The 72,089-nt window shown below is 33.7% G+C and overlaps 5 protein-coding genes and 1 long non-coding RNA gene across 8 annotated transcripts in view; 3 read left to right on the forward strand and 3 right to left on the reverse strand.

Moving 5' to 3' along the window:
* Positions 1-17,300: 17,300 nt before the first annotated feature.
* On the forward strand, positions 17,301-20,894 carry LOC108338323 (glutamine synthetase N-1). Of its 2 annotated transcripts, XM_017575123.2 has the most exons (12): positions 17,307-17,557; positions 17,680-17,719; positions 18,369-18,472; positions 18,601-18,649; positions 18,760-18,866; positions 18,973-19,060; positions 19,354-19,482; positions 19,609-19,683; positions 19,769-19,822; positions 20,022-20,059; positions 20,163-20,322; positions 20,549-20,894. In XM_017575123.2, the coding sequence occupies exons 1-12, from the start codon at positions 17,484-17,486 to the stop codon at positions 20,699-20,701; spliced, it is 1,071 nt and encodes a 356-aa protein (XP_017430612.1). In that variant the 5' UTR covers positions 17,307-17,483; the 3' UTR covers positions 20,702-20,894. The 2 variants fall into 2 exon arrangements, with proteins under 2 accessions (XP_052736777.1, XP_017430612.1); XM_052880817.1 differs by lacking the exon at positions 20,163-20,322 and having other exon boundaries at positions 17,301-17,557; positions 20,609-20,894.
* A 3,357-nt stretch (positions 20,895-24,251) lies between these two features.
* Positions 24,252-31,268, forward strand: LOC108338417 (glutamine synthetase cytosolic isozyme 2). The gene is made up of 13 exons (XM_017575285.2): positions 24,252-24,418; positions 25,683-25,853; positions 28,460-28,499; positions 28,728-28,831; positions 28,986-29,034; positions 29,118-29,224; positions 29,323-29,410; positions 29,686-29,814; positions 30,004-30,078; positions 30,167-30,220; positions 30,388-30,425; positions 30,519-30,678; positions 30,902-31,268. The coding sequence occupies exons 2-13, from the start codon at positions 25,780-25,782 to the stop codon at positions 31,052-31,054; spliced, it is 1,071 nt and encodes a 356-aa protein (XP_017430774.1). The 5' UTR covers positions 24,252-24,418; positions 25,683-25,779; the 3' UTR covers positions 31,055-31,268.
* Positions 31,269-38,635: 7,367 nt separating this feature from the next.
* Positions 38,636-41,373, forward strand: LOC108337226 (putative pentatricopeptide repeat-containing protein At1g09680). The gene is made up of 2 exons (XM_017573705.2): positions 38,636-40,689; positions 40,765-41,373. Exon 1 carries the CDS (start codon positions 38,654-38,656, stop codon positions 40,478-40,480), a length of 1,827 nt encoding a protein of 608 aa, XP_017429194.1. The 5' UTR covers positions 38,636-38,653; the 3' UTR covers positions 40,481-40,689; positions 40,765-41,373.
* A 6,418-nt stretch (positions 41,374-47,791) lies between these two features.
* LOC108337091 (aspartic proteinase PCS1) lies at positions 47,792-49,548 on the reverse strand. The gene has a single exon (XM_017573538.2). It carries the CDS (start codon positions 49,462-49,464, stop codon positions 48,178-48,180), a length of 1,287 nt encoding a protein of 428 aa, XP_017429027.1. The 5' UTR covers positions 49,465-49,548; the 3' UTR covers positions 47,792-48,177.
* A 784-nt stretch (positions 49,549-50,332) lies between these two features.
* On the reverse strand, positions 50,333-53,547 carry LOC128197928 (uncharacterized). Its single transcript, XR_008250663.1, has 3 exons — positions 53,259-53,547; positions 51,134-53,088; positions 50,333-50,770 (listed from the first exon to the last, which is right to left on the reverse strand). It is a non-coding gene; the product is annotated as an uncharacterized LOC128197928 (long non-coding RNA).
* A 15,507-nt stretch (positions 53,548-69,054) lies between these two features.
* The window catches only part of LOC108338075 (tRNA threonylcarbamoyladenosine dehydratase), a 15,943-nt gene continuing 12,908 nt past the window's right edge, over positions 69,055-72,089 (reverse strand). Inside the window, exons 7-12 of one of the 2 annotated variants that reach the window (XR_001832999.2) lie at positions 71,965-72,089; positions 71,576-71,791; positions 70,838-70,962; positions 70,301-70,358; positions 69,513-69,673; positions 69,055-69,284 (exon numbers count right to left, since the gene is read on the reverse strand). The exon at positions 71,965-72,089 is cut by the window's right edge and continues 7 nt beyond it. Coding sequence is in view for 1 of the 2 variants with exons in the window: in XM_017574761.2 (XP_017430250.1) it covers positions 69,563-69,673; positions 70,301-70,358; positions 70,838-70,962; positions 71,576-71,791; positions 71,965-72,089 (635 nt within the window). In the remaining variant the exon portion in view is untranslated. Of the gene's footprint in view, positions 69,285-69,336; positions 69,674-70,300; positions 70,359-70,837; positions 70,963-71,575; positions 71,792-71,964 lie in introns of those variants that run through there. The other variant, XM_017574761.2, reaches the window with a different exon arrangement.

Raw genomic sequence — 72,089 nt, forward strand, 5'->3', positions numbered from 1 at the left:
TGATTAAAGAGTTAGATTTTATGTTTTAAAACTTTGTTGAACTATTTTTTTTTTTGAGAAACCAAAATCAGAAATGTTTTCAATTTTAGATATTAAAAATGATCAAATCTTGATCTTTTTTTAATGAAAACATTATGTTAGATCACAAAATGGTGGTACATTCAAAATTGGTTAATTTTAAAAATGGAAGAAGTTAGATATAAATTTTTAAAAGGCTGAAACTTGAGTAATCTAAAACTAAATAAAAATGAGCAGTCTCTGACCTTGTCTTATAATTTTTTTTAAATAAAACTACACAATTTACATTACGATTTTCTTTCTGAAAAAATATATTATATGATCGTACGGAAAATTTGTTCAGTTTTCGTGTTGTTCTCTGATTACCATAGCATGACGATATGAACTTTATATACAGAATCTTCCTTACATTATATTATTTAAATAATTGGAAATAAGATTTCACCAATACACAAATTTTACTTATTTTTTCGACACATTATATGTTGATACTTTTGCAAATGTGATTTCTATCAGACTTTTGATTAAGAAAAGTGAAAAACTAACATGATCTTTTAACCCTGGAACTAACTATTATTCTTTTTTAATGTACTTATTATGGTTCTTGTTACATCATACGATTTGTATAATAATCACTTAAAGAAAAGTCACATTACTTAACAATTTACATTGGTGTTGTTCAGTTTTGGTGGGGGGAAAGTCAGCTTTTGCAAAGTTAATTAAATTAATTATCGTTGATTAACATCTATATATAGGGGGTAAGAATTTAATACGTATACGGTGATGTAAATGTTGGAAAAATACTCAATACTCAGCATCTATAGCTCATTACATTTAACAATAAATAATTCGTATTAATATGAAAATTAACAAAAAAACAAAATTGCTTCCTAGTTACCATACACGTGTTGTAGAAATGCAACAGTGACGATAATGATAAAAAGTTGATAGCTTATCTTTCAATAAGAAAAAAAGTCGAAGAGGAAATATTTGATTTGATGTTAGAAAAGAGAGAAAAAGGTGGTAGGGAAGAAGAGAGGAGAAAAAAAAAATGCACTCACGTGAATTTAACACCGTTCTTTTCAAATAAAAACTTTATTTATATAACTTTTATAATTTTAGAACTCAATATCTTTACTTTTAAAATTAAATACTAAACATAAATTCTGAAATATAAAATAAATATTTAAGTCTTAAATATATTACATATCTCATTATTTTAGAGACGAAGTGATAATATACTTTATCTTTCTTAAATTTTATTATAGCATATTTATTATGTTTTTTTTTCTTCTTTTTTCTTTATGTGACAAACACATCTGAAAATATTTACTCTCTAGAGATGTTATTCTCATACAATCATATGAATGTTATAATTAAAATTATTATCCCTGAATATATTTAAAATATGTTTTGGTTAATTGCATTTCATTATTAATGTTTTCAGATTTTAAAATAGTTTATATAGAAAATAAAGTAAAAGTGAAGGTGGGCGCATGACATGGATGGATGAAGATGCGAACATAGTTTTTCATTTGATTGAGCCGACTCAGACCATTTCCAATGCGCATATAAATATGTCAAATTACCAAGGGAACAAGGATTTGTGTTCTCTTTTCAAAGAAAAGGTCAGACAATAATAATATTGCTTTTTATAGAATAAAGGAGTCATATAAGGAGTATGTGTTATATTCTTAGTTCTCATTATACCTTGATCTCATTTTATTGAACTTGAAAGTTAAAATAGTAGAATTAAAATTATATATAATTGTGATTCTAGAATCCTAGTTTTTTTTTATGGTAGAATATTCTTATTTATTTAATTAATGTTAGTATTCAATTTTCATGTTTAATGTTTGACGTGGATTGATTCCATGTTTGATTTGTGGTTCTAGATATTTTAAAAAAAATATGACTTTAACTTATAACTAAAGTTGAACACCTAATGAATCTTGTATACAAAGATAAAATTTGATTTATTAGTAATTTTAAGACTCTTAAACTTAATGCATGATTGCTTATTAGGATTTAAAGGATTGAAACGTGACGAATGATCATACACTCAAAGGTTTTATGAAGTGGATGAACTCTAGTATTAACAAATTGTAAATAATCTATATAACATTTTCTTGTACGCAAACTGTACGATGAAAATATCAAAAAAAGTTTTTTATATTTTTGTGAACTTTATGGTCTAATTGAGTTATTAAAAGAGTTATGGAGTATTGTACAAATTCTTTGAGAGATAATAATATTTATCAGTTATTACGTTACAACTTTAATTTTGCAACCAACATTATGAAAGAGTGTGTTGAAAGTTCAATATCTATTAGAAATAAGATCAACTTAAAGTATATAAATTGATGCAAACATCACTTTACAAGTCAGTTTTATAAAATTAAGTTAAATTTAAATTCCACTTCTATATAATATATATTTATTTATTAATTTTCTTAACATTCAATCATACAAAATGAAATGTTTGAGTTTTCAACCTTATAAAAAGAGCATAGGTGAACGAGTAATTTTTTTCAACATAATAAATGATTTTTTTATCTCAAATTTATTATTTTTTAAGCATTTACTAGATTCTTTAACTTGCACGAATCATTTATGAGATTAATGGTCATGATATGTACGCTACTAAACAATGACGTATATACACATATTATAGAGGGTGTACATTTTAACTACACAAATTCTATTAGAGTGATTATTAATATGATTGGAAGTTGGTTATAATAATTCTTTATATATAGACGCATTGTGTAAAACGCACTATCATTGGTTGGTTGATTAACATAACTTTCTTTCTGAATGTGAGAGAGTGAAAATTAAATTGTAACCTTTTAAGTTTTATTTGTAATTCTTAAAGGGAAAGAAACTTTTTTCAAAGTAAATTGTTTGCAAATTTAAATTATAGTTCATTAATACTTTAAATAATCTACATTAACTTCTTGTGTATTTTATTCATTTCTTCTTTATTGTCTTAGTTACTGCTGTGTTTAAGGTTATTTATGAGCAACTATTCATATTATAGTGTACCCTTTTATTGTTATAGTTGATTAGGAAATGACTATGGCCGTTACTTCTTTGGAATTAAGGAGATGTAAGGTGGGAATAATTGTTTTTCCTAAATTATTGTTCGGTTTTTAAAACTAAAAATGTTTTAAAAATGTGGTTCTATGGGATATAACAAGGAATTGATATAGTGTATATTTTCTTGAAAAATGGGAGTTTTTCAATAAATCTAACTCAAAAGTTCCATATTGTTTAGATCCTTAAATGAAAAGTTTTCAAAGAGGCTTTCAATATGTATTTTGAAAACAAAAATTGTTGTTGTTTAGGATAATATCAAAAACTCAACTCAAATGTTAAAGACTTTCTTTCTATTTTTCTTCTTTTATTTTGTTGTTTCCTTTTCGTATTTTCTACATATACATCTTTCTTATTTATCTTTACCATCTATTTCTCTTTTACTTCTATCTTGATTTTATATATTCCATTTTGCATTTCTTTCACAAATTAATCCTATCAGCTAAATGATAGCAAGATTTTGAATATTTCTATCCACTAATTTAATGTAGGTTTATTTTTTCTCTATTTTTTACATTTCAACTCTATTTTTAATCAATTGATGTTGTTGGTCTAGTTAGTTGAGAATTTTGATTCTCTCAATTACTTATGTTGCACTTTGGTTATATTTATTATTTACTTTTTAATCAAATGAAGGAAAATGTTTTCTATTTATACTAAAAGAGTCACCTGATAACTCATTTTTAAAGGTAAAATAGTCATTATAAAAATTAAACCTTTACATTTATAAAAAAAATATTAAAAAATAAAAAAGTGAATGTTAAATGGATGTAAATGTTTAATGTTTGTAGGTAAAGAGAATTATTTTGAAACATTGTTGAGATGAAAAGCATCTTTTGAATATGGAATTATGTTAATGGTAAGATATTTTGTTAAATTGAAATGGTTTTCTAGCTTAAGAGTGTTAAGTTTGATTGTCAAAATAAGTATTGGATGGTTAGATTTAGTTTGAACTATGCATTAACGTACAATTTTTGTGTTTTTGTGTAGAAGGAATTCACTTTGACTAATGGAGTTAAGATCTGTAAACCTAAAGTGTTTAGAATGAATAAGATGTTAATTAGTATATACTAGGTTATGCATAAATCAATATCTTTTCAGTCTACATAGACTAAAGTAATTTTTTGTCTAAACGTGTCAAAGGAACTCATTTGACAAGCAGTTGATTATAACAACTTAACAGTGATCACACAGCATCAATATCTAGATGAAATTTGTGTGTTATTAGCCATTTAAGAAAAACAGCATGCAGTGCTTTGAGTAACGTATAAATTATGACTGATATTTCGTGCGGAGTTGGAAGTATGTTGTATGTTTATTTGACAATTGAATATTATAGCAAGATAATTGTAAGAGTCGCTTTTGTAAGTATAGTACACATGCCTAAGTAATTCTGAGAGTTACGTAAGGATACGAAATTTGGTTTAATGGCATTATTATTTGATGGTAACAAAAATATGTAACTTACACGCAATATGGATATGCTTTCATAATAGTCATAATTGCTGCACTGTATAGTAGTAATATTGCAATCTTTAGTTTGGGTTTCTGGTTTGCGTTGATGTGACTGTTTGAGTGAACTCAACTTCGTATAATGTATTATATCGGAAACCAGAAAACGAAAGGGCATGGGAGGGGACAGAACATGGACTTGAAGGCTAGTTGCATTTAAAGAGGTCTGCGACAGTGTTCACAATTAAAAAAACACTTGATATCAACAATTCTTTTCATCCCATTTTTCAATTATATATATGTTTTTTAAATAATTGAATTTAATTTCATTGATTAAATTAATAGTAGTGTTATCGTATTTATGAGGACATTAATTGTTTGAAAAAGAATATGGGTCCTATGATTTCGGTGATGTTAAAAAAGAAATGGGTGAGAAAGAAAGGACTGGTCTTTGGTGTTTGGATATTTGGTGTGCTCTCAGTGACATCCACCACTATCCGTATCCGACTGTGGAGACCAAGTCTTTGAGGATTAGTTGGCCAACTTCTACATTGGAAAGGAATCTAAATTATCTATTATTTTATTCTCCTATTTTTTAATTACACCAATACAAAAATATAGTATAAGGTAGTTATTTTTTGACCTTTCACATCGAATTCGAAGTCGACGTCACATTAAAAGACGTTAAATTGACATTAAATTTAAAAAATTCGATGTTAATCAAATTAACATCGAATTTTGTTAATATTCGACCTCAAACAATCCTTTTGTTTTTTTTTAAATTAATTGTAATCCTTTTTTACAACTCTAGTATACCTAAAAAGCAGAAAAACAACAAATTTCAGTTTTTGGTATTTTATAAAGCATGAACTATGAATGTGTAGTATAGTATCAACAACAAACAATAATAACAAACAAGTTCAATCAAATAACAACAACAAACAAGTTCAACCAAATAACAACAACAAACAAGTTCAACAAAAAACAACAACAAACAAATTCAACAAATAAGTTCTTCAAAACGAAAACGAAAACTAACCTTCAAAAGATGGGTTCGTCGAAATAAAGTGTTTCCACCAGTGAGAAAGAAAGCACAATGCACCTATGAAGGACAAGAACACGAAAATATCGGTCAAAACAAATGAAAATTATACACAAAGTAGTCAATTAACATGCATTTGTATCAAATGAAAGAAAGATTACATGTGATGGTTGTCAAACTTCGTTCGAGAAAAGTTTGAGAAGAGAAGAGGGTCTCACGCGCTAAGATAAAGTGAATGAATTTTCAATCTCTCGCTCAAATTAAGAAGGAGAAACTTTTGGCTGACAAATAATACGTCGAAGCTCCTACAAAATTTGATGTATTATATGTGATTTAAAAGAAAAAAGAAAAAAAATTAAAAAGAAGTTACTTTTTGGCTTCTGACAAATAATACGTGGAAACTCTTACCGAATTTGAGTATTATTTGTTGTTTAAAAAAAAAGAAAAAAAAATTAAAAAGGGTGACTCTTTGACTTCTGACTTCTGACGGACAAATGTTACATCGAACCTCCACAAGATTCGAGATACTATTGGTGGCTTAAAAGAAAGAAAAAAGAGAATGTTTAAATTACCATCATAGAACGTCGAATTGACATTCTACAATTGTATTTATTTACCAATCATTTTTAGCGTTGACTATTTAGTGGTTGGACATTATACGCTGTTTTTGTACTAGTATTAAAGATTTGTATTTAAGTTTTTTAATTATAATAATAATAATAATTTTTTTTTTCATGCTGATTAAGAGAAACATGTTGATATTATCCAATACTATTTTGATTATTTTTGTTAGACCAATATTGTACTATTACAACAATTGAATATACAAGTAAGAAACGTGGTTGAAAACACTTCTCTTTTGTTTTTAAAGTAGCATTCTCTATCTTCGAGTGTATTTTTTTACCCTCGAATCATTTTCCTATTAAGTCACGAGAATGGAAACACATAAAGAAAGGCGATTTATGTCCATGAACGTGATGAAATTATTGTATATGAGCCCCAGGAGATGCATAGAAGACATGTATTGAAAATTTAATGTGTTAAAAGAAGAGTCAAAGATATTTTCAGAATAATACATTCTGAATTATTAATTTTCAACATGGGTAACCATAATGGAATTAACAAGTGTCACAAATACGATAACATATATTTGATTCAATTTAACGTTTGATATTCAAATCATATAATTAGTGTCGTCTTATGATAAATGCACATTGACATCGAATCAGATATACTAATGACAGAAGAAAATATATTTAAAAAGGAAAAAAAAGTCATTAACAACTAAAAAAAATATATTTAAAATTTTAAAGAGACCTATTCAACGTAACAAAATTTATTAGAGAAAAATAATTTATAAAATAATGATATCATGATATATTTTTACATTCATTTTACATATACTATTCTTATTTTATAGAGTCATTTTGTAAGAATGAGTTAAATGTTCCTTAAAATTATCCATAAATTCATACTTTTCACCAAGGAGGTTGTGCAACATTAGAACTTGAGGTGGTAGTTGGAGTTAAATGTTTTAAACATGAAATGTGTATACTTTTTTTTCTTCAATTGCATCGTCGTCTTCGTGAGATTTGTATCTTTGTTTTCTCTTTCTCATGGTGAAGTAGTTTCCATATATGGTTGGTTTTGGAAGAATATTGGTTCTTCAAACCCAAATTATTATGTGATCAGCAGATTTATACACTGCAAGAACCTATATCAGTAAACTTACACATTAAAAAATTCCACAAACATTCTATATAAAACTATGCAGTTTCTAATAGCAATATCTTTAGTTTGTTGGCATCCACATATATAAAACCATAATTATTATTATTTACTATTTTTATTAGAATCTAACATCAGATTGTGTGAAAAAAAGAGTTGAGGATTGAGTTAAGTTTCACTTTCAGTGTCACTAACTCTCAAGTACACTCATTCAAGGGCAACTAACTGGCTTATTAGTTTTTTGTCTTTTATTTCTTGTTGAGATTCTTCAGTTTGAGGTCATAAAACCTTTGAAATAAATATTTTGACATTCATGACCACTTTTCACATGCTACTTTCGACAACTACTTTTTATAATAAAATGTTATATTTAGATCATAGTAATGAATATAAAATAAATTTTTAAAATAAAATAATAATATACATAGATAGTTATAAAAATACGAAAGTTTTTGGTTTTACTGTTTTATTTTATTGAGTAGTGGTATGAATTTGATGAATTTATTGTAATTTTGTATATCATAGAGTTGGATTTGGATAAAATTGTTTCTTCTTCATATAAATAGGATTTTTCTTTTCAGATTTTGATGTTACTTTTGGACTAATGAATTGAAATTTTTCATGTGAGAGGAAAATAAATAAATAAATAGGCAAAAGACTGATATAAATTTCTATGCCTTTAAATCTGGAGCCCTGTAAAAAATATATTTGCACAGACTGTTCCTTAACCTATTCCAGTTACAAGATTAGGTTGGATTATTGGATTTAATAATTTGAAAAAGATAATCAAGTATTAAAAAAACCTTCATAAGACGTATTTTTAATATTTCTTAATAAAAATAAGATAACGACAATACTTAGAATATTTACATTAATAGTATTATATTATAAAATATAAAATTATTTTATAATAAGTTATTAAAAAAATATGATATATTTATTCAAAGGCTAGTTAAGTTGGACTAAATCTTGTTTATTTAATATTTATTAACTGGTTATTTAACTCAATTGTAATTAAGTATAAAAATAAACTCAATTTATAATGATCCGATAAACTCAAAGTGTAATAAACATTCCGAATGGAGTGTTTTTGTTTTGTCAGAAAAAACACATGCAAAATAGAAAAAGTAGCAGAAGTTTGTAAAGCAAAATGAAAGTGTGAATAGTAACTCTATAGGGATGATCAAAGCATTCAACTTTGTGGCCCATAAAGATATGGACCATGGCATCACACAGACCTAAATTGAGAGGCCCAATTGGTTAATGCAAAATTGTAATACTCAAACATGAAATAATCTCATTCAGTTTAGACAATAAATAAATAAATAAAAATGGTTTGATTTTGAAAAATAATTATACTTACCTCAAGTGAACCAATTCCATTAACTTTTATATTATCATCACTGAATTGCAAATACAATTTTATTATATATACACTTAATTCCATTGATATTCTAAATCATTATTTACAAATAGTTGTTGTACACATTATACAATGGATTTTTTTTATTCAGCTGTTAAAAAATAAATTTTAACTTTACTTTAATTTTACAAAATTAATTTGTAAAATAAAATTTGCATCAATTATATGTTATAATTTACTTCTATCCTACAATAACCAATGTTTTATATGTTTTCAAAATCAATAAGAAAGTTAACAATTCTTGAATGCTATGAATAGTTTGGTCGAATATTGGAAGTATTTTTCATTTACGTTATGGAAGTTTCTGGGCCATGCATATATTCCATTTACGAAGGTCGAAAAGATATATATCTTACCATAGTTGATAAAGAAAAGCAACAGAGTGTGAAAAGGAAAAAAAGGTTACTGAGGTACAGATTTATACGTAAACATGAGAGTGAAAAAGTGATATGGATGTAGGAGAATTTGAAGTGTGTGGACAGAAACATTTGAACAAAAAATTGAATGGTGGTGGTGTGGAACATTTTTCTGCAGAGAATAGGTTCGTCATTTTTACAGAAGAAGAAGATGTGCAATAATGGGCACATTATGGGGCTGTAAGAGAAGAAAGGAAAAGATGTGTGATGTGTTGATGGAATTATGATAACCTCTAATTATGGCATCTTAAAGGCTGAAAAGTGCAAAGATGTTGGTTGCTTTCAAGAAATTGTAGGGCATAGGTGGCATAGATAGATATGTTGAACATGCTCCCATGGCTTCTCCAGTCATCCTAGCACGAACAATCAAAATCATCAAATCAAGTTTGGTTTCTTTTCCATCCACCAAGAAAGTTGGTTTGGTTCTTTATTATAAGTAGACAATGCTAGTGGCTTTCAGATATCACACCATAAATTACATTCTATATTTATGTTATTGTTCTTGTTTTGCTTTTTCAAACTGCAAAAGTCTTCTTCTCATATACTTTTAAACCTAACAACTATTTTAAGTTTTCGTCATTTTCGTTTTTATATTTTTTAACTTTTGCACTTAGGAAAATAAACCTAAAACTTTTTGTTCAACTTTATTTCAAGTTAGAGAAATAAAGGTAAAATTGAAAAAAAAATCAAAATTTTAATTTAACGGTATTAAGTTTCTAAATTTAACTATGCATTGTCATTTTTAATATTTTAGATATGCATTAATATTAAATTATACTTCTTTTTTAAATTTTGAATTGATTTTTTTTTTCAATTTTAGAAACTTAGGAGATAATCGTGGTACACTTTTTTTACATTAAAAATAATAAAATGATAGATAGTATTTAATTATTTAATAATCAGACAGAAGAGCATTACCACCAAAATCCACAGTCATTTATTTTTAGAAAAAGTTAATTTTTTTTCTAGTAATTTTATTTTTTTACATTTATGTTTACTTTCATTTCGTTTTATCAATTTTTAGTTTATTATTATTATTATTATTATTTTGTGAAATAGGAACCAGTAGCTTCACAAATCAAACTAAAAAGAGAATAAAAAACAGAGTAGAAAGTTTAAAAATAAAATAAAAAAGAAATAACGTTAAAGTACTAATTTTACCTTTTATGTACTTAACCTTTACGCTATAGCATTTGCCTTCTGATGCTAAACAAAGTTATACACATTAATAGGACTTCTGCAACAAAAGCATAGACTAGCTAGCAAGTATCATATACTGTGAATATTTTTAAAATTAGGTAAATATAAAAAATATTATCAAATACATTTATAAAATTAAAATTAAATATGTTTATCAAATAAGAAAATAAAAAAAATAGGTTGAAAATATTTTAACTTTCAGAAAACAAAGGTATTGGTGATTTTAAATAATTTTAACATTATTCGAAAAGTGATATTATTAATGGCCCATGATATCCTTTAGGAGAATAAAGTTTCTTCTTATATATAAAAGTTTAACGTAATAATGAGTAAAAAAACTCACTTATATTTTTAACCCTATTTATATTTGAGTAAGATAAAACAACCCAAGATTGTCTCTTCTCTTTAACTTCTTTTTATTTTTGAAAAAATTAAGTAGATAATGAAAAATTAACTTAATAATTTTTTCTCCATCTGTAATAACTTTTAATTTTAGTCTTTACAAGTGAAATGTTTCCTTGTTATTTTTAATGCAAAAAGTTTATTCAATTTGTTAAAGTTAGCATAATTTTGGATTTATGGAATTGTTCTTTATGTGAGGATCAAAACACAGTTTTTTGTTTTTTATATAAAAATCAAAATAAAGTGTAAAGATTGTGAGGTTTGATTTATATAAGGATTGAATTTAATGAGTTATTCATAGAGTTATGTTTTTGTATAAAAACAAAAATTAAGTGTATTTTCTTTTTGGCATGGGTTACTAAAAGAACAACCATTCCAATTTCTTTTTATTTAACTTCATCAGTTCAACATCAGCACAGTGGTGATTTTCACAAAAAGTGTGGATTGACTCAGACAATTTTTATGAGTATCTTTTATATAGAAATTAAAATAAAAAAATTTACGATTGGCTTAAAACATTATTTTGACTAAATAAAAAACATGCAAAAAAATATATTGAAAAAAAAAACGTATATTATCCCCTAAACCCTATAATGTATATTATTATTTATTATGATATGATGCAGCTGATAAAAAAATATGATAAGATAGAAGAGGTATAATATATTGTTTATTGAATGGAGCAAATATATATGAAAATCAGAGGGCAAAATCGGGTAACAACGTAGAATAAAATTTTCTATTTTCTTTTAAAATGGCCTTAGTTATGTGCAAAAATATCAAACTATATACCTATGATATTTCTAGGGATCATATCATATACAGAAATTGCGTGTGTGAGATTCAGAATAGAGTGTCTTTCTTCGTCACTTAGGTAAGTATCCTTTTGTTTTGAGTTTAGTGTTTTTTGGTGTAAAATTTCTTTTTAATTTCTAATCAATAATAGTCATATATTTTGTTTCTTAAAAACAAGATATATAGTTGTTGTGATTTACATAACTATTCAGACTACGACATATATGCTAACCAATATTAAAAAAGTATATATAAATAATTAATATACTTCTTTTTTTCTCGTCAACTATCCTATACCTACAAATTTAGTTCATTTGATAGAGTTTTGCTCAAAATTGATATTAGAACACCTCACCATTTAGGTTTTGTAATGAAATGTCGTTTGATTAAAGAAGTTTTAATGATAATTTTCCTCTAATAGCTGATTTGGGTTTTATTCTACAAATACTTTTTTTATACATGCAAAAAGTTAAATGATAAGGTAGAATTGTTTTACTCTCAATTTGTATTATAAAAAGTGTATTTACCCGATGGATAAATATACTAAATATTACATTTCAACAAAATTCATTAAGGTCTATTTTAAAATAATCCAAAATATATTTATTGTGAATACATGTTCATTGTAACCAATCTCGCTAGTTTTATAATTTTGTTATTATTATCTACTTAAGATCTATTACCTATGTTAATCATATAAATATAACTTGTATTTTTCGGAAATACAGACTCATTCTCATACTCATTACTTTTTTTTCATAAATCCTAAAATTTTCTTACTGAATTGAGCGTTAGTAAGTCTTTTTCAAATGAATCTTCCCTCATGTTCGAAACCCTCAAGGGTACACGTCAGAGACTTCAAAGTCACTCAAATCACGTTACATGTCCATAAGACCGCGCTTAGGATCTCGATAAGAACATTTGACGCCCATTGTAGGACCTTGATAAAACTTTTCCCTCGGTCTCACCTTTCAATGACCACCTAAAGTCAAGCCCAACTTTCTCAGGAGATGGAATCCAACCCGGTGATGACCATTAATATCAAATGCGAACGTTGATCCAACAGAATGAAGAACAACGCAAGTGCTATAATGCCGAGATTGCAGCCCTATGCACTTTACATCAAGTGAACCTTCGAAAACTCCAACAGAAGTTGACTAACCTAAAGAAAGAGAAATCACCTCCTCGACCTCGACCTAACTCTTAGGAAGAAGGTCCACATAATTTTCAAGCATAGCCCAGCCTGCCAACACGGAAAGGTTTGCTTGAAAGTCGTGACTGATCCCCTTAACGTAAAACTCCAAGAGACCACAGTAGGTCAACTCGGCACAAAAGGAGGGAAGCCTACGGACGCTCCCCGCCTCTCTGAGCAAAAGCATGGTAGTCATAAACATCGCAGTTTATGCCAAGATGCATATCAAGGGAGTTCCAAGATTCAACCAAACATCCCAACAAGTGGATAAACAAACAAGAGCGTTAGGCTTCCCGGGTACACGTCCAAGACTTCCGGGTCAAGAATGACTATATAGAGAACCTTCATCCCTTCATAACAAAAGTGGTTCACGCCTGCATTTGGAAGGGAATTTTCATCAACATTAAAAAATATGACGAAATAACAGGCCCAACTACACATCTTAAGGCTTATCTAATCGAGATCAACAATATTATTCAAGATCAAATAGCTCTTTGAAGGTTGTTTCCTACCACCCTAGACGGGCCAACCTTAGACTGGTACTACACGTTGCCTTTTTATTTAGTGGATTCCTTTGAAGCGTTAAGCATCATGTTTAGAGCTCGGTTTGATGACCGTAAGAGACCTACAACGTTGACAACCTTAAAGTACATAGAGTAAAGGGACAATGAAACCCTCAGGAATTTCATGGAGAGGTTTACCACGGTAATGACTACAATCTCGGACCTCACTGCATTTGTGATCATGCACTCATTGATCTTTGGCCTATAGCCTAGATCCTTCTTAGACTCCCTCTTTACAGAAAGAATTAGACAACATTAATGATCTCAACAAATGTGCGACTGAATACATGACCATTGAAGAAAACAGGTTAAAGAGGACAAAGAAGTCCAACATACCAGTAAGAGGGAATACCAGAAAGATAATGATTAAACTACAGTTTGGTACCACCAATCCAGTCCCTTAAATGCCAACAAGGACATCATACTCAAAGAAGCATGCAACTTGGAGCTCATCCAGCTCCCTTAGCCGTCCTCGAGCCTTGTCTGCCTTCTCCCGAGGCTGACCCAATTAAAAGTATTCCTACCGCTAGAGCATAAGGCAAACCGCTGAGGAATGTTTCTAGCTAAGAGATCTCATTGAAGAGCTGATCCAATCCGGTGCCTTGAACCATTTCATTAGTAGGGAAATAAAGGTCGAGGTAGAGGATGTGACAACTTTTGGGGTCGAGGTCGGGGTAGTGGAAAAGGCAGTTTTACAAGACGGGTTCAAGGATAACCGGACCAAAACAACCTGCCTTATAAAGATAGAGCCAAACCTAAGGGAGCAATGCAATCATGACAACTAACATTTCCAAATCACTAAAACTGACCCAAACGACAAACACCTTTAACCTCAACGTCAGGATCAAGTTTCCAAATTATAGGCGATGTTCTTTCAAATATAACATTCCCTATCATTGACAAGAGACAACCTCTAGGCCGAGCTTGACCTCATACTTTTTATAGTTAAACATTTCAAGGATGTACACACCATTTTCTTAATTAAAGATGTATTTCGAGAATGTGTGTAATCTTTTTCCTTCCCCCAGATTTTATCCCTAAGTTGGGTTTTGCTGGGCAAGGTTTTAATGAGGCACACCTTAATTTCTAATAAAAATCCCTTTCAACTTATATTCATGTCTCCTGTTTGCACAAAGCTCTTTAAGTGAGGTACGAGTTACTTCACCCAAGTAAAATTATAATAAAACCCTTCAAGAAATGCACTGAGTTACTTTAACAAGTAACATGATCAATAAAGCCCTCCAGTTGAGGTATTGAGTTACTTAAACAAGTAAAATCATCAATAAAGCCTTTCAGGCGAGACACCAAGTTACTTAAACAGGTAACATCATCATTAAACCCCTCAAGGCGAGATACTGGGTTACTTCAACAAGTAATATCATCAATAAAGCCCTTCAAACAAGGCATTTAGTTACTTCAACAAGTATCATCATTAATAAACCCCCTAGGCGAGGCATTGAGTTACTTCAACAAGTAACATCAATAAAGCCTCCAGACAAGATACTGAGTTACTTCAACAAGTAATATAATCAATAAAACCATTCAGGTGAGACATCAAGTTACTTCAATAAGTAACATTATCAAAAATCCCTCCAAGTGAGGTGTCAAGTTACTTTAATGAGTAACATGATCAATAAAGCCCTCTAAACGAGACATTGAGTTACTTTAACGTGTAACATCATCAATAAAGCCCTATAGGCGAGACACCAAGTTACTTCAATAAGTAACATTACTAATAAAGCCTTCAGGCGAGGCACCGAGTTACTTCAACAAGTAACATTATCAAAAATGCATTCTAGACAAAACACCAAGCTATCTAAAATGAGGAAAGCCCTCCAAGCGAGACATTGAGTTATATAAACAAGTAACAAAGAGTCCTCCAAGCAAGGCACCTAGCCACTAAAATAGATAACGATTATAAAAAGTCCTTGAAGGAGCTACCAAGATATTCGAGTTAATGTAAAACAGTTCAAGCACAACCAAGGTACAACGTACTTGGGCCAAAAACACTTGTTTCATTAATATTCAAATCTTTTACGAAAAAGTACTACATGATACACAAGAGGAATAAACAAAAATACAAAAGGCCCTATACTAGTAATCCTAATTTTTTACTTCAGCGACAACCTCCTCAACAAGGACCTCTTTAGTAACAACTCCCTCTACAATAGCCTATACATGTTCATCGACCTCGAGAGCTTCCTCCACATTAGACCCAAGGACATTTTTTACAATGTCTTTATCCACGACGAATTGCCCTAAGTCCAAGATGAGACTAAAGAACACGACTTGCCTTTTCACCTTCTCAAAGCATGCAACATAGGCCACTAATATACTAGTGGTGAAGTTGGTGTTCTTCTCATCAAGACAAATAACTTCAACCTCGAAGCCAACAATCCTCTCATTCAACTGAACCAACTCCCTCTGAAGGGGTCTTAACACTCTTCTCGACTGTTTTGACCTTTGTTGCCAAGGTCATCTTCTCGTCCTTTAGCTGCTGAAATTTAGAAGTAAACTAAAAAATACGACTAGAGCTTTGCCAACTCGATATCTTTGCTCGTTAGCTTTTGACTTACCTTCATATACAAGCCGACCGGGTTATCCCTCTAGGTCTTCACCTCAGCCACCTTTCCTCGAAGGACTTTGAACTTCTCCCCAGTCACCTTTAGTCAAGTCACTTTCTCCTTCAATGTGGTAAGTTAATCATATTTCTCCTTAAGCCTCTTCTTGCTCTTGTCCAAGCAGGCCAACCCAACCTTTTTCCCATCGACCTCCAAGAGTTGGTCATCCATTTCTTCAACATAAAGATTCATTATAAATCTCCCATATACCTCCTCAACAAACAACATTTATAATAATTATTTGTGTTATCTAATTAACGTTTATTGTTATTTTTGTCAATAATTTTGGAAAATTTTAGACCAATACCAACTAATTATTAGTTGACATTAATAAAAAAAATCTATAAAATAAACTTCACAAAAAGTGTCACAAAAGTAATCTAAAGTTGATTTAAATAGTTGTGGTAGATGTCAAATCAAAACAATATAACCAACGTGATCAAGAAAAAAAATGTTAATATCAATAAAAAGATACCGAGAAACTTTGACAGAAAATTAAATTAATATTAACAGAAAATATCAATAATATTGATGATGTTTTAATCAGTATGATATTTGAATAATTATTTGTATTTGGTGGATAACTAAAATGATTTATTTAACTTAGAAAAATTAAAATTTAATAAATTTTAGTAATCCTATTCATATAAAATATTTAAAAAATTAAATAATTTAAAATTAATATATTTAAATGTTTTATAGACCGTGAAAGTAGCTATTCAAGGCAAGATTAAGTTATTATATGTTTAAATTCAAAATTTAATGTGAAAATACAAAATATTGCACATATATGCTACTTTTTTTTTGTGAGGTTGTTTGTGTGTACGATTATTAATTCTCACCAGGCAACAATAACAAGAAAATTATTATTATGGTATTAGTTTAGGAAGGAGTCAAAACGAACCATGAAGTAAAGTTTCATAAACATTTATTTCTTCAAGAGACTAAAGTGTCTGAATTTCAATCTTTCCCTTTGAGATTAAATTGGTAATTCACTAAAATATAATTTGAAGTTTAATCATATATATGAACTATAATATAATTAGAGAAGTATTTAAAATATTTTGCCCAATATATTGTACCGTCTAATATTAATTATAATTTTTAACGGTGAGAGAAAAATATAAGTATTTGATAATTACTAAAGATGAAAAGGCAAAATTTAATAACCATTTTCATAAATAAAAAAAAATCTATGAAATGACCTTTGGGGTTTAAATAACATGTTGAACTAGCTTAAATAACATGCAATAAATAAATAGTCACTATTGAACTACATTTATATTTATCTATAAGATCATCTACAATTTTCTTTAAGCTCTTTGAAAATATAAGAATATTATTCTTACAGGTGAAAATACGCATTCTGTTACAGTTTTATCTTGGTTTTATTACTTGGTTTGGAAACTGGGAGCTAGCACAAGCACAAACACTATAAAACCCACTGCAACAACTTTGTATCCACGCACTGAAAGGAAGAGAAAGAAAAAAATTATCTGCAAAGAGTCTCTGCTGAAAGTTTTGGTTTCCTGAGGATGTCGTCACTCTCCGATCTTGTTAACCTTAATCTCTCCGACTCCACGGAGAAGGTGATCGCCGAGTACATATGGTTAGTGCTTGTTTTTTCCTACACTCACACGTCCTCTGTTTCCCCTGCACGTCAAAATCACCATTGCGATGTAGCATCATATCTTCACTCACTATTGCTTCTTCTATTTTCTCCACGTTTAGGGTTGGTGGATCTGGCATAGACATGAGGAGCAAAGCAAGGGTAACTTACTCACCCTCTGTCACCAAAAGAGAAAAAAAAAACTTTATTTGATTTTGTCTGATAATTTTTTTTTTAGTACTGTTGGAAAAATCCTAGAAAAGAGTAAAAGTGTCTATAAATTTTTCAAATGGAGTCTTACCCACGGCTTCCTTCAGGTCTCTAGTACTTTTTTTTTTAAATATATTTTTATCAGGCATATGTTGAACTACTGATTAAAACTGGAATATGTAAAAATATGTTTTGTTATGATTTTTAAATCTGTTTTTATGGACTTTTATTTTTTCATTAAAAAAGATTCTGCTTTTAATTACTCAATCACCATCTCTCTTTTGGACTGTTTAAGCAGTATCTTGAGAACACTGGTGGGTTATGTTTTTAATAAGTGATTTTCGCGTAAAGCATGCAACTGATTGATTTTCCTAAAACTTTGCTTTATATTTTTCAAATTTTAATAGTATTTGTTTTTACAGTGTGACCATACTCTTTGTTAGTTATTTTTTAAAATTTATTTTAAACTGTAGAACTTATCGGTGGTTTACAGATTTTTAAGAAAACTAAGTACAAATTGCAGAGAAATATGAAAAGTGTATGGATTTATGTCAGTTTTATTTATTTTTTGCTGGTTGGTAACGATGAATTTGGATTTTAGACTCTGTCTGGACCGGTTGAAGACCCTTCGAAACTTCCAAAGTGGAACTACGATGGTTCCAGCACAGGTCAAGCTCCTGGGCAAGATAGTGAAGTTATCTTATAGTATGTATCTGTTTTTTTTCTTTCTTTTTTGCTTCATTTTCTGGCAATTTTGTACTCTTACATGTTTTAAGATTGGTTATTTTCCAAAATGTTGTCATTAATGTTGAGTATCTTAATCAATACAACAGCCCCCAAACAATTTTCAGGGATCCATTCAGGAGGGGTAACAATATCCTGGTATGTTTCATCTTGTCTACTGTTTAATCTGTCATGAACACGTCTTTCACCACTTAAACTTGTTTCCATGGTGTAATCATTTCATATCTGGCAATTGTAATCGATTTCAGGTTATGTGTGACGCTTACACTCCTGCTGGGGAACCCATCCCTACCAACAAGAGACATAATGCGGCAAAGATATTTAGCCATCCTGATGTTGTTGCTGAAGAGCCCTGGTATAATATATCTTTTGTGAATTCTTTGCAGTTTCCGATGAGCTTTTACTAATGATTTTATTCTTTTTTTTCTCGAATAAAACGTCACATTATGATCTCCAAACAGGTATGGCATCGAGCAGGAATATACCTTGTTGCAGAAAGATGTTCAGTGGCCTGTTGGATGGCCTCTTGGCGGTTTTCCTGGGGCCCAGGTGAAAATTCCTTTCTTCAATGTTTCAAATTGAAGATTTGTTGCCGGTGTAGATTTCCATGGGTATAAAGTTTGTCCGTTGTGACATTCATTATTAACAAATAATTAAGCTTTTAATTAATAATGTACACATTTTATTGATGACTTTTGATGAAAGGTTATTAACTTTTGAAACTAACTTAATCTTAATCGTCTTTTTTGTCGCTGACTTTTTTATGCTATAATTCACTTTTTAATGGTTTGATAATGACTTATGGCTTCATGCATTCTCTGTATTTCTTTCTCGCTCAACAGGGACCGTACTATTGTGGTATTGGTGCTAACAAGGCTTTCGGGCGTGATATTGTTGACTCCCATTACAAAGCATGTCTTTATGCTGGCATTAACATAAGTGGAATTAATGGAGAAGTGATGCCTGGTCAGGTAAGTTGAAATATATTCATAAATTTTTTTACCCTTATATTTCATATCCTTTTGTTTTTTTTATCTAATGTATTGTTGTTTTACAATTTCAACTCTCTTAAATAAATTATTCTTCATGATGGGTAGTGGGAATTCCAAGTTGGTCCATCGGTGGGCATCTCTGCTGCTGACGAGTTATGGGTTGCCCGTTACATTTTGGAGGTACTTAACACTTCAGTAGCTACAAATTGGTCACCACTAGTTTCTTAAAATTATTTCAGTAAATGTTTTCTCTCTGTATTGCCAGAGAATAACTGAGATTGCAGGAGTGGTACTTTCCTTTGATCCTAAACCGATTCAGGTGAACAATACTAATCCGATTTGAATTTATAATCTACTTACATTTTTGTCCCTCTGTAGCCCACAAAAATTGAGGTCATCTTGACTCTATATATAATCAAAACATACGGTTAAAATTAGTTTTAAGTAATTAACATTGAACATGTATATACTCCTTTTTGGTCTATGCTTTATTGATTTTGGTTATGCTCTTACAACAGGGTGATTGGAATGGTGCTGGTGCTCACACGAATTACAGGTAATCATGGTTACTTACAGTAAGGGTAGTTAGTGATTAACATACCATAATATCACTTTACTTTATGCTTGCAAGTGGATGATATGTATATATAATGTTGCAGTACCGAGTCCATGAGAAACGATGGTGGCTATGAAGTCATCAAAAAAGCAATCAGCAAGTTGGAAAAGAGGCACAAGGAGCACATTGCTGCTTATGGAGAAGGCAACGAACGTCGTTTGACAGGAAAACACGAGACAGCGGACATGAACACCTTCATATGGGTAAGCCATAAACCAATATTAAGGAAACAAACTTGTTTAAACTTGTAGAGGTAATCACATGTATGATGTTTTACTAGTTTTTAAAATATTAAGTTATTGAACTAATAGTAGAGTTCTATTTTTGTAGTAGTAGTTTATTGAATTGTTAACGAAACAAGGCAGAAAATGAAAAGATTGAATGTTATTATGTTAATGTATTGATGGTGGTGTTGATGTGGAAATGCAGGGTGTTGCGAACCGTGGTGCTTCAATCAGGGTAGGGAGGGACACAGAGAAGAAAGGGAAGGGATACTTTGAGGATAGGAGGCCTGCATCTAACATGGACCCTTACGTCGTCACTTCCATGATTGCTCAGACAACCATTCTTTGGAAACCATAAGCAACCTAAAAACACAACCACAAATGGCTTCTGCTATGCATAGTTGGTTCTACCTTAGAATTATCAATTTGTTCATTTCTGTTGTGTGTGCGCTCTTGTTTTGTGACCAGCTTGCCTGATGTTAGGCATTGTTGCTTCCTTCCCTCAATGAACGTTTTAAGTTTTAGAATAATAATGGTATGGCTTTCAAGTATTTGTGTTATGTTGTTCGGTTCGAATTTCTTTTCGTGAAGCATTTCGGGTTTCTGTTTGACCAAACAAAGTGCATGCGCATCTCTATCTCTGCGTCTGTCTAAAATGTCTGTTGATCGATACTGCAACGGCTTTTCAAACTCAACTTTAATCATTGTACATATCTTATGTGTTTCAAACTCAACATTGTTTTGTAATTGAAAAAAAAAAATCTAAGGGACCAACTTAATAAGAAGGAGACAAGAAAAAGAAAAGGTTAAAGTGAATATATGCTTACAATGGTCATTTTTAACTAAGGTTCTAACATGATTCGGGATTACAACGTACACGATTAACAACTCTGATTTGTAGCATACCAAAATATATTAAAATAAATAAAGTTCATGTCTTTTAAAGCCAAAGTTCACGAAACCAAACAGTAACAGAACATGTATTAAGAAAGCCCCAAGATTGAAATTAGCTGTGTTTCATGTCTTTTTTTTATTCAAATCAAAATATGATAAAACGTAATAGAAGAGTATCTCTACTTTTATAATTACTTTCGATATAAAACTAACCATGATATCGTTAATAGTTGATTATGAAGTGACAGATAGAATATAGAGATGTGTACACGCGTCTTAAAACCGTGTTAAGAAAGTATAGCCTTCACGAGTGTGCATGTATTCTGTTATCTGAAGCTGCTGTGCTGATTGGTTTGGTCCCAAGGGAACAACTTTCTGATAATTCTTGGAGCTTTGTTATGCAGATCTTGGATCTTGGTGTGCTTAGGAAGCCGTTCCACCAGTGTTCTGACTGTTCTGAAGAAGAATTTCACATTCCAATGCAAAAAGTAAGATGAACTTTAATAAATTCCCCCAAGGAGTGCAAACATACATGCAGAAAGGTTATTTTTTGAGATTGGTGTTTCCGTACGTAGCATCTTTTCAAATATCCCATTGTCTGTTGTTTTCCTTTTTGGGGCCAAAAACATATATATATATATATATATATATATATATATATATATATATATATATATTTGAAAGTTAAAGAAAAAAAGATACCTTGAAAGTTAAATTAATTTGAAGAGATTACATTTGGTAAACTTAGTATTATTATTATTATTATTATAAAAGAGATATTTGAAAACTACTTCAACACACATAGAAAGGTAATTTACAAATCAACAATGTAGAAATAATATTTATCAACTTCATTCTAGAACATAATATATATATATATATATATATATATATATATATATAATAACAAAAATATCTTCTAATTACATGACAATATATAATATCTAAAAGCCAAAAAAGTAATATGATTTTATTACAAGTGTTAAAAAAACTAGTTATGAACACCATGCTTCTAATAAAAGTATAGTTAATTATTTGTTCTGTTGTGATATACACATGTCCTCCTTTACTTAGAAATTTTTTTCCTCAATTATTTCATTTTAAGTTTTTAACAGGGCAGGTCAAATGAATAAAAGTGAATATGTGACATTTTTTTGTCTCATTACTATATATGTGTTCATAACATTTTTCATGACCTTTGTATCATTTCTTTATATCATTATCTCTCTAACATTCATTTCATTTTTATGACATTCATATCAGTTTTATGTGTTTCATGTGTCATTTTTATATGTTCTATTCATCATTTGTATATGAACTCCATGTTACTTTTATATGACTTATGTGCTTTATATATAGTCATTACTCTAAATATTTTGAGGAAGTCTTAATATTTTGATATGTTTAAAAGTATGGTTTGATACATCAATACATACATAACTAGTCCATTTGTTCATTTCTCAACTAGATTGAATGTGCAACTAACAAAATTACTAACCTAATTGGTAAACAACCAATATTATATGTTTGAGAACTTGTTTAATTGTCCATTTACATAATTTTATAAATAAACAACAATATAGTTTGTAAATCAAATAAAAATTAAGTAATATGGTATGTAAATGGTTAATATGTTTAGTAAAACTTTCACAAGTAAGTTTATTATTAAGAAATGTGAGGTCACAGTACATTTCTTTTATCAAATATAAAGAAATAACAATAATATTATAAGTGTTCATAGAATAAATAAGCTAGACAAAAATTAAAATAAACTTATTTATTATTTATACATTATTTCAATAATTAACGAGAGCTTTGTATCTGTAAAAAGAATACTGATTTCGACACCAAACTTTGACTTGCTAAAAGCAAAATTGTTTTCAAAGAGATTTTATTTTTTGGTTTAATACCTATTTTGGTCTTTCTGTTGGTTAGATATGTTAAAAGTTGTCCTACTTTTTTTTCAAAAGTTCACAGACTTCTCATATTATGTAAAAACGGTTTATATTAGTCCTTTTTGCTTAAGGCATTAAAAACGCTAACGACAGAATTGCCTCAATGGCCAAAACTAAATGAGCTGTCTAGATTATCATTATGTGACACTCTAAAAAGAATTGAGGTGTCAATTTTAAAAATAAAATTTAATAACAGGGATTACTTATAACACAAGGTTAAATAAAATTAGCTTTAGGTTAAAATCCATTCGCGATTTCGAACGAGGTTGAAAATTCTGTTAAAATTGGTGTTGGAACTAGGTTGGTGGTTTGCACAATAGTGGAAAATTTGACCAATATTATTACAAGATTTTCTGTGCCACCACCTAAATACACCAAGCCTTCACGTTCATGGCACATTCATGGCTTTTTAATGAAACTACCAACCCATTTCTCTCCCTCCATTGTCAAAGACTCAGAATTCGCAGAAGAATCTTAACTATACATATATGAAATTTCACTAGGAATCTTTAATACGGTTTGGAAAGAACAACCTTATTTCAAAAGAAAGACAATGGTAATTTTGCCTTTTCCATTTACCATCATTTCCAGTCTTTGCAATTTGCACGAATCAATCCCTCTATGTCTCACGCAAATATGTGTTCTCAAATTCATACAAAATCATAAAAGCAAACGAGCAAATAATAAATTCACCCTCACATTTCTCTGAAAAAATACATACATATAAAAACAAACAAACTAAGTGGTTCCTAAATATTTCATAGATTAAAACTATAGGTGATTGTAACTGACCTGAAAGTTAATCCGAATCTTAAGAAACTTTTTTTGTAAACATATTAATATTTAAATGTAATTTTATGAATAAGCATGAGGAATTCCATGAAAATTTCTCACACATATACACGGGTGCAACTAGGATGAGGAATTTTTAGCCATTGGATTAGGGAATATGTTGTGCAGGGCAGGTGTCAAGCTTTTGAACATAGAATGACAAGGGAAATGACACGTACATCTGAAAAGAGATCTGAAAGAGAGAGAAGCGGCATTGTTTGCATTTTTGTTTCTCCATTTTTACATTATTTATTCTACACATACTCTTCCTCTCAACCCATACTATTTCCTCTCAAATCTTTCTCCAAAACTCCAACTTTGGCTACGCCTGCAAAACCAGCAAAAGTTTTCATTTCCAGATTTTGAAACTTGGCTCAAAGAAAAACATCCTCGTGGTAATTGCCTATATTTCTGTGTTTCTTTTTACTTAGACCTATTTGGAGTTTTTCTGATAACAAGAAAAAAAGTGCCCATGATTTTAACATAGATTAACAAAATAAAAAATTTGAAATTGTTATATGTAGAAATTAATTTCATTTTTTATTTCTGAGAATTGTTCTAGTTTTTTGTTTGCGAGGCTTGCTCCAGTTCATGGTTGCTTCTCATACGTGCATGCAAGTGAACATTACACTCAAGCCTTTAGTGGCTTGTAATTTACCGATTAATTTTTCGATCATTTTTTATTTTCTGTGTGAAATTTTTGTTGTTTTGAAAGACTAAAACCAACAATTAGGCCTGTGTTGGACACAAGCTTCTGGGCTCTGGACCATTGGTTTCCGGGAATTTTTCTTCCTGCATTCCATGACTTCTTCTACACCTCCACTGTTTTAAGAAGACAAATATACCCTTAATATATGACATCTCAAGACAAAAATACCCTTACTATATGACATCTCAAGACAAAAATACCCTTACAATATGACATCTCAAGACAAAAATACCCTTACTATATGACATCTCAAGACAAAAATATCTTTGATATCTGACATCTTCTACTCTGCATTCCTTGTCCATTATCTGAAAGTTTTCATTTTACATAAGATATGACTTTCGAACTGTTCTTAGGAGTTTTTGTATTTAATAATGACTTTTTGGTTTAATATTTCCAAAAAGATTTTTCAGACACCCATTAAGCATAAAACAATCCTTTAATAACTCAAAATAACAATATTTTAATTATATTTATTTTATTTTTTAATTTAAAATTCTAATATATATTATTATAGCATTAAAGTGAATAGTAAGGTGGGTGCATTTCTTTAGGGTTGTTAAAATATTATTTTTGTATAACATTTATGTATATCTTTGGTTCCTAACTTGGAAGTTATTATAAGAAGGAGGAAAAATGGTAAATTAATTAACAATGTTAATATTAACATTAGTAATGCAATAACAACCATATTAAATAAATCAGAGTAAGTGAAAGTGAGTTTTCTCACTAAACCTGTGATATGAAATGTATCAAGAGACGAAAAAAAGTAATATATATATATGTATGTTTGAAGAAACCCTATTAAAACCAAACATAAAAATCTTTGATTTGTATGTGTGAACATTTTTCAGAAACATGATTCCTATTGCAGAAAGTTGTCCCCTACTGTATGTTGATTTTCTTTCTGAAACGCATGATAACATTTGTAAATTGTTTTAACATATCAGAGATCACACTGTAAAGCCCCAACCTTGTATCGAAACAGTGGTACAAGGGAAGAGAAAGAAATTATCGTTCTGTGCTAAAATTTTGTATTCCAAGAAGATGTCGTTACTCTCCGATCTAATCAACCTTAACCTCTCCAACACTACTGAGAAGGTGATCGCGGAATACATATGGTTAGTGTCTCATCTCTCTTTTCTTACGACATATTTACATCCCATGCACGTGTAAACAAGGGTTACAATATGGCACGTCTCTATACGTTCTTATGTGTGCATGGATGTACTGATAAGATTTTTTTCTTTTTCTGTAGTAATAAGTTTAACAACAACTCTAGTGTATTCCTAGAGATTTATGCAATTCAACTTACATTAAAGATTTTCATAATAAAATAGTGTTTAACAAAATGTATTCAAGATTTATATTTATGAAAATAATTTTAACTTCAGAAATCAAAATTGTTGGATTGAAATAACAATTATGAGAAGAAGTATGTCAGGTTGAATTTCTCATATTCCTTTTTACTGTGCTTTTCTAATGATATATATATATATATATATATATATATATATATATATATATATATATATATATATTCAACTTCAGTACTTCAGTGTTATTAGAGAATAACTATAGAATATCTAAAGATTTAATCTTGACATCTGATTTTTTAACTCATCATGATTAATTAAACTTTAACTACTATATTTATTTATTTCTAACATTCAAACATTTGAAATAATCTGATTTAATTTCATATTTAAGATCTGATTTCAACCCCAATCTAAATTAGTTAAAAGATATGAGTGCTCAAATCATTTTAACATTTAAAAATAAAATAAAATCATCAACACTGGATAAAGAATCAGAAAATGTTAGGTTCAAAAGATCAACAACTATAATAATGATGGTTTTCCTTTTACACTATTAATGGATTTAGGACAAAAAAAAAAAGAGTAAGTATTGAATCTTCTTCCTAATTGATTCAGGCTTCCTTCGTCTCCTCCCTTCGTGTTCATCTCCCAAAATTACTCTCAAAAAAGGCCACAGCAAACAAAATTGTGAACAAAATAAAGTACAACAATTAGCTCTCAAGGACTTTTATATTTTTACAAACTTTTGTTCAAGCAAGTGAAGTTTAGCTCAATCTAATCTTATGTTTCCAAGCTAAAGAAAGGTATTTTTGCTTAAATGAAAATACTTGTTCAAGTGAAAATAAGTTTAAAAGACTTTTATGTTTTCTGTTATTTTTTGCTTAAGTAAAAATATGTCCATTTAATTGTTCCTATATTTGTTGGCTTGATCTGAATGAAATTTTCTTCTACTTTCTTATTCTTTTCAAATATTTTAGTTTTTTTTTTCCTTGATTGATTTTGCTTAATTGATAATACTCACTCAAGTGAAAATAAGTTAGAAATTTCCTTGTTTTCTGCTATTTTTCTCAAGCAAAAATTTTCCTTGATTTAAATGAAATTTTCTTCTGTTTTTCTATTCTTTTCTTTTGATAGATTGCTTTCGCTTAAGTGAAAATACCCAATCAAGTGAAAATAAATTCAAGAAACTGTCTTGTTTCTTGGTATTTTTTTTCCAAGCAAAAATATGTAGCTTTAATGAATTTTCTCTCCATTAGTTGACTTGATCTTAATGAAACTTTTTTAGGCTTTCCTATTTTTTTTCAAATGTTTTAGTTTATTTCCTTGATTGATTCTTTGTTTTCACTTAAGTGAAAATACTCACTCAAGTGAAAATAAGTTAAAGAGACTTTCCTGTTTTTTGGTATTTTTTTTCAAGCAAAAATATGTTGCTTTAGTGAATTCTCACTACATTAGTTGGCTTAATCTGAAGGAACTTTCTTCCACTTTTCTATTCTTTTCAAGTGTTTTAATTTCTTTTCTTGATTGATTATTTTCACTTAACTCACTCAAGTAAAAATAAAAGTAAGAATAAGTTTAAGAGATTTCTCTGTTTCCTACTATTTTTTCTCAATCAAAAGTATGTTTCTTCAGTGAATTCACCCTAGCTTAATCTGATTGAAACTTTCTTCGACTTTTCTATTCTTTTCAAATGTTTTAGTTTATTTCATTGATTGACTGTTTTTGCTTAAGTAAAAATACTCAGTCAATTTGAAAATAAGTTCAAGAGACTGTCCTATTTCTTGGTATTTTTTTTCAAGCAAAAATACATAATTTTAATGAATTCTACCTATATTTGTTGGTTTATCTGAATGAATTTTTTTTTGGTTTTCCTATTCTTTTCAAATGTTTTAGTTTCATTGATTGATTTCAGTTAAATGAAAATGAATTCCAGAGACTTCCCTGTTTCCTTTTATTTCTTGTTCAAACAAAAATATGTAGTTTTAGTAAATTTTCCTATATTTCTTGACTTGATATGGATGAAACATCTTCTCCCATTCTCTTCTAGAGTTCTTGTTTCTCTCCTTCAAGTAAAGGAAATTATTCTAAATTGGAAGTAATTATGATTGAAATTTAAAGGAATTCATGCTCTTAAATATCCAATACCAATCACATTTTTACTGAATTTTTTCACTTAACATGTACCTATGCTGCAATTATTCTCTTGATGTACCTGAATAATAATATGCTTGTTGAATAATTTTGATTTTGGTTTTATTTGTATGTTTGAACAATGATTGCTCTACTTAAATTGCTAGTTTGTCCTATCTTAACCACATTTTTTTGTCAATTTTCTATGATATTATGTGATGAAATAGCTTTTCGACACTTATTAAACTCTTAACCCCTTTTGATTTTTATTATGACAGGGTTGGTGGATCTGGTATGGACATGAGGAGTAAGGCACGGGTGAGTTTATTTAATTTTGTAACCAAAAAGAGAAGCAAACAACAACTTGTTTCTATCTATTAATGTTTTAGAATGTTTATAATTATTAAAAAATGTCTGTGCCTTCTGGAAGTTTTTGAACCGAGTACCTGATCCAACTTAGAAAAGAGCCAGAAAAAGTATGCATTAATTTCAATCTTTCTATTTGACTTTGTTATTAAGGCAAATATAAAGTGATCTTGGATATAGACTCTTTCAGGTCCGGTTAATGATCCTTCCGAGCTTCCCAAATGGACCTATGATGGTTCCAGCACTGGTCAAGCTCCTGGAGCAGATAGTGAAGTGCTGTTATAGTAAGCTCCCTTCTCCATTCCCATCTCTTCATACCTTTCTCCACACTTTCAAATCATGGATCATTTTGTGGTCAATTTGGACCATCACATATTTAGGGTTTGTTCTTTTCCAACACTTCTCATTAATGTTGTGTCTCTTAACCAAACACAACAGTCCACAAGCAATTTTCAAGGATCCATTCAGGAGGGGTGAAAATATTCTGGTATGTTTCTTCATGTCTGCTATTTTATGTGTGAAAAAAAAAAAATCTTTCATCTCATGTCTTATAATTGCAATTTGTTGCAGGTTATGTGTGATACTTACACTGCTGCGGGAGAACCCATTCCTACCAACAAGAGATATAATGCGGCAAAGATATTTAGCCATCCTGATGTTGTTGCTGAAGAACCCTGGTATATTTTGTTGCTTCCTTGCAGTTTCTAGTGACCTTTCACCATCATTATTTTCTTCTTTTCCCTACAATAAATGTTAATTTACGATCTCCTTCTAGGTATGGCATTGAGCAAGAATACACCTTGTTGCAGAAAGATGTCCAATGGCCCCTCGGATGGCCTATTGGTGGTTTTCCTGGACCCCAGGTGAAATTCCTTTTCTTCAATTTTTAAAATGGAAGATTAGGTGTTTGATGTAAAGCACCCCATCGTTTAATTTTTGTATGGCACTCATCAAATTATTCCAGCCGCTTACATGATCTTTTCTATGAAAGGTTTCTAAATTTTTGACCCAATTTAAACTTGAGTCCTTTTTTGTGGCTGACAAACTGAGTATTGTGAGTTGTTATGCCAATTCACTTCATTAAATTTTGTTATTGACTTATCGTTACATGTACTGAATTTTTTCCCTTGCTCATAAGGGACCCTACTATTGTGGTGTTGGAGCAAACAAAGCTTTCGGACGGGACATTGTGAACTCTCATTTCAAAGCCTGTCTTTATGCAGGCATTAACATTACTGGAATTAATGGAGAAGTGATGCCCGGTCAGGTAAATTAAAATAAAATATTCCTATTCATCATTCTTTAACCCTATTGTTTCAGCCAATGTCAAATTCTAGACCCAATAGTACTGGATGTTGCTTGATCTATTATTGTGTTCTAGACTTATATTTGGTATTTTTTTTTTCTTCAAATTCTAACTTCTTTGATTTGAATTCATTCTTGATGATATATGTAGTGGGAATTCCAAATTGGTCCATCGGCTGGCATATCTGCCTGTGACGACTTGTGGGTTGCTCGCTACATTTTGGAGGTTGTTATTGAATACTGTGTCACCCTCATCATCAAATTCATTCTCTTTTGTGAAAAATTTACAGCAATGTCTTTATCTGTGTTAACAGAGGATCACCGAGATTGCTGGGGTGGTGCTTTCTTTTGATCCTCAACCGATTAAGGTGGATATCCCATACTCATGAAAAAACTGAGACCATATTTGATTCTCTACACATTCAATCAAAACATTCATGTTATTACCACAGCATACTTTCTTATGTATATGGTTTACTTAATTTGGTGTAATGATATTGACTCATGTCATTTTGGCCGGGTTCTTAAAAACTAGGGTGATTGGAATTGTGCCGGCGCTCACACGAATTTCAGGTATAATGAATGAGTTTGTTAGTAATTAACATGGTGTCACATTACTTTTATGCTTGACAAGTGGATGATATGTATATATAATTAATGTTGCAGTACCAAGTCCATGAGAAGCGATGGTGGCTATGAAGTCATCAAAAAAGCAATCAGTAAGTTGGAAAAGAGGCACAAGGAGCACATAGCCGCTTATGGAGAAGGCAATGAACGTCGTTTGACAGGAAAACACGAGACAGCGGACATAAACACCTTCATATGGGTAAGCCATAAAGCAATATTAAGGAAACAAACTTGTTTAAACTTGAAGAAGTAATCACATGTATGATGTTTTACTAGTTTTTTAAATATTAAGTTATTGAACTAATAGTAAAGTTTTATTTTTGTAGTAGTAGTTTATTGAATTGTTAACGAAACAAGGCAGAAAATGAAAAGATTGAATGTTATGTTAATGTATTGATGGTGGTGTTGATGTGGGAATGCAGGGTGTTGCGAACCGTGGTGCTTCAATTAGGGTAGGGAGGGACACAGAGAAGAAAGGGAAGGGATACTTTGAGGATAGGAGGCCTGCATCTAACATGGACCCTTATGTCGTCACTTCCATGATTGCTCAGACAATCATTCTTTGGAAACCATGAAAGTAGTCTGAGAGCAATCACATGTGCCTTCCTTATATCTTTGATGCCTTGCTTGTGTGTTTACTATGATAATTTGTGTTTTTATAATGTTTTCTTTGTACTCTGGTTGGTTGTTAGGTCTTGTTTGTTGGTTGTTTCATTTCCTCAGTGTACATTTCAAGTGTTGGAATAATGTAATGGTCCTCAAGTAATTATATGCTGTTGTTTTGTGTGATTTTCTTTTATTGAGGCATCTCATGATAAGAGGCTAAATATTAAGATAAAGAAAATGACTGGTTTTAAAAACTACAAGAACAAAGAATAAGAAGAAGCCTCTAATAGACAAGTCAGAACAACACGTAATCTTCCTAGCTAGAAGAAACAACAAATAAAACCGATTCTCGTAGTAGGGCCCTAGGAGGGCCCAATACACGCGTCCAAATTAAATGATCCCATTAATACCTGACAGCAGCACGAGGACTATCTGTGCACGGCCCAGCCCAACTTGGTGGAAGAAAGTCACATATACCTTTCTTCACACATGACCAAGTGCAAAATTCAACACAACACAACACTCTATAACGCATTAAACAAACCTAATTACTACTTTTCCATATTGCGTTGCATTGCATTGCGTGGAACTTAATTTTCCCACACATTCTCACATCACACTCATGGCTTCCAATTTCTCTTTCCTAACCCTTCTCATGGAGAGAAGAAAACCACCCAAAAACAGCACCAACACCAACACCAACACCAATGACTTATCCTTTGTAAAGGCTGCTGCATGGGCGTGGTACCAACACAACTCGGGCTCTAAGGGCAAGACCATAACCGAGTTTCATGCCACAGTAACTCGGCATGAGCCAAGGCCTTCGCGTTACAGGTTAGAAGCAATGAGAACGGCCATGGAAGCACGTGAAGGGTTCCCAAATCTTCATGCAACGAAGCTTTCCCTTCTTGATGAATATGAAGTGCAAAGGATTTCAAGGCAACTTACTAGTCTTGTGGAGGATTCTAATCAGAAACCTTTCAACGGTGCAGACAATAACTCTACAAATGGAAGAACGCAGACGAAGAAGAAGAAGAAGGTTAGAAAAGGGTTTTGGCTAAGGCATGGAGTTGTTTGTGGAGGAGAGAAAGACGTGGTGGATCCTAGTGCTCTGGGGGTTTCTCGTCGTGGACTACCGACAAAGCATGTACCTGCGGTTAATTAAGCGTTTGCCAATGGAAAAACGGTGCACTATGATCGTTTTCCAATGCTGGGTATTGGTTTCGCATGTTTCTTTAACATATACTTGTTTCTTCTCATAGGGTAGAATTGTCTTCTTCACATACAAAATTATTGGTAAGAACGTGTTGTTCTCTCATTGAAAATTTTCTGAATAGAGTGTGGTTGGAAGTACGGGAGCAATAACTTCACAGTGAAATCCATTTTTTTTATGTACATGATCGAGAGTATACTGAATTATGTTATGTATGAATGCGAAAAGTAACAACTCGTATTTATTACATAGAATATTATAATTGGCTACAATGTGATATATATAGTTAGACATAATTAAATATTATGTCCAATATTTCATCATTTATGATTTTTTTATTTTAGTTATTAACTATATCAATTTTTATTTATTTGATAATATTATAGTTATTATTATAATCATTCATAAACATCAAATTTAGGATAGTATTTATTCTTATTATCCCAATTATAGGTTATTGTAGGTTATTTTTTTTATTTAAACACATTCATTATCAATGCAAATTATACAATTTAATATATTTTTTTCACCTTGGTATCCAAGCTTTAATCCATAATCACAACAATCATGTCATTTGCTGCCAATTAAAAAATGACCTTTCATTTATAATCTGTGTCAAGTTGGACAAGAATAATTATCCACTATGTAAATATATAGTATATATTACTCGTGATCAGAGGCTGCAAACTTAATACCTATATGTTAGGAAAGATAGAATGTCTCCACAAATTCATTGTTGAGGATAACATGACAACAAAAGTCAATCCTAGTTATGAGGATTGGAAAGCTCAAGATCAAGCCATTTTAGGATGATTGATGAATTCTATGTCAATTGACATTGCAACTCAATTGCTTCATTGTGAAACCTCTAAATAGATGAAGCTTAAAGTCTTGCTGGTACGCACACCAGATCCAAAATCGTCTATTTTAAATATCAAATTCACAACACATGAAAAAAAGACATAAAGATGAAACAATATCTTGGCAAGATGAAAAACCTTGCTGATAAATTAATGTTGGCAGGTTCACCAATTTATAATTTTGATTTAGTGATTCAAACACTAAATGGTTTGGATTCTGATTACAATCCAGTGGTTATCAAACTATTTTATCATATTAACATCAATTGGATTGAATTGCAAACCCAATTGTTAACATTTGATAATCGATTAGATCAACTTAATAATTATAATCGTCTTAATTTGAATGCCTTTGCAAACTTTGTTGCTAAGAATGAGTTCAAAGACAATAGATTTAGATCCCAGAGTGATTGGAGAGCTTTTAATTTCAAAAGCAGGAGAGGTGGCAGAGGAAAAGGTAAGATATCCAAACCAATATGTCAGATATACAGAAGGATTAGCCACACGTGGAAAACTTCCTTTGTTGACAATGAAAAATAAGGAACACATAAGACATTCATAGCTTAATCTTATCAAGGTCAAGATCATGAATTGTATTTTGACAGTGGAGCCAACAACCATGTGACTCACCAAAAGGGACAAAATTCAGGAACTTGGTCAAAATGATCGTAAGAATTCTTTACTTGTTGGTAATGGTGAAAGACAGAAAGTAATGGCTCAAATAAACCAAATTGAATAATCATCATCCGCATGATGTTCTTTATGTTCCAAAAATTTGCTAAGTATTTCAAAATTGATTGTTTGAAATAATATTCTTGTTTAGCATGAAGAAAAGTGTTGCTTTGTGAATGACAAATTGACAAGGAAAGCTCTTCTAAAAGGGAAACTTACAAATGACTTATATCAATTATGTGACAATAAAGACTCTTATGTTTATATGTTTCTTAAAGAAAGTTGGCATAAGAAACTTGGACATCCCAAGAATAAAGTTCTAAAAAAGGTCTTGAAGGAATGTAATGTGAAAACATCATTTAATGACTCATTCACATTTTGTAAAGCTTGTCAGTTTGGTAAACTACACATGTTGCCTTTCAAAGGCTCTTCCTCACATGCTAATAGAATTTTAGATTTAATTCATACTGGTGTTTGGGGTCCTGCTCCAATTTTTTCTCCATCTAGGTTCAAATATTATGTTCATTTTATTGATGATTTTAGTAGGTTCACATAGATTTTTCCCTTAAAGCAAAAATCATAAACTATGTCTTTACCTTTTTCAAAGCTATGATTGAAAATCAGTTTAAAAGAAAACTTAAAGTCAAAAAATGTGATGAAGGTGGTGAATTTAAACTTGTTCAAAGGATTGCCTCAGAATTAGAAATTAAATTTAGAATGCCTTGTCCCTAAATCTCTCAACAAAATGGTAGGGTTGATGTTACCAATAAGGAGTATTGGTAAATCTTGAAGAAATTTGTTTTGATGATGCTACAAGAAGTTTTAGTTGAAGAAGATATTAGAATTAGTTAAAAGCAATTTGTAGAAATTAAATGTAGTAGGAAATTCTTGTAAACCTTGTAAACTTGCATTTTTAACTGCAATAATCGATTATGGAATGGCAATAATCGATTATCACAAAGTCATACAGGAATAATCGATTATCTCTTCATATAATCGATTATCACATTTTGAAAACCCTGTAACGGACTTGAATAATCGATTATCACTTACAATAATCGATTATTCATGGCAGTTGGGAGCTGACCTTTGGCATTCAGTGTACTTGGCTATATATTTTGATTTGGAGAAATCAGAAAAAAAAGTTGTTAAACAGAAGCTCTTGCAGAATACTGTTTGTCAGAGGAAGTTCTCAGAAGCTATAGTTCAAGTTCCCTTGCTTGGTCTCGTGAACAGGAGAGGCTCGTGTGTCGTGTGTCGATAGTCGGAGCAAGCTCTCTTCGAGTTAGCAAGGTGCTTTGCCTGGTCTCGTGAATAGGAGAAGCTCGCGTTTCGTTTGTCGATAGTCGGAGCGGTTCTCTTCGAGTTGGCAGAGTGTTCTTCTTCCGGTTCGTTCGTCGAAGGAAGGTTTATTTATCTGCTTTATTCACTATTTGTTGTAATTTGTGAAACCATTTTTAGTGAAAAAGGTTAATCACTATTTATAGTGATTAACGACTGGACGTAGAATCTTTTGATTCGAACCAGGATAAAAATTATGTGTTGATCTTCTTATTCCCTACACTCATTTTATTGTACGTACATCAACTGTTTGATAAATTTTCTCTAAGAAAATTGTTTTTCTAAAACGGACCATTAAACTTGATTTGTGACCGTAACACGCTTTCTAAATATTTTATTCCGCTGCGCGACTCTATAACGGTACCGATTGTTCCAACAGTTGAGAGAAAACACAGATATATTGCTGAACTTGGCCTAACCCTGTTAGCACAAGTCAAAATGCCTTTATATTACTAGTGGGGAAGCCTTCTCAACTGTTGTTTACCTAATCAATAGATTATCATAATAAATAATCCAAACAAAAGTCCATACTCTTTGGTTCACAAGAAAGAACCTGAGTAGGAAAACTTGAAACCTTTTGGTTATGTCGGTTATCCTTGTCTCAACCATACAATCAAAACAAGCTTCGGACAACTAGGTGTATGTTTCTTGGTTACAGTAATTCACACGAAGGATACAAATGCATTAACTCTCATGGGAGAATTTTCATCTAAAAACATGTGATTTTTAATGAGAATCACTTCCCTTCTCATGAAGGTTTCATTGACACAATAAATTCTTTAAAAGAATTAACTAAACCTATGTCAATTTTGCTTCCTAATTACTCTAGATCTACCACTATCAATAATACTCTTGAACCAGGAAACAATACTATAAGTCATCATAAAGAAATCACAAGTGATAGTCTTGTCAACACTGATATAAATGAAGGATATCTTGTGAGTCGTTACTAATAACAATACATCAAGAGAAAGTCAAGAAAAAGGTTCAATATCAGTGAAGCTAGTAGAAAATAGTAGTCAAATTGAAATTGAAAGTAATCATCCCAACACCAACACCCACTAGATGGTGACCAGAAGTAAAACTGAAATTTACAAGCCTAAGCAACCATACATAGGATGGAAAAAGATTTGTGAAGATGACAAAGAACCAAGAAATGTTAAGGAAGCCCTAATCAACCCATAATGGAAAGAAACCATGGACACTAAAGTCAAGGCTCTAATGTCTAATCAAACTTGGACATTAATGTCATTCAAGGGTCAAGAAAACATCATAGACTCAAAACGGATATTCAAAATCAAGTATAAAGCAAATGGTTCAATCGAAAGAAGAAAAACAAGACTTGTTGCGAGAGGTTCCCCACAAGCAACAAACATAAAATTTCATGAAACTTTCAGTCATGTTGTCAAGTCCAGCTTTGTCAGAATTATATTAGTCATAGTATCATAGTAATACATTTCATTTAGGATGTTAGGCAACTCAACCTAAACAATGTCTTTCTAAATGGAAATTTGAAGGAAACAATTTTTATGCATCAACCTGAAGGTTACATAGACTCAACCAAACCAAATTATATATGTAGATTGTCCAAGGCCATATAGGATTTGAAGCAAGCACCAAGAGCTTAGTTTGATAAACTAAGAGACACTGTTACGTTAGAGTTTCCAAAACACCAAAAGTGATTCTTCTTTATTCATTCTTATAGAGGTACAAATCATATTACATTCCTTCTCATTTCTGTTGATGACATTATTGTAACATGAAGCAACCGTCAATGCTTAGAAACGTTCATCAATCAATTAAATGTTGTTTTCTCTCTGAAAAACTTAAGACATATACAATATTTTCTTGACATTGAAGTACACAAGAATGATAATGGAATGTATCTAAGGCAAACTAAGTACATAAAAGATATTCTAAAAAAATTCAACATGGAGACAATTTCAGCTTATCCAACACTAATAGTGTCAGGTAGACAATTTACTACAGAAGGGGAACCAATGATCAATTTTATTGTGTATAGATTTGCAATATTTGACCAACAGAAGGTCGGAGATTGCCTTTGTTGTCAACAAACTCAGTCAATACATGAGCACACCTACCATGGATCATTGTCAAGGAGTAAACAAAATTATAAGATATCTTCAAGGCATAATGAACTTATGTCTACACATAAAACTCTCAAATGATCTTGACATAATGGGGTATTATGATGTAGATTGGGCAACCAGTATTGATGATAGAAAATCAGTGGCAGGACTGTTTGTGTTTCTTAGAGAAATTCTTGTTTCTGGTCTTCAAGAAGACAAAAGGTAGTGTCACAATCAAGCAAAACATTAGAATTCAGAGCCCTGACTGACCTTGCAACTGAAGTAACTTAGGTTAGATCTCTATTGATTGAACTAAATTTACCAATGCTCAAAAAACCAATTCTATGGTGTGATAATCTAAGTGCCAAGTGAATTGCTTTTAATCCAGTCATGCACGCACGATCCAAGCACATTGAGATAAATGTGCACTACATATATGATCAATTCCTACAAAATGAAGTAAATGTGATATATGTTCCTACTACTGATCAAATTACAGATTATTTGACTAAATCTCTCACTCATACAAGACCAACCAAAACCAGCAATCCCACAACTCTGTTTTGAGCAACAAAGTTATAGTATGCATATGTTTCACCGAGTGGAGCAATTACATATATGAATCAATCATGTATTTTCATTAAAAGATGACAAGTAATGAACTCGTAATCAACCATGTATTTGACTATGTCACCACCAATTTGAGACAGAGAGTTAGACAAAATCAAATATTATGTTCAATATCATATTGTTTATGACTCTTGATTTTTTATATTCACAATATTAATTTTTATTTATTATGTAATATTACAGTAATTATTGTAATCATTTATCATCATCCGTTTAGGATAATATTTGTTCTTATTAGCACAATTATAATATGATCAATGCAAATTATATAATTCAATACATATTTTTATCTTATATATATATATATATATATATATATATATATATATATATATATATATATATATATATATATATATATATATATATTATATTATATTATGGGATAACAAACTAACCAGATTGATTTTCTTTTCAAGTTTATTGGATTCTCACTTGTTTAAGTTCTAAAATCTAAATGATTTTCATTTATTTTTTTCTTCAAAATTGGACAAATTTAATTATTATTATCATTCTTTCAAATATAAATAATGAATTCTCTCATATTCTGTCAAATTTCTCGATCACTTCAATTTTTTTAAGTAACATTATTTTCTATATCTATTATGATCGACGATAGTTTTAAATTGATGTAGTATATGTTGAAACTTCTCTACTATATCAAAAAACATATTTATATCCTATATTATTACTCATTTATATCCTATATATATATATATATATATATATTCTCTGTAAAACACGGTGAAGGTAAGAGAGCAGATGGCCATGGCCCTCAACTTGAAAATCAAACTGTATCATGACTTTGAATCCCTTTGTTCCTGCGTTGGCCTTAACCTTCACCATCTTCCATTTTCCTCTCTCTCATTCTTCCCCTACGAAGACCACGACCTTCTATGCGCAATCTCCGAAGCAATCCAAGATTCCCAGAACAAACACAACCATGATTACTCTCAGAACCCAAGACTCCGGCGCATCCTCCCTTCCCTTACGACGCGCCACGTCGCCAACCTCATCACCCTCAACCCTCTCTCCCTCTCCCCTTCCTCCCTCCTCTCCTTCTTCAACTACCTCGCATCGCGACCTCCCTTTCGCCACACGCTCCATTCCTACTGCACCATGCTGCACTTCCTCTACCTCCACCGAATGCTACCCGAAGCACACTCCCTTCTTTCCTTCCTTGTTTCGCGAAAAGGATCCAACTCCGCTTCTTCCCTTTTCTCTTCCATTATCCGCACCATGCCTCCTCGTCACCACTCCGCTGGCATAGTCTTCGATGCTCTAATGTGCGCTTACGTTGATTCCGGGTTTATACCCGACGCTGTTGAGTGTTTCCGTTTGGTTACGAAGAATAAGTTCCCCGTCCCGGTTCGCGGTTGCGAGAATCTGCTTCGTCACGTGGTCAGGTTGAAACCCCTTGAAGTTGAGCGTTCCTGGGGTTTATATTTGGAGGTTTTGGATTCTGGGTATCCGGCAAAAATTTATTTTTTTAACGTTTTGATGCATGGGTTTTGCAAAGTTGGTGACGTTGGTAATGCGCGGTTGGTGTTCGATGAAATTCCCAAAAGGGGTTTGCGGCCGACGGTTGTTAGTTTTAATACTTTGATTAGTGGGTGTTGTAAAGTGGGGAATGTGGAGGAGGGTTTTCGGTTGAAGGGTGTTATGGAGAGTGAGGGAATATATCCTGATGTCTTCACTTTCAGCGCTTTGATCAATGGCTTGTGTAAGGAGGGTAGGTTGGATGAGGGGAGTCTTTTGTTTGATGAGATGCGCGGGAGAAGATTGGTTCCGAATGGTGTTACATTCACTACTTTGATTGATGGGCAGTGCAAAGGTGGGAAAGTTGACTTGGCTTTGAAGAATTTTCAGATGATGCTGGCTGAGGGTGTTAGACCTGACTTGGTTACGTATAATGCATTGCTCAATGGTCTATGTAAGGTTGGAGATTTAAAGGAGGCTAGGCGGCTTCTGGATGAGATGAGTGCGAGTGGTTTGAAGCCTGACAAGATCACCTTCACTACACTGATTGATGGATGTTGCAAGGATGGAGAAATGGAATCTGCGTTGGAGATTAAAAGGAGAATGGTTGAAGAGGGGATTGAACTTGATGATGTAGCTTTCACAGCGCTTATCTCTGGGCTTTGTAGAGATGGGAGAGTTCATGATGCGGAGAGAATGTTAAGAGACATGCTGAGTGCTGGTTTCAAACCGGATGATTCAACGTATACCATAGTAATTGATTGCTTTTGTAAGAAGGGTGATGTTAAGGCGGGATTCAAGTTGCTCAAGGAGATGCAACGCAATGGACATAGGCCAGGAGTTGTCACGTATAATGCGCTAATGAATGGAATGTGCAAGCAAGGTCAGATGAAAAATGCTAAAATGCTGTTAGATGCAATGCTTAATTTGGGGGTGGCTCCAAACGATATTACGTATAACATTTTACTAGATGGTCATTGCAAGCATGGAAGCTCAGTTGATGTTGACTCATTTAATTCTGAGAAAGGACTTGTTGCAGATTATGCTACATATAAAGCACTTCTTAATGAATCAAGTAATAATACTTCAAAAGATCGCCTAAAGAGATGATGGTTACTGATATATGTTTACCCGAACTGCAGTAATTGTTGGGCCTGGCTTACAGATAAAACATCATCAGAGTAAATCAAATGTAACCGCACTATCATCATTGAAGCAGAAAGAACAGGGCAGATAGGATATGTTCTCAATTTCATTTTTGTGTGATTCTTTATTTAATTGCCAGAATGGTAAAAGTACCATGCAAGAAGGCAAAGGAGGTAATTTTTCTTGCTTCGCTTTTGTATAGTGGATAATAATAATAATGCTAATTGAAGTTCTTTTGTCTGCTTCAGTGATTCCTTGCAAATAAAGCAACTTGGCTGCTATTGTCAATGCAAGAAGCCGAAGTTGCTTCTAACGGTTAAGGTGACTAGCTAAAGGGGAGGTTCCCAGATGATTCAGTTGCATTTCAATGGCTTTTTACTACCAGATATGGGTGCCAAGTTACTTCTTAAGGAAACACTTTGCTGATGGAACAAGCGACATGTATGGATGCTATTTATATGGAAGAATATGCCCCTTAAACAGAGCATGTGGAAGAATATGCCCCTTAAACAAATCATGTGGAAGAATATACACTCAGATTTGAGAGTATATAAGGTGAAAAAACCTCTTCTGTTTGATTTTCTTATTCTTTTGTTTTTCCTTTTTGTCATTTGGCTAGCTGCATACACGTTGGAAGCAGCAACAACACCTACCATAAGGTATTATCAGCACCCTTTTGCTTTCAGAAGTGGAAAGTGAAGGTAAGTCTTTGAAGAGAAGGAAAAATGGGTAGTTGTGGAAGGGAAGGTGTAGGGAAACAGTATATAAGATCAAAAGTCCCTCTTTTAAGATGGACTCTTGAACTGCATCGTTGTTTTGTTTATGCCATTGAAACTCTTGGAGACAATCATACTGAATACATTGTTTTCATTGTATAATTACTAATTTATTGATACGTAATACCACATATAGTTAAATTATTTACTAAAGTAAAAAATTTCTAAACAAAAAAAAATTCATTATCCTAAGAAAATATATTTGTATTAATTATTTATTGTTATTTTTTAATTCTACTATTTTAAATCATTTTTTACAAAAAAATATGTTATTTTTAAATATCAATTTATATTATAATTATTATTAAAAACAATTTGATAATTTTTATTTTTTATCTATTAAAATATTTTTTTATTATAACATTAATCAAATTTCTCATAATTTTTTATAATTTTTTATAAATTTTACTTCTAAATTTACTATCCATCACTTCTAAATCTTTTAAAATAAAATAACACTTAATTTATTTTAAAATCTTCTCAAATTTATCAATCTTTTCCAAATCATATCCCTTTGTCTCTACAGTGAACTCACATTTCAGCCCTTAATTTTCTCTTGTAGCTTCTGGCTCTCTCAGGCTTTATTCTTTTGTAGGGATTTGGGAGAGATGAATTGAATAGATTTGAGGGTAATTTTTTTATTGTTTTTTTAGTAGATTTGTGAGTAATTGAGAGTGGATTTGGAAGTAAAATTTGTGAGAATTAGTGTATGATTTGATTGATGCGAGAGATAAAAAATATTTGTTTGATTGGTAGAAATTGAAGATTACCAAAATGCCCTTAGTTATTAAAGTAATATAAAATGATAATTGTTAATGTTATATTTGATTGTAAAAATGTTTATATAAAATGATAATATTAATTATTAAAATTAATTTTAATATTGTAAAAAATATTTATTTTAGTAAAATAATTTTATTTTTAATTGTAATATTTTTGTAATTCAACATCTAACTTTCTTTAACAAGATGCACTTTAGAATGAATATTTATTAATTTTTTAACATTACTATAGCACATATGCAGATTTAAAATAATAAAAAGACCTTATAACAAGAACTTTGGCATACTACTGACCAAGTTATGGTTTCTTAATACAATTCAGTGACGCATGTGCTATGTTTTCGTTCTTTCACGATAATCTATCAGCTACCTGCTCTGTAACGGAGAAGAGAGTCAATCCTCTGCAGCCTCAACTGCTTCTTGAACCTGTTGATGAAATCATCAGCTTTTGCGTCCACCTCTTCGTCTTCTCTACACGATGTCGCTTCAAACCCTCGCCGTTTGTGGTCTCCGTCTCTCCACCTCCTCTTCCTCTTCATGTTCTATTGAGCCCCTCCTCTTGCTCGCCGATTTCGGCATCTCCGCCTTACCCGACCCGCCACTCGGATCCTCTCCCTGTATGGACTCCGATCTATACAGACGCGACAAGTTTAAGGACTGTAGCCGCTGCAAGAGCGAGGGATTCCGAACCAGTTCCGGTGTCCACCACCGAACATGGCGCCTGTAGCTTCATCGAACATGGCGCCTGCAGCTTCGTCAAACATGGCGCCTACAACTTTGTCCAACATGGCGCCTGCACCTCCACCACCAAGCTTTGAAATAAATGCTCCAAGGGAACCGAATAAGAAGACGTTGTAACCGAATCCATTATGAAACGCTACCCCAAACATAGAAGGAACCGAATACCAACGTTAGGAACCGAATACACCTTTCTTGTGCAGAATGAGAATCGAATAACCCCAACTGGGAATCGAATACGGGGTTTCATATAAACTCTTCACACTCCTGAAATCGAATACGAGTGGAGGGAACCGAATACACCTCCAACAAATTTTGTTTCAACCGCCACTGTTATTCATCTTCTGCAGCTTCAAACTCCTTTTCATCTTCAATCATAATCTTCATATGGCCATCTTTATTGCGTAAGGCTTCTCTCAAGCAATGAAACTCGGCAGCTCAAGAATCTTTGCTGAAGCACGTGCATACTCGTGAGTCCACAGTGAAAGGGTAAATCAGATATTGCACTGTAAATCCCTCCAAATCTCTTCGTTCTCGCGAGTGATCAAAAAGTGATGCATCCCGCAAATCGCAGCAATTCCTTCCTCGCTTTTCGTTTGAAGTGAACACAAAAATCATCACATTTCCTCGCTCACAAATCTGCGTAAACAGTGCGATCTGCTGAAGTGAACACAACGTCAATGTTTCTTTTAGATTAACCAATTGGCTGCACAACTCATTTTTTGTGGACACAAATTTGTGGAACTTTATGTTAGTTGTGAGTCAATCTTCTAAGTATATAGCTACGGATATGCTGCTGAGGACTCAAGTTTCATGCTCCCATCAGTGTAGTCCCTACTCTACTGGTATAGTCTAGTATTTAGAAGCTTCATCATTGGAAGATATCATCATCTGCAGAAGTACACTGATATTATCAGGTAGTTATTTCATAGGTGTGAATTATGTTGGGTCCAGAAGAAGACAACTTTGTATTTGGAGTCGAATTCTTTCAGGATTTTCAAGGCTTTCTTGATTTCTTTAATCCACGCCATTAGATTGCAATGTACTATTAGATGTATATATAAGTGATGTAAATGCTATATTATTGTCCAAACTACACAATAATATAGTTTGTTCATGGCTTCATGAATAAATTTAAGTGGTGTTTCGGTAGGGATTTTATGGGACCGAGACACTAACCTTTCTGACGCTTGAATCATGTGCTCCACCTGCTCCTTTCGCCTGGACCACTCGGCTTCCATAGTATGACCGCTCGGTTGCTTCCTTGACATAGGAGGGAAGTACCTGCAAAAGACACTCCAACGCTCAAGTTATGAGCGGTTTTTAAGAACTGTTTATCACAATTTGTATTTAAGTCCTGATCGGACGTAAGTAGAATGTAAGTGGAACGTATCTGACTTTTAACCTTGGTCCTGTATTTATAGGTTATCACAAGCCTAATAAAATGTAAACAGACTTACCTTAAAATCTGGGCGGTTGCTCATAAACAGCTTTATGAATATCTTTAATCAGATATCTTTGATTATTTTAATTTATGCTAGGCTTTTGGTCCAAATATCATTTGAAGCAGTTGATTAACGCTATGGGCCCAATTACGATCCAATGCCTTGAAAATCATTTGACCAGATTGACTGTAACGAATGAACTGAACAGTCCTGATAGATAGACTAAACGGTGCTAAATGTTAACAGTTCGGTCTCCACTAGATATGATACAAGTGGTTTTCAAACAGTCATGAAAGAGTGATGGTACCCAAAGAGTAAAATGATTCAGCACATAACATCCTTTATTTTCTTGTAGTTGTTTTCTTATCATGACATTGATACGTTGTAATTATTGAAGGACTTGGTTGATTACTTTTAACAGATTTATCTTAGGAATGACAAATTTTTTACATAAATAAAAAAATAATATGTTTGTGCTAACCATTGATATGAAATTTTCCTGATAATAAATTGACTATCCGGATATAAAATTTAGGTTTTAAATTTAATATTACATGGATGCTATTATATATTGGAATCTTTCTATGTATTGAATGTGAAACTGACATCTGTCCCCATCCCCACGCTTAGTAGCCACCTGTTTGATCTTTTAATGTGATGACAAACATGCATGCTTCTCATTTTTCCATTTTATTTTCTTTCAGCTTTTTATAGTAATTAAGATGAAATTTTTCACCTTAATAACTAAAAATGAAATTTTACAAAAACCACAAGTGTTCAAATTTAGAAAGTTTAAAATAATTTAATAATTTTACAAAATATACAAGTAGTCCTTGTAAAAAAAGTATACCAAAATGAAGAGAACTTTTAGAGTGAATAGAGTCCCACCAATAATAATAATAAAAAAACAAAAAAACTCAAATAATTTATGGCCACTCAATATATATGTGACCCATTGAATTGAAAGGGATGTCCAAGTGAGCCTCTTTCAGGCTTTGGTTCACAGCGGACCTTATGGTGGCAACAAGAGTTTATCCCCATTTTTTTTTTTATATTTATATAAATTAATATATAATTTTAAATATTTTTTGAAACTTTAATGTGGTCGGCGGCGAGGGTGGCCAGACGGTGGCCAACAACGGACGACGGTGGCCGACGACGGAGGCCGGCGGTGGACGGTGGCCGACGGCGGGCAGCAGGCAGCCACGGGCAGCGGGCAGCGGCGGACGGTGGCGGGCGACGAAGAACTGTGGCGTCGGACAGATATATATTATGAGACAGAAACCAGAGCGGGATCGACCCTCTCTGATACCAACTTAAGATTGAAACTGTAAAATAATTCTAGAGGACTTAATAGGGTAATCCTAAACACAATATAATCATGATAAATACCCTTGACACACTATAATGATGATAAAATAGGATAAATATCCTAACAGTTTTATATATTTGGTGCCTTCAAACCTTTTATATATTAATATAAAAATTTTGACACCCAAAAATATTTGTTGAAGATCTATTGCCTATTTATTTTGTCAATTGGGACTCTTATTTTCTCTACATCAATTTCTTGTTCATTGTTTCTCAACTTGATAAAATGATGTCAAAATGATATAAAAAATATTAGAAAAATGATCATTTTGATATTGGTTAGAAATATAGTATTATTTTTTTATATAATAATAATAAATAATTTATTATTCTTTGTATTTCGTTGAGTTAATAGAATAACAAATAGCAACACTTATTTCATGGAAGGTCTTGTATTTTTAGGACAAAGAATAATAATTCTAAATTTGATTCGTCGGTCGACCTTATGCTTAATTATTTTCCTGAAATATAAGAAATAAATTTTTATTTAATTTAATCACACAAGTTATGAGTCCCAAATAACTAGAGAGGTATTTGGTCAGAAGAAATTTCTAATATTTAACTATAGCACCCAGACGAAAGAGAGGGACGAATTAAAAGATAACATGTTTTTCTTTATAAATAAAATTAAAAAAAGGATGATTAATAATTGACTTTAAATACTCTAACTGAATTTTCCATAGCGTTGAACTACATCATCATCAAAACTTAACATAACACCATCAATCTCTTTCTAGTTAAAGTTTATATATTATACATTTTAATTATTTGCTCACTATTTAAAAATAGTCAATATAATATCAATTTTAATTTAATTAAACTTGTTATCTTTACTTAATTGTTAATAATTAATTATTTTATATGCCTATAGTAAAATTAAAGTTATAAATTATTAAAAATGTTACATTATTTAAATAGTTATGATGTGAGCATTTCTCTAACTTATTTTCAAGTATCTAATCTTTGGAATAGTTCATTGCATTGACAATAACTACAACAACAAAAATTGAGAGGATATATTGATTAAAAAGATATTAATTTAACAAAAGTTGTTATTGTATATCTTTCTTTTACATTAATTAGTTTTGGTTTGTATATAATTATTATTTTTTATCATTGATGATGTTTTAATTTAAATATGAAAACTATAGAATTACTTGATAATGTTAATACTATCAATAAAGTTCGTATCATATCATACATGACAAAGAATAATATGATACAATAATTCTATTAATTTTTCATTCTTGTGCATTTCCAATTTACCTCCTTCTTTCCCTATCTCACCATGCACCATGATCTTGAAGTTTATATGTAGCTTCATCAAATCTGTTAGTATATTCTACAGATGAGACAGAAAATGTTAACATGTTATATATATATATATATATATATCATTTGTTCAATAATACGATAAGATGACTGCCTTAAATTTTATAATATTCACTAGCAAAATAACTTTAGAAAGAAAAGTAAAAAGTGCTTCAATAGTTTTCTCAAATACTTATACTCTATGACAACACATTGAGTTGTGTAACATATAATCGAACAGAAAGGGAAAACTTTATCCCTTGGCTGGTAAGATTTGCAAAAGAAAATATACTTTGATTGGAGGCAAAGTAATTTAGAAGTATAGAGAAAAGCCACGTGGACATTAGTTAAAAGCAAAAAAGTAAATGGTTGAAGCAGATTTTATCCTTAACAAAACGACACAAGGTTTATGTAATCATGTGAATGATGTGACTGTCGGGAATTATGTGGAAGCAGTTCGTGTTTTGGGCCGTCTCAGTCTCTGAAGACCCTACCTTGCATCCTCGTAAAATCCTATGGCCACTTGCCACGACCACAACAACTACCGTCACTCTTGACTTTGTTCCCTTTTGCACAACACAACCCTCTAACTTTCCCTTCTTCCGTTTTCGGCATATTTTAATTCTTCTTTTTACCCATTCTTCACTCTTTACTTGTGGTAGTTCTTTGTTAAATAGTCTATTCATATAAAGTTTAAGTGCCCTCTTCAATCAGCTGAGTCTTATTCAATCGTCATCTAGTGTCACTGATAAGGATCCCCTACATGAACCCTAATTTCCTACTGACCAACCGTTCGTTTAAAAGATTATATTTTTAATTAGAAATTAAGTATATATCATTATTAGATATATAAGAGAGCATGATCTTATTTTGTATATATATGCTTGAAGCTTATCTGAATTACATACAGAAACTATACACACAAGCATTATTGATGGATGCACTCTAATCGTTATCTATACACTATGAGTCCCCGTCAGATTAATAAACAGGCACGACTTAAATATGACACAAGGCAATGGGTCTTTCTTTCGCCTCCCCCGCATGCATGCGTCCAAAACGTTGACGTTTACCCCTCTTAGACCTCACAACAAACATCTCTTTTTCTTCCCTTCTTTGACAGCTCCAAATCCCAATGTCACTCATCCATCTAATCTATACAGTAACCATGCTGTAACACTTCCTTACGTCCTACTCATCGTAACCGCATGCACCACCACGCACTCTAATGGTTACTCCTACGATCTGCTACAATCGGCTTCGCCGAACCCGATTCTGTGATTCGCCAGGTCGAACTCCACCCACAGATTCTGCTGATGGATGTTCCCTATGATGTTGCTGGCTGCACCCAATCTCTCCGACCTGCCAATTCCCACGCAGTGGACCCCACCGCCCACGTCAGCCAGCACCCTCTCTTTTGGAACCACTATCTCAACGCCTTTCTCGAATTCCAACACCACGTCCCCTATCAGCCGTCCGATTGACTCCCTCGCGGAACCGTCAAAACACATGTCCGCGACTCCGCCGTACACGTACCCCTTCTTAATCCTTGGGCCAACAACTCTAACTACCTCCTCCCGCACCCTGTCGTAAGCCTCGTCGACCAAGAAGGTGAATTCGGATCCTGAGTCGATCATCGTCTGCCCCGACCCGCCGGCGTCCGGGCGGAAAACGGAAGGATTGATGTTTAGCCTCTTGCCACCAATTCTAATTCCCTGCATGGGGACGGTGTAGGCCAGCGGGTCCAAATTCGGCATGCGTTGACTTTGACTAAACGTCAACATGCTGACGTAACGGAAGCGCGCGGAGTTGGGGTTGTTGCCGAGGTAGAACGACCCGGTTGGGAGGTTCCCGGATCCGGATACTCGCGTGGGTACGCAGTACGAGAATTTGGTGATTTTGGCCTGCGAGGGAAAGGAAAGGCGGCCGAGGTTCATTCCGAGAATTCCGCCGGCGTCGCGGGACTCGGTAGCGCAGCCGAGGGTAAGTGGAGGGGTTGTTTGGGAAGGTGAGAAGGTTAGTTTTTCTCGGACGAGGTTGCCCTCGGCGTAGGTGCCATCGGCGTAGAAGTAGGAGTAGTGGCAGAGGCGGTTCTGGTCGCATGTTGTTGGGAGAGTAAAATCGGGGACGCGAGGTTTGCAGAGAGGGTGGGTGCAGGGGATGACGTAGAAGGAGGAAGAGAGAGAAGGGTCAAAGGACACCGTTGGGGGAGTTTTATTACGACACTGAATCCACGAGAGTTGGCTTCCTGTATCCAAAACCATTTGTTGATGCTGCGGAGGTGTCCCTATGGGGAGGCTTACCACCAGAGCCATCGAGTACTTGAACGGCAACTTTACGTTGTACGAGGCAGAGGAAAGGCTTCTCAGTTTTGGGTTCGTCTTCAGAGGCTTCCCTGCGGAGATGGGAAGCGACCTGAGAGGGAAAGAGAACGAGACCGAATCATGTTTGGCGGAGGAGGAAGCGGAAAACAACAACACCGTACAGAGAAGTGAAAAGAGGGAAACAGGGGAACACAGAGCCATGGTTTTCTGTTTCCCAATGGAGAGTGCAGAGTCAGGGAGTGAGAGTGATGACCGGGGATTTATTTATACTGGCAAAGCCTTAAAAAAAACATTAATGGTTGTATGTTCTATTATTTATACAATTTTTATACTACCATTCTTTTATTCGTGCTTTACGTCATTAATGGTACATTTTTTTTTGCAAAAGAAGAAAATATAAATAGAATTTATGGTGTCGGAAAGAAACAATTGGACGGCAAAAGTGGGAAGTGCAGCCAGCCCCTAGGTGAGGACGCGTTTTCTTTGGTTGAGTGGGTGAATATTATGATACTTTAACAAAAACAGGTTGATGCGTGTTTCACATCCTCTATGTATGATCATACCCAATTAAATTTGGTCGAATCCATGTTCTATTTCTCTTCCTCTGGTCACCTCTTTTTGAATGTGGACGAAGTGGTTGAGTTCAATTCAGATATTATTTTTTTTAATACTATTTGTCCTGTTCCTACCTCAATGCCTACGATCGTTTCGTTTCTTTATTTCGTTACACTTGTTTATCAATGAAATTCTGACATGTGTACGCATGTAGCACACCATTGCCAACAAAATCATCCATTACTTGTGTAATGATGATATAGTGTACAAAGTCCTACTACAATTCAAAAAACTAGATAGAAATTATGCGAGAGATACTATTCCATTACATTAACCAATACATTATTAGTTACTTTATTTCGTTCTCTGGAAGATGCTATCTAATCATGCCATTCATTTGTTTTATTCATTTAATGACATATATTAAAATTAATCGTCGGGCTATCTAATCATGCTTACTATATTCTTCTCTTCTTATCTGGTCTCCCATATTATACGACCCTTTCAAAATTCAAGTTGTAAATTCCACTCAACCAGTCAACTTTGTATCATTGAGTTATTCTTTCTGATGGGTCCGAGTAGAAGTGATGGCTCATCGTAAATTGTGCAATGCTTTCGTATGGCAAAAACATCGAAAGAAAGAACAAAAAATCTATTATCTGTTAGGAAATGGTCGGATTGGTACAGAAATTGCTTAAAAGGGTGAATGTTTTCTAGCAATTTTTGTGTGGAAAAAGAAGGAAATAAAGACTCATAGTGTTGTGAAATAGCAAAAATGAGAAATGGTAAGTAAGATTTTGATGAGTTGGAAGGCCATTGATTTGGGGCAGAGAGATGTTGCAGTCAACCACAGCTGGAGCAGATCGCAAGTTGAAGTAGGCAACACAACACAACATGCAGCAGCCAACACCACCAACCATTTGTGTCTTGTTATGTAGGTCGGTCATAATATCTTCAAAACAAAATGAACCCAAATATTCTTTTAATATTGGAAACTCGACACTGCAACTAAATCTAACAACTTTGGTTGTTCTCTATATGTATTTTAATTTATGGATAATTGTATCTGTCGCTCGTTCATATATGCAACAAGAGACACTTAATGAAAAAACACAAGTTCAATGTTTAATTATGTTTCAATTGAATTGGTGCGAGGGTCGGTCGTCTTTTCTTACTTTGCTTTTTTTTTATTTTCAATTCTTTCTGAAAACACGATCCACTCCAATGGGTGTTGTTGACTTGTAGAAGACACGCTCAAGTGATATGTTTCATAAAGAGGTCTATATTTTATTATAATAGATCAAGATGTCTTTACCTGATCATTCACCTTGCATTTATAGGCTTTGCAATTGTCCAGCCCATTGAATGTCCATTAATGCAGTATAAATATACCCTGCCAATCATTCATAAATGTAATATATATGCATATGATACGATAATTACTCACATTAATTACCCAGATGGCCGATCTACTGTCCTCATGTCTTTGATCGATCGTCTCTCTTCAGTCTCTTGTCGGCGGATCCTGTATAGTACATAAGCCCCCCAAGCCCAAGCGAGCTCTTTGTTGAAAGAGGTGCGTAGGGATTATTATGAGCTTTAAAAGAGGTAGTTCATGTTGTATTTAGAGAGTCTATCTTCGATGTGTTTTAAGTCTTCATTGCTCCCTGTTCCGAGCGGCGAACTCTAGGAGTTCTCTTTGGAACTGTTCCCTAGAATGAATAAAAAATGCTAAGAGTTTTCTTTGAAACTTTTTCCTGTGCAAGAGATTTTCACTCCAAAAAATATGCGTTTAAATAAAATAAAGTAAACACTTCAATATTTTATAATGAAAAGAGATTGGAACCTGACAAAGTTGAACCTGTTGAGTAGTCGACTGATAGTTCTTTTTCGAACTTCCTGCGTTGAGCGGGGATTTCTGAAGTCCTTTTTCGGACTCCCCCAAGCGGCTTGAGGCATGAGTTATTTTTCTAACTTCCTACGTTGAGTGGGGATTTCTGAAGCCCTTTTTCGGACTTCCCCCTGAGCGGCTTGAGGCAGGAGTTATTTTTCTAACTTTCTGCGTTGAGCGGGAATTTCTGAAGCCCTTTTTCGGACTTCCCCCGAGCGGCTTGAGGCAGGAGTTATTTTTCTAACTTCCTGCGTTGAGCGGGGATTTCTGAAGCCCTTTTTCAGACTTCCCCCCGAGCGGCTTGAGGCAGAAGTTATTTTTCTAACTTCCTACGTTAAGCGGGGATTTCTGAAGCCCCTTTTCGGACTTCCCCCGAGCGGCTTGAGGCAGGAGTTATTTTTCTAACTTCCTGCGTTGAGCAGGGATTTCTGAAGCCCTTTTTCAGACTTCCCCCCGAGTGGCTTGAGGCAGAAGTTATTTTTTTAACTTCCTGCGTTGAGCGGGGATTTCTGAAGCCCTTTTTTGGACTTCCCCCGAGCGGCTTGAGGCAGGAGTTATTTTTCTAACTTCCTGCGTTGAACAGGGATTTCTGAAGCCCTTTTTCGGACTTCAGCCCGAACGGTGAACATGTTGTAGAGGATTGAATCTTCCTGTGCAAAATATTTTTACTCACAAAAAGCATGTGTTAAAGCAAAATATTCAATATTTTATTCTTATAACGAGATGGCATTGGAACCTGATAAGATTGAACGTTGGTGTGAACCTTCTTGTGCAAGATATTTTTACTCACAAAAATAAGCCTTAAATAAAATATTCAACATTTTATTTTATAATGAGATAACATTAGAACCTGATAAGGTTGAACGTAGGAGTGAACCTTCCTGTGCGAGATATTTTTACTCGCAAAAATATGAGTTAAACAAATATATTATAATTTATAAATTATAATGAAAAGTGGAATTTGTCAAGGTTGAACGTAGGACTGAACCTTCCTGTGCATGATATTTTTACTCACAAAAGTATGAGTTAAACAAATATATTATAATTTATAAATTATAATGAAAAGCGGAACCTGCCAAGGTTGAAAGTACGTAGGACTGAACCTTCTTGAAAGTTCTCAAAACAAAAGACATGCCTTTAGAAATTATTACGGAATTTTTTACTCTTGTTGCATAACCTGGTGTTGATCCGAAGTAGCGATGTCGAGACCGAGCGCGCGTTTGGTTCTTCGTGGCTTCATGGGGATGCCGCTCGACCCCACGGTGGGCGCCAAATGTTTCGGTTGAATTGGTCTGATGGTCGGTCGTCCTTCCTTGCTCTGCTCTCTTTTGATCTTCAATCCTCTCCAATAACACGATCCACTCCAATGGGTTGTTGACCTGGAGAAGATACTCTGACGCTCAAGTCAGATATGTTTCATAAAGAGTTCTATATTTTATTATAATAGATCAAGATGTCTTTACCTGATCATTCATTAATGCAGTATAAATATACCCTGCCAATCATTCATAAATGTAATATATATGCATATGATACGATAATTACTCACATTAATTATCCATTAATGTTCTTCAATGTGCCTACCAGGCCGACTGCCACTTTCGTCCAGATGACCGATCTATTGTCCTCACGTCTTTGATCGATCGTCTCTCTTCAGTCTCTTGTGGGCGGATCTGTATAGTACAAATTCGTTATTTAATCATATGACACATGAACCTTTATTCATCCAAATCGAGTGAGTTAATTTATCTAGTGTTCTATTAAGATAAGAATGGTCTAAAGAAATCATAAAGTGATGCGATATTGTAGCTTTTATAAATAGACAAACACTTTATCTTAGTAGTCACGACCAAACAAGGGGAGACGCTAGTTGAGTATAGATGACTTAAAATACAAATTTATTTTTTAAGAAAAAATTAAAATTACTTGTTCATAAATGATCATAAATGAGAGTTGTTGAAAGAAACTCTTAGTACACCACCATTTTAGTCTTTAAAGGCATAAAATAAAGACACGTAATACATTGTCACTATCATAGTTAAAATTAAAAAAAAATGGAATGAAAATATTTTTAATTATTTCATTTTAATTAATATGATTTCATAAACTTATTGTACTTTTTTTAGCTTTTATAATAATGTCATGTAATTTTACTCTTCAAATTGTGCTATATATGTTTGATATATATATACAATACAACTGTCTGACTTTTAGAGAAGCCATGGCAACTTTTCCTCCTTTTAAAAACGTCCTTTCTAAGATCAAATAAACACACAAAACAAAAGAAATGTGAGGATGAATGAGGAGACAAAAGAAATTAAAAAGGTACAACGTCAAGGTAAAGAACGTGATAAAGTTAAATCCGTGTATAGTTCACGGATTGATTACGGTATAAAGTGGTAAACTAATCACGAGATATGTAAAACAATTAATTAATACATATTTTAATCACTGAGACATATATAGTACCAGTTTTTTTGCTTTGTCTATTATATAAGGAAAAAAAATAATAAACATGTTATTCATTTTGGATTTTTAGGTGAGGTTTCAAGTACAAGTTTTCTTGCTCTTTTTCTTATTCGTGCATGAATGGGAAGTCTTGCGTCCATTGATGCTTCAAGAAAGTGATATATCACAGTGTTGGATTAAACGATTGCTAGATTAGTAAGTTAGAAGAAATGTTTGATGGATCTAAATTCTCTATTGAATTTTGGTCAATTTTCTGTTTTTAAAATACATTAATTTTTTAAATATATTTTTAAAATATTAAAATTAATGTATCTTAAAAACACACAAGGAACAACAAAAAATCTAGAAAAGAATCTGTATGTGTTTGATAGGAAGATTTTTTTTTTAGAAATTGAAAATTAAAAATATTAGATTATTATTTTCGATAAGATTCCTTCCTGGACTAAAATCAATAAAATTAAGCATAGTAAAAATTTTTGTAAATATTCTCTGTATGTGTCCAAATACATTAACTATAACACGCTTATAAAAAAAAGAAAAATTAACTATAACACTATGGGGGAATACCATGCCTTGGAAATATATTATCAAGGAAAATACTAGGTGTAGAAAATATTATAGTTAAAAATTATTGTTAAATTGTAGGGGGCAACTTTGGTTGGTCCAGAATATGCCTTTTGGATTTAACTTAGGTTTACTTTAATAAATTAAACTTAATAAATATTGTTGAGCGTGTACTATCATAGTTATATATAATTGTGTTAAATTAAAAAGTGTCAGTATATCATGCAAGTAGTAAAAAACTAGCACCCGTGATAACGATTTAGAGTATATATATCATGCAAATATAAGTTTAATTCATTATTTATAATTACAACTGTTAAATGAGCCACATATAATTCATTATTTATAATTACAACTGTTAAATGAGCTACATAATATGAAATACTAATTCTTTTACTTTTATAATTCATACAACTTTTGGTCCACTTAATGATAAGTTTTTTTTTTAATTATAAAATAAATTGTAAAAATATTCTCATTTATTATATTGTTTTATTGTAACTTGTACGTCAGTGAAGCAATTTAATGACAAGACTCAAACAATGTTGCGTGATAATAACTTTTCTCAATTACTATATTTAGACTAATGTTACAAAATGAAATCAAACGGATTGAAATTCAGGATCAGAAATAAATTCGGTTTTTGATTATTGTGTGAATTTGTTAAGTTTAGATGGGGATTTATGCTATTAATACTTATTGCTTTTGGTAGGTATTTTGTCGAAAGATGAACCTTTGCTGATGTGACTTTCCTTCTGATTCCTGAATCTCCTACTTCAGGTTTTTCAAGTCCAAGTTGAGGGGGAGGGTATCTGCAAAAGGCACCCCGATGCTCAAGTTAGACGTGTTGTTGAAGAACTTTAGCTCTTAATGAAATATTCAATGAATGATTAACACTGTTTGAGTATTTGAGAGTAATGGAATATGAGTAAAGCGTACCTGGCTTTTAACCTTTGCCCTGTATTTATAGGTTATCACAAGCTTAATAAAATATAAATAGACTTACCTTAAACAGATTTACCTTAAAATCCGGTTGGTTGCTCATAAACAGCTTTATGAATATTTTTAATCAGATATTTTATCAATAACGTAAATGCTGGTTCAATTGTGGTCCAACACCTTTTAACCTGGTTGCACCTGGTTTGACGAGCGTTGTAGCCCAACATCATTTTAACCTGGTTTATTGACGAGCACGACTACAGTAGAGTTGACGAGCGCTGCTACAGTAGATAGACTGATCGGTCTTGGATGCTAACCGTTCAGCCTAGATATCATACTATACATAATGTCCCCCAAGTTTGAGTTAGCCGTTCGGCTTTAGCCATGATTAACTATAGGACTTATGAGTTTGGGGGAGGCTGTATTTGTTGTATTGGGAGCGTGCTTCTAGGCATTGCTCATCTGTGGACCGAACGACGGGCTTTATGAGTTTTCTTTTTGAACTTTGCCATAGGCCGAGCGGTAAATGATGAGAGTCCTTTTTAGAACTTTTTCCCCTGTTGATTAACGACTTGGTAGTATCTTGTTTACCTGTTCCGAAGGAAGATAACAATCGAATATGACATGTCAAAGAATGTAAACAAGACTAACCCCTTTTATAAGATCGAATAGCCAAGCAGGGATGACCGCTCGGTTGGAGATGCTTGGATTAGGGTGACTATTCCTTAGCTCTTGGTTTTCGATCTAGAAGTTCCTGAAGAACCTCTCAATAGACGTGAATGACCGTCCGTGGCCCAGGAGTTCCTAGAGAACCTTCCAGTAGACGTGAATGACCGTCCGTGGCCCAGGAGTTCCTAGAGAACCTCCCAGTAGATGTGAATGATCGTCCGTGGCCCAGGAGTTCCTAGAGAACCTCCCAATAGACGTGAATGGTCGTCCGTGGCCCAGGAATTCCTGGAGAACCTCCTAGTGGACGAGAATGGTCGTTCTTGGCCCAAGAGTTCCTAGAGAACTTCCCAGTAGATGAAATTGGTTGTCCGTGGCCCAGGAGTTCTTGGAGAACTTCCTAGTAGACGAAATTGGTCGTCCATGGCCCAGGAGTTCCTAGAGAACTTCCCAGTAGACGAAATTGGTTGTCCGTGGCCCAGGAGTTCCTAGAGAACTTCCCAATAGACGAAACCTGTGAGGCCGAATGACCGAATGCTGGAACGCTTGAGGCCATGGAAGGCCTAACGGTTGAGGCCGAGTGGCCGAAAACCTGCGAGGCCGAATGGCCAAGTACCTGTGAGGCCGAATGGCCAAGCAGTTGAGGCCGAATTGCGGTATGGTTGTGAGACCGAACGGTCGAGCACCTGTGTGGCCGAATGGCCAAGTACTTGCGAGGCCAAATGGTCGTACGAACAGTCAAGCACCTGTGTAGCCGAATAGCCGAGTACCTGTGAGGCCAAATGGTCGTACGATTGTGAGATCGATCAGTCAAGCACCTGTGTAGCCGAATGGCCGAGTACTTATGAGGCCAAATGGTCGTACAAACGATCAAGCACCTGTGTAGCCGAATGGCCGAGTACCTGTGAGGCCAAATGGCCGAATGGAAACTGTCTGGTTTTATTCATATTAACGGTGTAAACACAAGTCTTATCAAAGGGATTTAACGTGACATCAAAATTTAACTAAAGCAAACTTGAGATGAGTCGCATTCCAAATGTTATGGAAGAATTTTTATCATATTTTCTAGTCGATACGGCCCCGAACCGAGCGGTAAGGGCTATGACTGCGGCTACGACTTCGCCTATGTCTACGTTCCTCTTTTCTGCTTAACCGTTCAGGACTTCTCGGTGGAGACCTCCTTTCTCTTACGCATTTTTGCATATGGCCTCCTCGGATCAGCCTTTCTATTTCATCTTTCAGTGCTATACACTCTTCCGTAGTGTGGCCGTGGTTTTGGTGGAAATGGTAGCTTTTCCTCCCGTCTGCGTTCGTTGGAGTTGCCTTCCTTCGGAGTGTGAGAAGTTCAGCATTGAGAGCTTCCTCAAGAACCTTAGCCCTCGGTGCATTGAGGGTGGTATAATGATTAAATTTGGGGAGACAGATAGGATCCTTCTAAGGGGAATCCCCGTTATTGTTGAATGATCGTTTTCCTTCTTTCTTGTTTCCTCCCGAAGTTTCCTGTTGCTACTTTTTTCTAGATTGCCTTATATCCTCAATACGAATAAACTTCGTTACTCTTTTTTGGAGTTCGTCCATATTTTTGGGCAGTCGGGCATACAAGCTTTCTGAGAAGTATCCCGCCTTCAGGCATGAAGGTAAATTGTTGATGATAAAAGTATGGTTAACATCTTTGACTCGTCGTGCAATTTCATTGTACCGTTTCATAAAGGCTTTTAGAGGTTCATCCTTCTCCTGCTTGGTGTTCACCAACTCTGCTGCTGTCAGCTCTTGCGCACGACTAGATGCATACTGCCTCCCAAAGAGGGTTTGTACAGTGGCAAAACAATCTACTGTATTCGGTGGAAGAGTGTTGTACCATGACAATGCCTCTCCCTCTAGTGATAATGAAAAGGCTCTGCACAGGATTGGGTCACTGTTGGAGTAAAACGCCATTGCATTGACGAATGCTCTCATGTGATCATCTAGATCGGTTGAGCCGTCATGTTTGTCAAACGTGGGAGGAGCTTTCTCCGGCATGGGTGCTTGCATGATTGTCGTCGTGAAGTGCAGTAGACCGATCGGTCTTATGGTCTGCAGAGGTGGTGGCTCTCTTCTTCCTTGGTCACCATTTGGATTCCCATTCGGATTACCGTTCGGATTGGTATTACGGCTGGTATTACCGTTCGAGTCAGTGTGGTGAGATTGCTCCTGGTTATTGTGGGTTCCATGGTTATTTTCACCATTATGAGCCCGTTGGGCTGACGACGCCGAGTGCTGCTTAGATTGTACCCGACGAGCCCGTTCGGTTCTTAGCATTGCGATCTCTTCTTCATGCTTTCGCTGCATCTCCTACTGAGCTCGTATTTGAGCTTGCAGTTGTTCTTGCATGGCTCGTGCTTGAGCCTGCATTTGTTCTTACATTTGTGCTATCAGATCTCTAGTGTTCTGTTGCTCGTCCGTGCTCCTTGTGGTCACCATTCGGGCTTCGTCTACTTGCTCTCGGCCCTACGGTAGGTGCCAAAATGTTTCGGTAGATATTTTGTGGGACCGAAAGACCAACCTTTGCTGACGTGGCTTTCCTTCTTTTGACCCCTGAATCTCTTGCTCCAAGTTCTTCAAGTCCAAGCCGAGGGGGAGGGTACCTGCAAAAGGCACTCCGACGCTCAAGTTAGACATGCTGTTGAAGAGCTTTAGCTCTTAATGAAATATTCAGTGAATGGTTAGCACTGTTTGAGTATTTGAGAGTAGTGGAATATGAGTAAAGCGTACCTGGCTTTTAACCTTTGCTCTGTATTTATAGGTTATCATAAGCTTAATAAAATATAAATAGACTTACCTTAAACAGATTTACCTTAAAATCTGGTCGGTTGCTCATAAACAGCTTTATGAATATGTTTAATCAGATATTTTATCTAATAACGTAAATGTTGGCCCAATTGCGGTCAAACACCTTTTAACCTGGTTCGACCTGGTTTGACGAGCGTTGTGGCCCAACATCATTTTAACCTAGTTTGTTGACGAGCACTGCTATAGTAGATAGACCGATCGGTCTTGGATGCTAACCGTTCGGCCTAGATATCATACTATACACTTATAATATTCTATATTTTTCAACTGAGTATAAAGATAAAAGTGAATACGAATATGTATATATCCCTCATTACATACCTATTTAAATTATTAAAAGATTTATAATTTATTAGGTAATTAATTATACTTATATATATATATTATTATTTTTAAATAGTTATATAAAATAAAATAAAAATGTATAACCAAGATTATAACAAGAGAAAAAATATATTTGAGAAGTGAGTAAATTTTATAGAATAAATCAAACACTTTTTTTTTACACGTTTTTTTGAATTGTTTGATTTGTTCCACAAAATTCACTCCCTTCTTTTCAAATGTAAGTTTCCTCTTATTACAACCTTGATTATGCTCTCCTTCATATATTGTAAGATAAAAATCTTATCTTATTTATCCACTATAAGATAAAAAAAATTATCTTCTTCATTCTCAACGAATGACACTGATCGAAAGAGGGAAACAACCTCTACGAATGAAGGAACCACGTTTTACTATTGTGAATGGGCACACTCTTCAGCACGATGTTGGGAGAGAAAAAGACAAATGCAAAGAGGGTTGCCAGAAGAAAGGAAAAGGAACGACATTGGATGATAATGAAGAGACACTGAAAATCGCCGAGAAGAAGGAATGGAGGGGAGGTAAGGGTTTGCTAAGTGAAACCTAATTTGGAGAAACGATACCCCAAATTTTGATCTTTTTTCATCATAGATATTACCAACGACCTTAAGTTCATTGGTAAATTATATCATCATTACATTACATTATCGACGAATATATCTGTCAATAAAAGAATCAGTGCAGTTAGTCAGTAATTCTGTTGGTAAATCATGTTTACTAGCGGATCCTAGACTATTGATAATCATCTATCAATAATGTCTGTTTTTACTATAATGTGATTTAAAGAATTTTTTGTATTGTTAAAACAATTTTCATTATCTTTTAACTTGTTTAATATCTAAAAAGTTGTGATTAAATCTTTAAGTATTCCATCTTATCATATATTTAGTTATAAATTATTTTCTTCTTTATCTGATCTCGTTGTATCAAATTGTTTATAGAAAACATGATCATTTTTACTTTTTTAATATTTTAATTTGTTGTTTATTTTATCATTACTATTTTGATGTTTTTTCTTATAATTAATTTTATTCTCTAAATTATTTTCATAAGTGTAAGTTTGTCATACTAATTTTATAAAAATATATAATATAATAATTTAATGTCATCGTCATGAATCTTATTTATCATCATGTAAAATATATTAAAGTCTAAAAAATAAAATATTTATTAAATTTAAATTATTACTAATTTATTTTATTCACTGTGCGATTTTATTCAAGTGATACATTATAATTTTTATTAATATATAAAATATAGAGATATTTGAAATATTTTTTAAACTTAAATATTTTTTTAGTAATTTTTAAAAATATTTTTTAACTTTATTAACTTTATTCTGTTAATGTTTATAAAATTATTAGATGTTTTGGTTCTCACCAAATTTTACTTATTTGTTGTCTAATATTTTATATGATTATTATTTTTATCTCATTGTCATGTAATACTCTAATTTAAAATATACATAATTATAATTTATTTATTATATTTAATATTAAAAAAATGAGAATATGTCTTTTGATATTTATCATTTTCCTTTGTTGTATTTATTATCTTTTTTATAAAATTTAATTAATTAATATTGAAACAGAAAAATGAATGTAAACATATCCGTTATTTAATAAAAATGGAAATAAATAAAAATTATATCCATTAAATATGAGAATGAATTTTTAGTTTAAAGACAACGTCATTATCATTCTTAATTAAATGATAATTAAAATAGTGAAAAGAGATGATTTAAAAAAAGAAAAATACAATCAAAACATATTTTTTATTATTTTAATATTTTATATTAAAACCAAAAAAATAAATTATTTAAAAAATGATAAAATAAAGTGAGTTAGAACTATTCTTATTTTAAATATATCATATTAAGAGACTGATAATTAGATTAGAATTTATAACTATAAACTAGTAATTTTGGAGTTCAAAAATGAAGTGGAATTGAGCAGGTGTTAGGCCCATTACTGATGAAGAACCTCAAGGCCCAACACAGGATCAAGAAAACGTGGACAGAGGAGAATTACCCAAAAGAATCAGAAGGAAACCCACACACCTCAACGACTACGTGACTAATTGATGATTTGGCAGTATTATGGTTCTAGAAGGATTTAGGATCATAACTAACTTTATTCCTTTTGCCATTTTTACTTTTTCGTGTAGTATGTATGCTGTTATATAGAGGTACACTAATGATTGGAAAGGCAGCGAATATACAACAAAATTCTGTTTTCCTCTAGAATTCTATTATTCTCTCTGTCTGAGCATTAATCTTCTCTCTTTTCTGTTGAGATATCTTTCATTTTGGTGCTTTCATTGAGAGAACTCTCTTCCATGGCTTCCCACTCTGATGCCATTTCTCAACTTGACAAAAAATTGGAACAGATTCTCCTTTCTCAGGCCAACTTCTCTAATACCCTTCATGATATCGACGCCCGCACTTCCCTTCTCGAATCAAAAATTTCCTCATCCCCTTCGCACTCTCCCTCACTACCTCCACGGCCTCTCAAGTTCGACCTTCCCTCATTCAACGGGGAGGATGCATTGGGGTGGATCTTCAAGATCACCCAATTTTTTGATTACCACCAGACACCACCAGATCAAAGAACCCAAATAGCATCATTCTACCTTGAGGGCCCCGCCTTAGCTTGGTATCAATGGATGCACAACAACAGTCTCCTAACCTCGTGGGAAGCTTTCCTCAGAGCCTTGGAGTTACGTTTTGCACCTTCTAAGTTTGAGGACCCCATCGCTGCTCTTTGCAAGCTTTCACAGATGCAATCCCTTCAAGAATACATCTCTGAGTTTGAATCCCTATCTAATCGGATCTCTGGGTATCCCTCTAACTTCTACCTTAGCTGTTTTATTTCCGGCCTCAAACCTCACCTCCGACGTGAAGTTACTGCCCTCCAACCTTCCGATATGCCCCAAGCAGTGGCGTTTGCGAAACTCCACGATGACAAAAACAAATTATCATCACCACCCTTTTCCAGATTCTCACGACCACCCCTAAATCACATCACACCTACCACTGCCACTAACCCTAAACCACTTCCCCCTCTTCTTCCAACACCCACATCCAAATTACCTATCCGGAGACTTACGGAGGCCGAAATGTAAGCCCGTAGAGAAAAAAATCTTTGCTACAATTGCGACGAGAAGTACACGCGAGGCCATCGCTGCAAATCCCAGTTTCTTCTCCTCATAGTGGCTGATGACGAGGAGTCCACCAATCCACTCATCGATATGGCTGATCCTCCTAATGACACTCCTTTAGAAGCGGGTCTCATCAGTTTACACTCCTTCTCGGGTCAGTGGAGCCCCAAGACGTTCCGAATCAGTGGATCCATAGGCGGATTTGAGGTTCAAATCATGGTGGACAGTGGGGCAACCCATAATTTTATCCAATCCAGAGTGGCCCGTTTTCTGAATCTTTCCCTAGAGCCCACACCAAACCCTTTACGTGTGATGGTTGGTAATGGAGACTTTTTACCTTGCACATCTTTTTGCCCACAGGCCCACGTCACTATTGCATCCCTTCCTTTTCCCATGGACCTATACCCTCTTGATCTTTCTGGGACAGATCTTATTCTGGGTGTCCAGTGGCTCTCACAGATCAGCCCCTTCATCATGGACTACAATGGACCCTTCATGAAATTTATGTGGGAAAATAAAATGGTAGAGTTAAAAGGCGAACAAAGCCCAAATCCCTCACCCATCACCGCCCATCAACTCAGACGTCTCCAACAAACAAACCGCGTCGAAGCCTTATTCCAACTTACTTTAGAACCCTCACCTAAACCTATCACCTCATCCTCTTCTTCCACCACTGCTTCATCAACCACAGGTCTACCAACATCCACCATTTCTCAACTTCAACAACTAATCCAACAATACTCAACCCTTTTCTCTACGCTCACATCACTTCCCCCTTCTCGCCAAACCGATCACGCCATCAACCTCCTTCCCAATACGCCACCTATTTCTGTTCGCCCATACCGTTACCCACACTTCCAAAAGGAAGAAATCGAATCTCAGGTTTAGAAAATGTTGGCATCAGGGTTCATTACACCCAGTACTAGTCCGTTTTCTTCACCGGTCCTTCTCGTTAAAAAAAAGGATGGCACCTGGCGTTTCTGTGTTGATTATCGGGCTCTCAACGCTGTCACCGTCAAGGACAAATTTCCCATTCCCACAGTCGACGAATTACTGGACGAACTGGGACATGCGTCTTGGTTTTCCAAGTTGGATCTCTTCTCTGGGTTTCATCAAATTTTGATGCTTCCATCTGATGCAGCAAAAACAGCATTTAGAACTCACAATGGCCATTTCGAATTCAAGGTCATGCCCTTCGGTTTGTGTAATGCTCCTTCAACCTTTCAAGCTACCATGAACGACCTTTTTCGACCACATCTTCGACGCTTCATCATCGTCTTCTTCGACGATATACTCGTCTACAGCTCCACACTGGATGATCATGTTGCTCATCTCGAGACAGCCTTCAAGCTTTTATTGGATCATTGTTTCCGCCTCAAGGGTTCTAAATGTTCAATCGGTCAACAGTCCATCCAATACTTGGGCCATGTGGTTTCCTCTACAGGGGTTTGTCCAGACCCTACTAAAATAAAGGCAGTTATCGATTGGCCCATCCCATTGAATTTGAAGTCTATCCGTGGATTTCTTGGCCTTACGGGGTTTTATCGACGCTTTGTTAAAGGATATGCCTCTATTGCCTCTGCTCTCACGGATTTGTTGAAAAAGGATAATTTCATATGGTCAGATGCTGCTACCGAGGCCTTTAACAACCTCAAGCAAGCTCTCACTAATGCTCCGGTGTTGGCTTTGCCTCGTTTTGACTTAGCATTTGCTATACAAACAGATGCCTCTGGAACTGGAATGGGTGCAGTCCTCTCACAACAAGGCCACCCTATTGCTTTTTTTAGCAAACAATTCTGTCCTAAATTGAGGAATTCTTCTACTTACATCAGGGAATTGTGTGCCATCACCTCTGCGGTACAAAAATGGCGTCAATACTTGTTGGGTCATCATTTCATCATTTATACTGATCAACAATCCATCAGGGACTTGCTCTCCCAAGCGGTCCTCACTCCAGATCAACAATCATATTTGGCAAAGTTGCTTGGATATGATTTTGAAATTCACTATAAACCGGGCAAAACCAATATCGTTGCTGATGCACTCTCTAGAGTACCTCCAACTCCCTCTACTCATGCCCTTTCCCTGTTTATTATTTCCATCACACAATTGGATTTTTTACAAGATCTCAAGTCTTCTCTTAGTGCAGATAAAGATTTCTTAGATTTCAAAGGGAAGCTTCTGACATCACCACTATCTTTCCCTGGGTATTCCTTGCACGAGGATTTTATACTCTTCAAAGGGAAACTATGGTTGCCTCAATCTTGTAGTATGATTCCCTTGTTGTTACATGAATTTCATTATACTCCTTTAGCAGGCCATCCAGGGATCACTCGCACACTATCCAAACTTCAAGCAAATTTTCACTGGGAACACATGAGGAAGGATGTGCAGGCTTTTGTGAACCAATGTATCACATGCCAGCAGACTAAGATACCCACTCAACGTCCACCAGGGTTGCTACAACCAATTCCTCCACCTTCTCGTTGCTGGGAGGATTTATCCTTGGATTTTATTATCGGTCTGCCACCCTATCAAGGACAGAGTACCATCCTAGTGGTTGTCGATCGCTTCTCTAAAGGAGCACATTTCGGCACATTACCACGTTCATTCTCCGCTGTCAAAGTTGCTGAATTGTTTGTACACATGGTTGGCAAGTTACACGGTCTTCCTCGTAGCATGATCTCTGATCGCGACACCATTTTTTTGAGCCAATTCTGGAGGGAGTTATTTCGCCTTAGTGGGACCAAACTGAGAATGTCCACCACTTACCACCCTCAAACTGACGGTCAAACCGAGGTTGCCAACAAAGTATTGCAGCAATATTTACGTTGCTTTGTGCACCATCGTCCTTCCTCTTGGGGCAAGTTCCTTCCTTGGGCAGAATGGTGTTTTAACACCACCAAAAACGCTTCAACTGGCTTTACCCCTTTGAAGTCATGTTCGGTCATCCTCCCCCGAGCATTCCTCATCTATTGAACATTGACACTTCCAACGTGGCAGTTCAGTTTGAGATTTCATCTAGGGATGCCATTATCAAAAAACTGCATTCCAATCTGAAGAGGGCTCAAGAGGCTATGAAACGGTGGGCAGACTTGCATCGTCGGGATCTCCAATTTTCAATTGGGGAGTGGGTTTATGTGCGCCTTCGTCCACGTCGACAACACTCAGTTACAGGTCCATACCTTGGTAAATTGCAGAAAAGGTTTTTTGGACCATTCAAAATTTTGGAGAAAATAGGTGAAGTGGCCTATAAACTGGACCTCCCTGCTTCAGCACAAATTCACAATGTTTTCCATGTTAGCCTCCTCCGACCACATCATGGGCCAACTCCCTCACCATCGCCCCTGAACCTTCCTCCAGATATTGTGGACAGCCAACCCATCCTTATCCCTGCAACTATTCTGGATTGGAAGATGTCTGAGGATCAAGACAACCCCCAACAATTGGTACTCATACACTGGCAGGGATTACCTCTTGAAGAGGCTAGCTGGGAACTTTGGTCCCAAATCCAGGCTCAATTTCACCTTGAGGACAAGGTGCCTCTTCAAGAGGGAGGAGATGTTAGGCCCATTACTGATGAAGAACCTCAAGGCCCAACACAGGATCAAGAAAACGTGGACAGAGGAGAATTACCCAAAAGAATCAGAAGGAAACCCACACACCTCAACGACTACGTGACTAATTGATGATTTGGCAGTATTATGGTTCTAGAAGGATTTAGGATCATAACTAACTTTATTCCTTTTGCCATTTTTACTTTTTCGTGTAGTATGTATGCTGTTATATAGAGGTACACTAATGATTGGAAAGGCAGCGAATATACAACAAAATTCTGTTTTCCTCTAGAATTCTATTATTCTCTCTGTCTGAGCATTAATCTTCTCTCTTTTCTGTTGAGATATCTTTCAGCAGGATTCACTATGTTACATTCCTATTTTTACTAATCATCATCAATTAAATAACTTATCTTTTTAAACCTTATTTGCTCTCTTCACTTCGTCTTGCCACCAATCCAAAACATAGCCTAAAACATAAGGTAAGTAAAAACTAAAGCTAATAACCCAGAAAACACTTTATTAGCAATTTATATCAATATTGAAAATGCAGATGTATCATCACATTATATTTTTTTAATATTCTAAATAAGTTATTAAATAAGTGATTTAGAATATTGTCACTTTTCAGAACTTTGAAACGTTAGATTAGATTTTACAAATAAATTATATTATAACAAACTCAGAAAGTAATTATCTATATTTGTTACTACGATATAAGTGAACAAAAAAGTGTTTTTTTTACTTAGCTAAAATATAATAAGTTTAATACATTAATTATCTGTATATGTACTCTCATAAAACCCTTCCATTATTAAATAATATATGTTTGGTTATTTCATGTATCTTCTAAAGCATTAATTCATGTGTGTTGGGTTAGAGATTGATATATATACATTAATTATCTGTATATGTACTATCTTAAAACCCTTCCATTATTAAATAATATATGTTTGGTTATTTCATGTTTCTTCTAAAGCATTAATTCATGTGTGTTGGGTTAGAAATTGATATATATAGAATGAGTTTTGTACTATATGAAATATATCGAGTTAATGGTCATTCATGAGCAATTATCAGGTATTAATAGGTCACATTAATAATACAACTGATGTCAGGTATAATTATCTTTTATTATTCCAATAAAATATACATCTCTTTATGAAACATATCTGACTTGAGCGTCGGAGTGTTTACTGCAGGTCAACAACCCATTGGAGTGGATCGCGTTCTCGGAGATAATTGAAAATCAAAAGAGAGCAGAGCAATGAAGGACGACCGACCCTCGAACCAATTCAACCGAAACATTTTGGCGCCCACCGTGGGGCCGAGCGGCATCCCCATGAAGCCACGAAGAACCAGATGCGTGCTCGGTCTCGACATCGCTACTTCGGATCAACACCAGGTTTTGCAACAAGAGTAAGAAATTTCGTAATAATTTCTAAAGGCATGTCTTTTGTTTTGAGAACTTTGAGGAAGGTTCAGACCTCAACTTGCTCAGGTTCTATCAACTCTTAATTTTAAATTATAAATTATAAAATATTATGCACAGAATGGTTCAGAAATGCGTTCAACCTTGTCAGGTTCTACCGACTCTTAGTTTTAAATTATAAATTATAAAATATTATGTGTAGGAAGGTTCAGACCTCAACTTGGTCATGTTCTACCAACTCTTAATTTTAAATTATAAAATATTATGCACAGGATGGTTCAGAGCTGCGTTCAACCTTGTCATGTTATAATGGCCGCTCCGGGGGAAGTCAGAAAAATGACTTCAGAAATCCCCGCTCAACGCAGGAAGTCAGAAAAATGACTCCTGCCTCAAGCCGCTCGGGGGGAAGTCAGAAAAATGACCTCAGAAATCCCCACTCAACGCAGGAAGTCAGAAAAATGACTCCTACCTCAAGATCGCTCGGGGGGAAGTCAGAAAAATGACTTCAGAAATCCCCGCTCAACGCAGAAAGTTCGAAAAATGACTCCTGCCTCAAGCCACTTGGGAGGAAGTCAGAAAAATGTCCTCAGAAATCCCCGCTCAACGCAGGAAGTCAGAAAAATGACTCCTGCCTCAAGACCGCTCGGGGGGAAGTCAGAAAAATGATTTCAGAAATCCTCGCTCAATGCAGGAAGTCATAAAAATGACTCCTGCCTCAAGACCGCTCGGGGAAAGTCAGAAAAATGAATTCAGAAATTTCTGCTCAACGCAGGAAGTTAGAAAAATAACTCCGGCCTCAAGCCGCTCGGAGGAAGTCCGAAAAAGGGCTTCAGAAATCCCCGCTCAACGCAGGAAGTTCGAAAAAGAACTCTTATCAGTCAACTACTCAACAGGTTCAGCTTTGTCAGGTTCCAATGTCTTTTCATTATAAAAATAAATTATAAAATATTGAAGCTTTTACTTTATTTTACTTAAAAGCATAATTTTTGGAGTGAAAATCTCTTGCACAGGAAAAAGTGTCAAAGAGAACTCTTAACATTTTCTATTCAGTCTAGGGAACAGATCCAAAGAGAACTCCTAGGGTTCGTCGCTCGGGACAGAGAGCAAATGAAGACTTAAAGCATCGAAGATAGACTCCCTAAATACAATGTGAGCGACCTCTTTTAAAGCTCATAATAATCCCTACGCACCTCTTTCGAATAAAAGAGCTTGCTTGGGCTTGGGGGCTTATGTACTATATGAAATATACCGATCGGAGTTAATGGTCATTCATGGGCAATTATCAGGTATTAATAGGTCAGATTACCTTACGCTTTACAAATATACGGTATTAATTATTGATTATTGGGTTTGATTCCCTAAAAATATACTGATAACTAATCAATGGACTTGACTGCCACAAACTTTATAAATAATACAACTGATGTCAGGTACAATCATCTTTTACTATCCCAATAAAATATAGATCTCTTTATGAAACATATATGACTTGAGCGTCAGAGTGTCTTCTGCAGGTCAAAAACCCATTAAAGTAGATCGCGTTCTTGGAGAAGATTAAAGATCAAAAGAGAGCACCTTCCATTAAAGTGTCTTCTGCATGCTATGTTAAAATACAGACATTAATTAACCCTGCTTAAAAACTACTCCAACAATTTCTAGTTATATTTAGCATAGCACCTTCCATCTTATTCAATTCCTCACAGGAACAAAATAAACCATGTTAGTTCTACAAGAGTGATTTGTTAGAGGTAATTGAACACACATAAGAAAATATAATGAGATTCAAAAAGGTATAAAGATTCAAGAGTTTCAAATTTTTTGAAGTTACCGGGAGGAATATAAGACTTAAATCATTCAAAAAGAGTAGCCTTGACAGATTCACAGTCCAAAGTCAAGTTCAGCTCGTTTTAAAACAGCAGTTACTCTACTGTAAAATTCTGGTTCATTTTCCTTTATGTCATCCAATGTTCGTGATTCATGTTCATCCACCTGAGAAACAACAACTACATTAGCTTACAAAAGAGTTAAAACATATCAACAAAGAATTACATTCACTGTTATGCTAGTGAATCTGAGGAGAGAAATGACAATCATTCAATTACCTTATCACAGTATAATGCCCCAAATTAGCGAATTTGATTAGTTATTAGCAAAATTTCTAAAGAGTAGGAAGTTAATATGACTAAGAATCAATGAGAGACAGCCTTCAATCTGGTAAAATTGAAATAATAGGAAACATTCAACTGTAAAAGTGATGTCATAAGTCATATATGTTTCCTTTTTGAGAAATTATAAAAATACATTCTCTAAAACATTATTCTAAACACTCTCTGATTGGTTGGAAGTTATTAAAATTCACAACTTTGTGGGCCCCATATAATTTCTCTCCAATGATTTTGTAGTTTTCAAAAACCAACCAGAGAAAATGTGTTCCAAAGAGTTTGTTCCTAACACGTCTTGCTATTTTATGAATCATTGGATAGGATATGCCCTACAGTGGTTTCTCTATTTAACACAGTATACAGATAAAGACACAGTTCCATACCATGAATCGGATTCTTAAAACACAATAAAGCATCGAAGCTTTTGCTGAATATTATGGAATTACTAAATTACCTCTTTGAATTTCAAAAGAATCAGATTTGAAATAGATGCCGGTTTTGTACTGTCCCACCTAAATAAAACATAAATGTACAGAATAGTTATGTATACAAAATTCAAATGAAAAGCGAAAGGATCTACATTTGCTATCATTCTAGAAAACAAGGGGCAAGGAAGTGGTCAAATTACATACGACTGCAACATGTTATACAAAAATGTAAATTCCAACTGCAATACAAATCATAGTTTCCAAAACTCTTATTACTCATTTAAGCACAAATAATTAGTATTATGAGAAAAGTAACATTTTGAAATGTACAATTTTAATGGTGAAAAGAAATGGAAGAGTGCGCTTTAAGAGCACTTCGATACAAAAAGGAATATGAGAAAAACCATAAATAGCTTGAGGAAGAGTGCATATTTAAACTGAAGCAACAGATATAGACACATCAGAGGGCACACGTTTACAGCTCAGAAAAAATGTAACCAAATAAAGTAGCTTGAAAGTGAAAAATAGTTAATCTGAAAATAAAATCATAAGCCACACCATACCTAACAAGCATTAGTTCATTAACCGATCGCCACATTCCTCGCCCAACATCTTTCACATGCTTTTCTCTAGCACTTCTTCCATTCCATAACTCTTTAACAATATACATCACTTCTTCAACATCTATCTATGAAAAGAAAAAGAAAAATGATAAATAAAAGAAGAAATATCCCATTGATTTTTATTTGTCAAACAAACTACTATGTACATGTCAAAACTACAAAAATATTGACATAAAACTCAATCTACAATTCATACTCTGACGCCACCTTGAAGCTTCTTTTCGGTAAACCAAAAGAAGACCTCTTAGATCGAAGAATAAAGTTAATTTTTTTAGTTTTCCCATTACAAATATGATAAAAGTAACATTGACCAAGCATTCAATGGTAAGGTGTTGATATTAATATCACATAAATATCGACAGATATTTTAGAAAAAACTGTTCTTGATTCTAAGTTATTAGAAGTAAGTATGCAGTAAGTTTTTGATAGAAAAATTACTTGAAAAGACGTTCTAAATATGCTGAAAGTAAGTAGATTTTGTCTACTATAATTACTTTTGGATCATTAGAAAAGTGAAATTGATGCTGGATAACTTTTTTTGTCAAAATATAGCTGCCTGATAATTAAAAAATTATGGGGTAATGTGCAATTCAATGAATAGAGATGGAATAATGCAACTGATCCTAATTTTTATTTTTATTCGCAGTGAAACAAAAACCAAATGGGAACATTTCATACCAGTACTTCGGTGGATGTTCCATACACTGACTCCTCATGCTCGATAAGGCGTTGATGAAGAGTATGATAATGATCCATATCAAAATTGACTACAGGTTCTGTTTGAACATGAACTCCTGCTAACTCTGTCACAACATAGGAGGCCATGAATTGTCCAAATATTGCAGGGATGGTGCCAAGCACAGGTATGATACGAACCCTAAAACCTGGTATTATCTGGCAAGAGGATCGAGAAGTCAAAACATGCATCCAGCACCTCTAAACGTCATGATAGAGCAATAGTTTGACGATGTAGAAAATATTATAGGCTTATGTTTTTTTATCACAATTAAACATACATATATATTTATATCTAAAGGGTGATTAAACTAATGAATCCATGAACTTACCTGGTAATCTGAAGGGTTTTCTTCTCCGCTTGGACCCTTAAAGGGAAGCAGCTTAGCTTTGGGTTTTTCTAAAGAAAACACCACAGGGATACCACCTTCAATGCCATGATCTTTCCTCAAACGGT

The sequence above is a fragment of the Vigna angularis genome, chromosome 7 (assembly GCF_016808095.1).
Source record: "Vigna angularis cultivar LongXiaoDou No.4 chromosome 7, ASM1680809v1, whole genome shotgun sequence".
NCBI lineage: Eukaryota > Viridiplantae > Streptophyta > Magnoliopsida > Fabales > Fabaceae > Vigna > Vigna angularis.

What these genes read in the sequence shown, in the direction of transcription:
- LOC108338323 (XM_017575123.2), top strand. Translation starts at nt 17,484, where the DNA reads ATGTCGTCACTCTCCGATCTTGTTAACCTTAATCTCTCCGACTCCACG. An exon ending in ACATGAGGAGCAAAGCAAGG is followed by an intron (nt 17,720 to 18,368) that starts GTAACTTACTCA and finishes TTTGGATTTTAG; the next exon opens with ACTCTGTCTGGACCGGTTGA. An exon ending in TTGCCCGTTACATTTTGGAG is followed by an intron (nt 19,684 to 19,768) that starts GTACTTAACACT and finishes CTGTATTGCCAG; the next exon opens with AGAATAACTGAGATTGCAGG.
- LOC108338417 (XM_017575285.2), top strand. Translation starts at nt 25,780, where the DNA reads ATGTCGTTACTCTCCGATCTAATCAACCTTAACCTCTCCAACACTACT. An exon ending in GTGGTTTTCCTGGACCCCAG is followed by an intron (nt 29,411 to 29,685) that starts GTGAAATTCCTT and finishes CTTGCTCATAAG; the next exon opens with GGACCCTACTATTGTGGTGT. An exon ending in TTGATCCTCAACCGATTAAG is followed by an intron (nt 30,221 to 30,387) that starts GTGGATATCCCA and finishes CTTAAAAACTAG; the next exon opens with GGTGATTGGAATTGTGCCGG.
- LOC108337226 (XM_017573705.2), top strand. Translation starts at nt 38,654, where the DNA reads ATGGCCATGGCCCTCAACTTGAAAATCAAACTGTATCATGACTTTGAA.
- LOC108337091 (XM_017573538.2), bottom strand. Translation starts at nt 49,464, where the DNA reads ATGGCTCTGTGTTCCCCTGTTTCCCTCTTTTCACTTCTCTGTACGGTG.